Source organism: Marmota flaviventris, chromosome 11 (genome assembly GCF_047511675.1).
Source record: "Marmota flaviventris isolate mMarFla1 chromosome 11, mMarFla1.hap1, whole genome shotgun sequence".
Classification (NCBI taxonomy): Eukaryota; Metazoa; Chordata; class Mammalia; order Rodentia; family Sciuridae; genus Marmota; species Marmota flaviventris.
This window is the reverse complement of record NC_092508.1, coordinates 16,812,409-16,884,497: the sequence shown is the minus strand read 5'-3', so window position 1 is coordinate 16,884,497 and position 72,089 is coordinate 16,812,409.

The window sequence follows — 72,089 nt, the reverse complement described above, 5'->3', positions numbered from 1 at the left end:
TTCTATTGGAATATATACCATGGAAAACATGGGTTTTTTTGCATAAATCAATAATGAAATCACCTAATTCTCATTAATCTGTGGCTAAATAGAAAGTGAGCCAGGCTGCAAACATGCACATGGAAGAATCCTGAAGCCTCGTGCTGTTCACAGACTGGCAATTCACACAGGAAAGATTCAGCGTGCAAGTTTTCTTCCATTCCTATATCCCAGAAGTGTGAGATGAACTCAAAGGAAGCATATACACTTGTAATTTTTAAAGATCCAAGGTCAATCAAGTCAATAGATTATACTGAGAGAGAACAGCAAATCTTTACTGAGTTCCTATTAATTAATAATGAAGAATGATTAATAAACTCTCAGGTGTCAGGCTTGTGAATATTTTTCAATTAAATTTATTTTTGGAAGAAGCACAAGTAGGAAAGAATAATTCCTTTGAATATTCTGTTAGTGACATTAAAGAAAATTAAAAACCAGTGAAGAAAAGTAACAGTAACTACAATCCTCTAGTCTAATTCAAAGAAGAAAGGGAACCTAATTGTGCTCCTACATAAGAGAGCAACTGAACAAAAGAAACCATAAAAAGGGTGGTTCCCCAAACCCATGGGTGGGCCCAACAACCCATTCTCCAAAAGTGACTTTGCAGGTTGATGGCTATCTTCTGGGGGTCAGAGCACAAGCTTTATCTCCAGGCAGAGGAGACCCTCGGTTGAAGTATAGTATCTTCCATATATTAGCTGTGTGACCTTAGGCAAGTCAATACTCTGAGACTTTGTTTCTGCTCTTGAAAATGAGGATGGTCAAAATAAAGTAGAGTTGATCTTCATGATTCATGTATTTCATATTTTCCATTTTGCACACTCATTAAAAAGTACCGCAACTCACAAATTAATACTCAGTGGAGTTCCGGTGATCATTCACGGACATGTGATTGCACAAAGCTGCACAAAATGTCAGTCACCAGATGCCGTGTTCCCAGCTGAGACTGAACAAGGTGATGACAGCATGCATGATGTCCTGCCTTCTTTCTTTCAGCTCTTAAACTGTAAACTCGTGACCTTTCTGAGGTAGTTTGTGCCATGTTTTTCTCATCTTTGTGATTTTTGTTGGTGATTTTCTGTTTAAAATAACCCATAAGTAAAGTGCTGAAGTGCTGTATATGTGTCCCTGAGCACTGGAAGGCTTATGTGTGTGTTGCCTGAGCTTTGTCCAGTTATGAGTTATGGAACTGCTGGCTGTGAGTTCAAGGTTAATGAATCAATAATATATTAAATAAGGTATTATTAAACATAAACACACCTAAAACAAGGTTATGTCTCGATTTGTTGATGAAAATGTTGTCAACAGAGACTTGCAGATACCTAAAGCTGAATTTCTCCAAGGCACAGTTGTTTGGTATTTGCATCAACTTTATAGAACATAACTGAGAATGATGAGAATCATCTGTATATAAAGTGTCTGTACACTTTGGATTTAAGCTTATTTTCAAAACTGCAACTCCTTCCATCCAACTTGGAGCACCTAGAATATAACTGTAGGAACTTGGCTCCTCAAGATCTTTCTCAACACAGAAAAAAAAAAAAGAAAAAAGGTCATACTTTAATAAAAATTTAAAAAGTGCATTTATTAAGTATAGAAAGTACACCAAGCAGTTTACTAAGGAATAGATGCTCAAAAGCTTCTTGAATTTTTTTCAGGAAGATGGAGACATAATATCAATTCACAATTGAACATGGCCAGCACTGCAATGGATTATGGACAAAATCCAGTGGCAATAAGGAATGGATCAGCCAAGGGGCTTTAGAAGGAGTGGGCAGTGGGGAGTGCTTAATATAAGATAATAGCATTTGACTTGGGCTTTAATGGACATGGTAGTGTTGGATCAAGCAAAGAGGTAAAAGCAAGTGAAGAGACCAAGTAGAGAGAATTTCATGAGCAAAGATACAAAGAAGTAAAAGAACATGTGGTCAGAATAGCTGGAGGGTGGAGCTAGAGGTAGTGGAAGGGGAGGAGGACCAAGAATAGGGGCAGAGGGTGCCTTGAGATGAGGCTGGCAGGAGAAACTGAGGCCATATTGTAAGGATCACGTATTCAGAATAGAATAATAGAAACTTTTAGGCAGATTTAAATGCCTTTTTTATCAACACAAAATAAACATATTTAGGTTGAACATTCCTTATCTAAAATCTGAAATGCTTCAAAATCTGAAACTTTTTAAGTGCCAACATGAGGCCACAGTGGAAATTCTATACCATGAATTTTGTTTAGTGCACAAAATTATTAAGACATTGAATAAAATTACCTTCACTCTGTGTATATAAAGTATATATGAAATGTAAATGAAAATGAGTTCCATTTAGATTTGGATACCATCCCCAGCATATCTCATTTTATATATATATATATATATATATATATATATATGTGTGTGTGTGTGTGTGTGTGCGCGCGCGCACACACACACACAAATATTCCAAAATCCAAAAAATTCTTCTTATGTCCAAAATATGTCTAGTCCCAAGCCCAAGGATTTTGGGTAATGGATACACAACCTACATATTAAAATATACAAGCTGTAAATGTATGCATTCAAACATTTGTTTAAACTGAATCCTTACATAGCTACTAGCAGGAAATAGACAATTCTCAGTCTTCTAGATTCTCACCTCTTCATGCTGCTTTCTCATCAAAACCACTCTTCCCCCATGATGGTAAACTCAGTTATGAGTCTTAATATCATTATTTCTTCACTTCTTTATGTTTTTATCACCTGTGATAGGCAGAATAATAATTCTTCCAAATGTGCCCATGTCTTAGTCCTCAGGATCTGTGAACAGGTCACCTTCCATGGCTTGAAAATGGTTTGTTCCCACCAAAACTCATGCTGAGGCTTAATTCTGAAATGCAACAGTGTTGGATCAGGGCCTATTAAAAAGTGTCATGAGGCTGAAGCTCTTGTGGGACTGAATTAGTTAGTTATTAAGAGTAGGTTGTTATAAAGCACTGTTACTCTGTGTGTGTGTGTCTGTCTGTCTCTTCCCCATGGGTCTGCTGGCCACTCTCACATACATTCTTGCAATGTGGTCCCATTTCTATATTATGATGCAGCATGAGACCCTTGTCAGATATGGTGGCCTAATCTTAAACTTCCTTGTCTCCAAAAAAACCATGAGCTTTATTCATTGTAAATTGCTCAGTCTCAGGTATTCTGGTATGTCATTAGAAAATAAGATAAGGCGTTGACCAAAAGGACTGCAGTTGTGAAAAAGGGCAGGAATCTTGCAGTAGAGAGACTGACCTGGACTATCCAGCCAGGCCCCATGTAATCACAAGGTCCTCACAAATGAAAGAGAGAGGCAGGATGGTCAGAGAAGGGATGGGAAGCAGAGGTTGGAATGTTCTGATTGTTGGAAAGGGGTTATTTGAAAAACATTCAGGAAGCTTCCAGAAACTGGAAAAGACAGAGAAAAGATTCTCCCCCAGAGCATCCAGAAGAAACCCCACGGTTCTGCGGGTCCCTTAACTTTAGCCTCATAAGACTCATTTCAGATTTCTCACCTCCAGAACTCCATGATAATGAATCTGTTTTTAAGTCACCGAATTCATGGAACTTTGATACAACAGCAGCTGGTTAATGATCTACCACCTGAGTGTACATTCTTAACTCTACTTATAATGATTTTTTTTTTAACTTTCTGTAAGTAGAACCCTCGAGAATGTCCCCCTACCTTTGTTTGTTTGTTTGTTTTTGGTCTGTCTTGTTCTTCTGAACTCTTTGTTGTACTTAGTCCATTTATTTTAAGGCAAAAAAGTGACATGACCCGATCGACCTTTCAACAAGTTTACCTGGACCTTAGTTAGTGTTCTGAAGGAGCCCGTGGTGCACAGGGATGGTAGGACCTGGGAGGAGGCAAAGGAAATGGGCCTGAAAGAAATGGCCAGAACCTGAAGACAGACATTGGGACCCGAGAATGCGGATGAGGGCTTCTGACAGATAGGAATTTAGAACACAGAACTGTGTGAACTGATGTTCAAAAAGATGCAAGGGATGAGAAGGGAGCCAAGATTAATTCCAAATATTCCACCTTGAGCCACTGTGTGGGTGGAGGGGTGTGGGCACAGGAAGAATAGCCAGGAAGAAAGAGAAGAAAGATAACATCTTGAGTTAGGGATGTTCAAGCTCACAGTAGTGAGTGCTTCCAGATAACAAGAAGCCTCACCTGTGGATAACACTTTAGCAGCTGGGGTGACCTTCTTTTGAGGTCGTGCAGATGTAGAGGGAGCAACAGAAACTTGAATGAATGAATCCGGTCTTAAAATACAATGGTGATGTCCTGCCTTCCCTTCAATAATGGATAATTACTTTGTTGTTCAATGGAAGTTAATTTCTACTCCCCCTTTTCCGCTCCTATCACATAATAGGTGCAATTACGTCTCACACTCAGGGTGATATAATTAAATATCAGCCTTTGTAGAGATGCATTTCCAGAGAGTCTTCTCAGGCAGCTGATTTAGGCACTTGTCAAGCTTATCACACAATAGATAAATGTTTTCTTCATGTAGCTTAATATAACAGGGTATCTGCCTCCGAATGGGAGTGTTTCCAGATAGTCCAGGCAAGCGGTCCGTTTATTGCATCTGACAGCTTTATTGCTTTATCAGTTATTTGCTCAGGGAGGATTTTATTATATGTAAAATACTGCCATAAATTATGGGGAAAAGAATTGATTTTTTTAACATAGGTTTGATTCATTTTTCATTGTTTCTATGTGCCAAGTTTGATATTATGCATTTTCTCCTCGTGTATTTATTTAGTTTACAAGTTATTTCCCTGGTTTAACAGATACTGGTATTTGGTGTTCAATTTTGTTATTCCTGTGACTGCTCATATTCTGAAAACAAGTCAAATATAAGTTAACAAAAATTGTTTTGTTAACATTTGTACATACAGATGCATATATATGAAATATATGGCCAATAAAAGTTAATGAATTGATTCCAGCAGAGTTCTGGAGTTACTTCATAATTGAGAGAGATTTGATGCCAGTTTGGCTGCTGGCAGTTGGGTGGAGAAGCCGGACTAATATCTGGCTGCTAAAGTTGTCAAGACCATCAAGTTTAGGTTGATTCAGGGATCCCACCTAGCAAGGAGATTGGGAGCCATTCTCATGGGGACCAGCATGGGGAGGTCTGGGTTTAGAAGGCACAGCTGAGTCTCAAGACAAGGAGGGCTAGAAAGAGAGTTGGCAGAGAGCTTCACTAGACAGACAGATACTGAGCAAGAGAGTTGGCAACAGACTTCATGAATCCACTCACAGGAAGTTGTAGCAGCTGCTGGTGACAGCCTGTCCAGACTCGGTCTTCTTTACCAGCTTTGTTGGTCCATGCTTTTCTGCTCTAATCTTCACAGAATCACCCTTAGGTTCCCAGAGCTGCCTCACCACAACAGAGAGCCTAAAATTCTCTGAAGTTGGACCCTCTGGGGGCAGTTCCCAGCACCCTCCCACTCCTTAGTGATGACAGATGGAAGGGTTCAAATGTTCACCACCTTTGCCTTCAGATGAGACAGGTGCACTTTATACCTCAGAGTTCCCTCTGAGACCAGGCTGAGGCCAGACTTCACCTGAAATTACACCTTCCCTTGCCTTCTCCCCCTGTCTAATCCTTCTTTCCTGACTCTTCTTCTAGCATCTCCTAGGAGCAGTTTCAAGCAGAATACACTTGAACTTGTATCCTGACTCAGATAGTGCTTCTTGGAGAACTTGCCCTAAGACAGTAACTAGTAGACAAGGGAATAGAGTCAAAAGTACAAGGACATAAATGATCAGAGTAATAATAACCCACCTCATACGAATTCTTACTATTTTTCAGACATATTGTCAATTTCCGTCCATAGGGTTTTTATTTAATTATTTCAAGACTCCAATGAGAAACATGTTATCATCATCATTCCCATCTTACAGCTGAAAAAAAATGAGGCTTATGGATATTAAGCAAAATGGTCAAGATCTTATAGCTAAAATGTAAGAAATAGGGCTTTGGAGAGGGGTCATTAGGACCAATAAGACATATTAAGCATTAAATGGCTGAGTTTTAGGGTTACTTAACTTTATAGGCTCCATCCCAGCCAGAGTACCTGGCTCTGCGCCTACACGTGGAGTGATGTAGATTCATCTCCTTGCTCTCAGGAGATGAAGCAAAGCCAGTGATTCTAGTCAACAGTCTTGCAAATAAATAATTTGTGGTTATCATGAAGTTTAATCTGAGTTTGGAAGGCTTGGGACCAATCTAATGCTATTGCTGGAACAGAGCATAATGGAAACATTGCTTGGTATCCGTGGCTCATGTTAATTATATTGACTGATTGAATATTGAATGTGTGAATATGTTCAGGTGGTCTATACAGATGAGGAAGATGCTGTATATATATATATATATATGAAGCAGGGTCTGGGTCTTTTCAGGCCTTGGACTTTTTAACCAGGATTGAAAAGGTGGCCTGGTTGTCTGGGGAACCACAACATCCATTGCCTGAAACCTTTCATTATGCAAAAAATGTCTACAATTTTACATATGTCGTAGAAGAATCATATGTTGAGTTAAGATGCCTCAACTATTTAATAGAGAACTTCAAGATGTTTCCTCTGTGGTCTAGGAATGTCATGGGGTTTAGAATTTCTAGTCTAACTTCTCCAACAAAGAGTTTTAAACTTGAGAAAAGCATTAAAAAAACAGAAATCTCCCCAGGAACTTGATTTCAGTGCTCCTCATCTGAAAAGCCAAATTAACAGATGATTTTTGGAAAAGATGCCTCTTTCTTTGGTATCTTCCTTCATGAAAATTATATGTGTTTTGATATCAATGTATCTGGTATACAGCCATTGATAAAAATCTCATAAATACATTTCACTATTTTCTATAAGTTCTTTCAAGTAATTGATTGAAATATGAGATCATAGTGTTAGTTGAAAGTGCAAAAAATCATAAGAACACAGCTCAGTGAATGTTTCCCATGTAAACACATCCATACAACCAGCTCTAAGATCAAGAAACAGTCCTTGGCCAGAATCCTGGGACTGCTCCCATGCCCTTTCCAGTCACTAACCAAACCCCTCATCAAGGGTAACCACTAGCTTGACATCTATCTTCACAGTTGAGGAAATATCTGCCTTAATACCTGCTATAGATGGGAGCAAACTACATGTATTCTTTTGGGTCAGATTTCTTTCACTCAATAATATTTGTGAGAATCATCTGCATTGTCTGTAATTGTAGTTTGTTTATTCTCTTTGATGTATAATAATCCCATTGTACGAACATGCCTCAACTTATCTTTTCTATAGGAGGGAACCTCTTGGCTTGTTAGTTTGTTGCCATTTTCTGGACATCACCAAGCATGCTACTGTGAACATTCTTTTTTAGTTTTGCTGAACAGTGTATGAACATTTCTGATGGCTACACACCTAACTGTTGTGTCCTAACGCATGTGAATATTTAGCTTTTGTCAACATTGCCAAATAGATTTCCAAAGTGGTTGTATGGAGATATTGTACTTGAACATATAAAAGAAGGCATGGAAAGTCTCTGAGCATTTTAGAAAGTCTCTCACTAGGTGAAGCAGTGGGTGTCAACCAGGGTTATTAGTACATACTAATTTAAAGACAACAGAAGTAAGAAAATCATGCTTAGTAGTAAAAGAATCAGGAGCAAGTGGGTCTGCTAGGCTCTGGATAGAAAAGAGGTACAGCCTCCTATTGGTGATCAGAGGATGAAGCTGCACTTGAGGGGTGCTGGGAGAGCACCTAGGAATCTGGAGCTTTGTGTTAGCATTGACTACCTGACTAGGGGCCTTGCACTCCTTAGAGAAAGGGAATAGGCCAGACTGGCTAACAAGACTGTCAAAATCAAGTCCAGGCAGGGGAGACAGGTGATTTAGGCTCAGGATTACACAGTAAGAATCTAGGGTTGGCCATAATCCATTTGATCTGAGAATCAGAAATGTGGTTAAGAAATAATTTGTAACAAGGAGCAGATAAAACCACTGTGGTTCTAATTGTTAGAGAATGTTCCTTATACTTCACTCTCGCCATAATTGACTTTACTTATCATCTTTAAACACAAAGATAGCTTTTTGTGTGGTTTTTGCAGTGTAGAATATAAAGTGGGTAATTTGCGGACAAAGCCAAGACAATCACTAGGGAGACACTGGTCACAAAGTCTTGGTATATTTTCCTTAATCCTTCAGATCTAGAATTTTGAAGGGAAGAGAAACTGGGTGGAGAGCAACTTTCAGGGAGAAAACATTATCAATTAGTTCAAACTGGACAGGGAGAAAGGTGGGACCCTAAATAGCACTTGTAAGGTTCTCTTCTGCCCATACTTCTGATTGCTTCTGCATTTTCAATTTCCAGAGTGTATAATTTCATGTATGTAATGGACTCATTCCATTTGACCTTCTAATCAATCCAATATCAATGAATTCCCATTGATTGATCATTAATAGAACATTATTTTTGATGATTTCTATATATTGTATACATCTAAATATAAGAAGTTAAAAGAAAAGAAGGGGCTGCTATGGAGAGGGGGCTAATGAGCTGAGAAAGAATATGTGTTGTTTCAGTGTGGCAGTACTGAAACTGGGGAGCATGTGGATGGTCACTTTATTCCTTTGTCCTGGGCCTGCCTCCCACTTGGACAGAAGGATTCTCCTGCCTGGGTTCCCAGTATTGGGCTCAGAGCTCAAGTCAAACTCTATAATTATAAAGATTGTACATTTCTCTGATCTTGTCCTCTATGCATAAAAAATCTTTTAGGACCTTCAGCTTGGAAAAGGAGATTAGTGAAGGACAAGATTTCCCATTCTGGCTTCCTGCCGTCTCCCATTTGCTCAATGCAAATGATTCCCTCTTAAATCACTTAAAAATTACTTCTTCTTTAGAACACTTTTAGATTCACAACAAAGCTGAGTACTAAGTGCATGGAATTCCCATGAGCTAGGGAATGTATGCACAACCTCCCCAGCTATCAACATCCTACACCAGAGTAGTACATTCGTCATAATTGACAAGTCTCCACTGACACATCATTGTTGCCCATGCACTGGGATTTGCTCTTTGTGTTATATACATTCTGAGGGTTTTGATAAATGTATTGTGACAGGTTATCTATCATTGTGGTATCTTACAGAATATTCTCACTGCCCTGAAAATTCTCCATGTTCCCTTCTCTTTACCTTAACCCTGGCAACTACTGAATTTTTTATTGTGTTCATAGCTTCACCTTTTTCAAAATGCCATCTAGTTGGAATCCCACAGAATGTAGCCTTTTCAGATTGGCTGCTTTTCCTTAGAAATATGCATTTAAGGTCCCTCCATGGTCTCTCATGACTTGATAGCTCATTTCTTTCTAGCATAGAATAACATTCCATTGTCTGACTGTACCACAGTTTGTTTATCCATTCACCTTCTGAAGGACATCTTGGTGGTTTCCAAATTTTGGCAATTATGAATAATGCTGCTTTAAAAATCCATATGCTGTAGGTTTTGTAAGAAACTGTTTTCCAAACTGGCTGTACCAATTTGCATTCCTGCCATCAATGAATGGAAAGATCCTGTCACTCCACATCTTTTCTAGCCAGCATTTGGTAGTGTGAGGTTTTAGATTTTGGTCATTTTCATAGGTGTTCTGTGGTATCTAACTGTTATTTTCATTTGTATTTCTTTGATAACATATGATATGGGCTTATTTCCATGCTTACTTGCCATTACTATATCTCCTTTGATGAGATGTCTATTGAGATCTTTTGGTCATTTTTAATTGCATTGGTTGTCTTCTTATTGTCGAGTTTTAAGAGTTATGTCAGATATATCTTTTGAAAATATTTTCTCCCAGCTTGTCTTATTCTCTTGACTAGTAAGGAAAATTAAGGTATTTCATACCTGATTGTCTCATGCCATAGTAAACCAGCCCCTTCCCCAAGTTTCTTAAAAGAGGGATCTTTTTAATTGCCTGATTGCCCTGAATAGAGGCTTCAGTTCAATGTTGAATAGAAACAATAAAAGCAGACATCCTGGTTTCTGATCTAGGGAGAAAATATTCAGCCTTTTGCCATTAGTATAATATTTGTTAGAGTTTTTTTTTTTTTTTTTTTTTTTTTTTTTTGTGTGTGTGTGTAATGTGCTCTACTAGCCAGGAGCAATGGTGAATACCTTTAATTCCAGTGACTCAGGAGGCTAAGGCAGGAGCTTCACAAATTCACGGCAGCCTCAGCAATTCAGTGAGGTCCTGTCTTAGAGTAAAATAAAAGGGGATAAAGGTGTAGCTCAGAGGTAGAGCCCTTCTGATTTCAATCTCCATTACTGCCAAAAGTAAATATATAAATAAATAGAAAAATATTGGATTTTTTTATTGGGAGTAAATATTGAATTTTTAAATGCTCTTTGTGCATCTATAGGAAAAACAAGAAATTTTGTTTGTTTTTAGCTTGTCAATATGGTGAACCAAAATAACCTATTTTAAAATGTCAAACAAACCTTTTGTTTTGGGGATACATTCCAATTGGTCATCATGTATTATTCATTTTTGGAATAAGTTTCTTTAATTTTGCTCAGAGTTTTTGCATGATGATTAAGAATATTAGCTCATTTTTTTTCTTCTTCTTCTTTACAATCTTTGTCTAACTTTAGTATCAAGGTAATGTCCTTGGAAAGAGGTGACAGCCTTTCTACAATTGCATGGAAGTGCTGGTGTGGAATTGCTATTATTTTCTCATAAAGGTTTAGTAGAATTCACTAGTGAGTACCTCTGGGCCTAGAGTTTTACACAGGGAAAGGTTTTAAACTCTATGTTCAATTTCAAAAAATTGTTAGAGTCAATACACTGATGATTACTTATGTGAGCTTCTGTCACTTGTGAGTTTCAAGGAATCAGTTTAGTGTTTCTAAGCATCAAATACTGTCATCAAGTTCTCCCCAATGGTCCACTATTATCCTTTTAATATCAATAGAATCTCTATTGATGGTCACATCCCTTATTTCTGATTTAATATTTGTGCGTGTGTGACAAGTTTGGGTAGATGTTCATCAAATTTGCTGGTCTTCTCAAAGAACTAGCTTTAGGTTTCCTTGATTTTCTTTGCTGGTTTGCTCTTCTCTGTTTCATTCATTGCCTTTCAGATCATTATAACTTTTAATTTGACCCCCCTATACAATTTCTGATGGTGGAAGCAGAAAGGTTTTAGCTGATTTGAGACTTTTCTTTTTTTCTACCTTAGACGTCCAGCACCATAGATTTCCCCTCATACACTACTTCAGTACAAACCCACAAAGTTTGATATGTTGTGTTTTCTTTTCATTCAATTCAAAAATCCTTTTTCTTTGAGTCTTATTTTCCCTCTAGGCTATTAAAAATGTGTTATTTTGTTTCTAAATATTGGGGTTTTTTCCCGAAATCTTTACATTACTGATTTCTATCTTAATTTCATCACCATTCATTGACATATATTTTTTTATGGCTTGAATCCTTATAAGTTTACTGAGCCTTGCTTGTGGCCTAGAATATAGCACATCTTGGTAAATATTTCATGCACCCTTGAAAAGATTCTGGATTCTGCTGATGCTGGGTAGGGAGCTCTATGTGTCCATTGGGTCAAGTTGGCTGTGCTCTTATGCAGGTCTGCAGGGTCATTGCAGTAGCAGTGTGCTTGCCATTGACAGCATGGTGTGGAGAGCATCTCCTGCACTTGTGGTACACTTTCTCATTTCAGATCTCTCAGTTATTGCCTTATATATTTTGAAGTTTCCTTATGAGTGGTGTAAACTTTTGGAATTATGTCCTCCTGGAGAACTGATTTCTTTATATATGATCAATGACTTTCTTTATCCTTGATCATATATTTTGTTCTGAAACCTCCTTTGTCCAATATTAATAAAGATGCTCAGCTTTATTTGATGCAAGTTAACATGACATAGCCTTTACTTTTAACCTATTTATAACTTTATATTTCATGTGTGTTTCTGATAGCAGTTTTTAGTCTGGACTTGCTTTTTAATTCAATGTGACCATCTCTTTCTTTTAATTGTGCATTTAGATAACCGGTACTTAATGTGATTATTGATATGATGAGGGTTAAGTCTATCATCTCTTTTTTTGTTGTCCACTTATATAGCCTCTCCTTTGTTCCTCTCTTCTCTTTTACTACCTTATTTTGCATTGTTGAGACTTAAATTCTGTTTATTTTCTTGTTCACTGATTGGTATAATTGTTGCTTTATCAATTTGCTGGTTCCATCAGGTTTTTAGGGTATAGCAAGTCATGCTTTGTCTTCAAGTGATATTTATACTACTGTGAGGTAGTATATGAACCTTGCAAAACTATAATTTTATTGTTATCTTCTTAGTCTTTATGCTTTCATTGTCATAAATATTTATGTTCATAGTAGGCTATATATTTATAATTTTTGTGGGATCATCAAATATCTTCTAAGGAGTTTTATATTATAAGATTGAGCAACTTCAAAATTTATTTAGCCAAGTAGTTACCATTTTAATTGCTCTTTTTTGTGTATTTCTATCTGGAGAAATTTTCCTTTACCTTTAATATTTCCTGTATTAAAGTTCTGCTATAGGTGAACTCTCTCACCTTCTCTACAACCTTTATTTTTGAAAGACGCTATTGCCAGATGCAGAACTCCTGGTTGTCTTTTTTTCTTTCTGTTCTTTAAAGATACTGCTCCATTGTGTTCTTGCTTGCAGTGGACTTAATGAGAAATCTACTGGCAGCCTTATCTCTGTTCCTCTGCATGTTTTTTTTTTTTTTCTCCAGTTGCTTTTATCACCAGTTGGGTAATTTAAGTTTTATGGTAGAGTTTTCTTCTCTTCCTTCTTCTCTTTCTTCAGTACTTCAAGTTCATGAAGTTTCTTGGATCCTTGAATTTGGGTTCTTTACCATATTTGGAAACATTTTGGCCATTACTTCTCATGGGTGTCCCCCACGAGCAACAGAAATGGGGTTCCCCTCCTTGGATTGGGCTGGCTGAGAAATAAAACCTAGGAAAAAGGGAATGATGGAAAAACCACAGGACACAGAAAATATTTTCAGAAAGCAGAGGCAGGACAGGGTAGATGATCATGCAGATCAGATGGAGTTTCTATACCCTGGCAAAATGGAGCCCGTGCTTGCTTTATTTATATTGGGGACATCGAAGGTGAGGATAAGGTTTCAAGGGCAAAGCCTGCTTCCTGGTGTCTCATAGTCAGCAGGTTGACTGGCAGGTCACACCCATCTCAGGTGCTGTGTGGACCATGGCAGAGCAGAAAAGAGATTCACATTGTCCCTGGGCAGTTAACCAGAGGAAATGTCCACTGGCCATTCCCAGACACCAGATGTCTCTATCCACAAGGCTTCCATGTGCAGTGACCCACATGCGTCCTGTGAACAGCTTGTGACAATTATTGATTCAATCTTTTTTTTCTGTCCCAGTATTTCTCCATTTCCTCAATGAGTGCATTATATATCTGTTAAATGGCGTGAAATTGATTCTCTCCATATTTTTAAATTGTCTTTTTCTTCTTTTCTTTAAATATTTATTTTTTAGTTGTATTTGGACACAATACCTTTTATTTATTTATTTTATGTGGTGCTGAGGATTGAATCCAGGACCCTGTACATGGGAAACAAGTACTCCACTGCTGAGCCACAACCCCAGCCCTTTTCTGTTTTGTTTTGCATTTCTTCCTTTTGTGACTGTCTTTAAATTCACCTATCTCTTGTGCTGTGATGTCTGTCTGCCAGTGGCCTCATCCAGTGTATTTATCATCTTGAATATTGTAGTTTTTACCACTAAAATTTCAGTTTGGGTTCTTTAAAAAATACTTTCCTTTTTTTCTACTTACTTTTTGGAACATGTGACATACCATTATAAACAGCTGGTTTAATATCTTTATCGGTTAATTCTAACATCCAGGTCAGTTTTGGGTTTGACTGATTTTTCTCCTCATTGTGTATCTTATTTTTCTGCTTTTTTTTAAATGTCTGATCTTATTTTACTAGATGACAGATATTGTAAATTTTGCCTCATTTAGGAATGGGCTATTTCTGTATTCCTATAAATATGTTTGAGTTTTGTTATGGGAAACATTTATGTTACTTGGAAACAGCTTGATTCTTTCAAATCTCACTATTTAGATCTGTTAGGTGGGACCCGTGTATTATTTAGTCTAGGTCTAATTATTCCTCACCATAGTGGCAAGGCAGTTCTGAGTAGTCTACCCAGTGTTTTGTGAATTATGAGATTTCCAGACTGTCTGGTGGGACCAGGCTCTGTTCCCAGCCTTTTATGAGAACTGGGCACTGTATGGAGAGGTCCTCTCCTAGCTGTGGGCAGTGACCTCACATGTGTGCACTGATTAACTGTTCTGCACACTCAGAGAGACTCTGTTCACCCCCGCCCCCCTTACCCTATGCATCTCCTCCCTCTTCAGTGCTTGGCATGTGAGCTCTGGACACCTTGGTCTCCCCAGATTTTCAGCTATTTCCTTAACTAAAAGAGCAAATTGGGCTCTGCCTGGGTTCTCCTTCTTTATATCTCAGCCTGGAACCTCTCTCAAGACCCTGAGCTGGGACCATCACCGTAGTTGTTCCCTATTTCTCTGGGATCACTATTAATTTTGCCTAATACTCAATGCCTTCAAACTCATTGTTGCATATGTCTTGCCTCATTTTTTTTTTCTGGTTGTTTCAGGTGGGAATATAAATATCATCTGTTATTTCATTTTGTCCAGAAGCAGAAGATCTCTACACACTTTTATTTAACCACAAGCATGAGTCCACCTAATGTTTTAATGCTTGAGAGAGTTTTCCAGCTGTCTGCCACTGCCTTTAAAGATCTGCTTGGATCAGTCCTTCTTTCTTGTTATCCTGTCCTGGCCCCACTTGACTTTTGTGGTGGAAGATGTACTATTGTTATAGTTTGGGCATGGAATGTCCCCAAAGGTATGTGTGTTAAAGGCTTGGTCCCCAGTGCAATACTGTTTACAGGTGGGGCTTTTGTATGAAATAGGATCAGGAGGGCTCTGACTTCATCAATAAGTTCATAATTGAATGGCCCATTGGGAGGTGGTGGAAAGTGTGAGAGGTGAGGATTGGTTGGAGGAGGTGGGTCGCTGGGACATGCCTACAAGGGTATATGTCGTTTCCAACCCCTCCCTGCTCTTGCTCTGTTTTTGGCCACCATGAGGTGAGCAGCTTTGTTCTGTCACACCCTCCCTACTATGACATTCTGTCCCACTGCAAACCCATAGTGATGGAACCAAACAACTATAGATTGAACCCTCTAAAACCATGAGCCCAAATAAATATTTCCTCCTTAAAGTTGCCTATGTCAGGTGTTTTGTCTTGGTGACCCAAAGCTATCTAACACACCTAAATTAAAGTGAAATCAAGCAAAAAATGTATTTTTTTTCCTATTCTAGCCATCAGAGAGAATAGAGAAAGTTTCTTAGGAAGATAAGAACAATTACCTCTTTGCTTTGCATAAGAGTTTTTCATTCTAGGAAATGCCTGGTTGTGTGTCCTCCACATGACCTTGAGGAATACCAGAATTTATTCTATAATTAAAACTGAAAGATATTGGGGTAGGAAGGAATAGTCCAGGATTCCAACATGATTCCTCTGGCTGTACTTCATCCCTATGAGAACAGGAGTGTTAGAAATGATGGTCCCTTCTCTCGAGAGGCTATATCAAAAGCTACAAGAAAATGGTCTTGAATTGATTATCCACATACACTTATGTGATAGATATATAAAATGATTTCTTGATATTCTGAACATGTTTTAGAAAGGGATTTGTATAGCCAAATTATGGTAAAGTAGATGAAATAAATATGCCATGAGCATATATTGAAAAGTAGTTTTTTTTTTCCTACGGAGCACAATTCTTATCTCCACAGTCAATATTCGATGGACACTCATTTACTGTTTCCTCATATTCAGTCAAGTAGGAAGGAAGTGGCTTCAACTCTGAATGATTGATCAGCACAGCTTTACTCTGTAGCATTCGGAGAAAGATGAATTGTGGGAGAATGTGCACTTTGGACAGTCGTTCTGATTAGTCGGAGGCCTCCTAATGAAGTCAGAGGGCTCAGAGAGTTGAGTTGATAGAAGCACTATTGTTTCTTTGGAATGTTGAGTGATTGATACACTTTGTAAGAAGTAAAAACTCTCCTAGTTACTCTAAAAGACTAAGTAGAGAACAAAAGGTAGCATACTGTTTGCCTTTTTAAAAGAAGCCCAATTAAAAAGTCACTATTGGTTTCATAAGGGGTGTTGAATGACTGAATTGGCATGGTTTAAAATAAGTGGAGACACTGAAATGAATAGATCATGATTAATGGTAGGGAAGAAAAATCAAGTGCTTTGGGAGAAATAAGACTGGGAGGAGGTTTCTACCAGAGTTGCAGCAGTTTCTCACGTGGAGTCCTCGCTTGATCAATATTCACATGACAAGTGCTAAGCTAGAAGTTGTCCAAAGACACATGAGACATCCTGGCTGTGAAGACTTCACTTGATTTGTAGATACTGGACACAACCCTAAACATATGAGAAATTGCAAATGGGACCTGAGGTATTCTGGGAAGGTATGTCTGAAGAGCTGATTCTAGAAGAAAGAATAGCATTTGCGTTAGGAGATATTCTAATAGCTGGCAATACAGCAGTTAGGAAAACAGGGATACTGCTCTTGTGAATTTTAATTCTAGTGGGATCAATTAAATCACACATGTTGAAGGCAAAATGGAGCAGAGTAAAATTTTAAAATATACAAACAGATGACGGTTCAAATTCTCCCTTCTTCAAGAAAACATTCTTATAGATACAAGACTAACAAAGTGACTCAACACATTTAGCATTTTATATACAGGGGACTTTATGCACATCATGTCCTCCTCCTGAAACACATCCCTTCCTGTCACTTGCAAATGAGAAAGCAGAGATTTAGTCAAATTATGCTGTTCCTCTAAGATGGAGATGCTTGGAATCTAATCCAGGTCTAATAGACATCAGTGTCTATATTCTTCTCAGGACACGATACTTCTTCTCTAACTGGGACCCTCACTTTAATAAGTGTCATTTTCCAAGGGCATTTTAGCCGGTTCACTTCAAGCCGTCACTGTCAGAGTCCTTGTACTCTGACTCCTTTGAAAAGGTGTCAGGATCTTAAAGACTGCAGTCTCTTTGCTTTACAGGTCAAAAGAGATAAAAGAAGAAATGGAGGGCTACTGAAGCACAGTTTGGCGTCATCAGCAAAGCATCTCTCCCTCTTCCATGGTGGAACTGATTGCAGCTGCTGAGAGTCAGGAGAACTTGGCTTTGCCTCCCTTGGCCTGCAAGGCCCTCCAGGGTGGGTTTGGATGATTCATCAGGAAATGAAACTCCCTCCCTCCAGTAGTTTGCTGAGCAGTGGGGGACGATTTGGAATCCTGCCGATCGATCACTTCCAGAATTGAAGTTACTGTGCTTATATTAAAAACTGAAATGTAGGGCACAGGCCAGGGAATATTTTGAGCTTGCTCTTTGTCCAGAGTGATGTAGAATAAGGACTTGATTTAATTGTTCTCATGCATGCTTAAGATGTATTTGAATGTGCATAAAACTTTCACAAGGATTGTTGTTTTCCTGAAAAATGATCAAAATTTTTCTGTGGAAGTATCGACTTGGGAGAGAGGAGAGGCAGGGAGTAGAGACTTTGTGGTGAAATACTGAAGGTCCTTTACTTCTAAATGGCTCTTCTCTGCATATTCAAGCTCCATTCGAGGAGGACTGCGGGGCAGCTTGCAAGAAACTGGGCTTCAAAGCACCCAAGAGGCTCCTCAAACTGAAAGGAGTCCCATGACCAGTAGGACTCCCTTTAAGAAACTCTAAATGTGTGACCTTGAGAAAAGGTGCACTTGCATGAAGAGAAAAATCCCCCACAGTAGCAGGCAGAATATTGAAGCCAGAGGACTCTAACAGTGGCACCAAACTGCGCTGTAAATCCTAGACATTTGCAAGCCCCCGGCTGCAGAATCTCTCCCAAGTTTGGCTTTGTTTTCTATCAATGGTGTTAACAGCTCTCCAATGTTCAGCAATTGTGCAAGGAGGACAATACTCAGAGAGAAAAATCAGTACAGTATTGTTTTATTTTCAAGCCATATCCAGACAGATCTTATCTTTTCTTTGTAATACATTTGTCATTTTAGTCTGAATAAATGCAAGGCTATGAGAAAATGCTGATACCAGTTGTCAGGGAAAACTATTTACAATTGTCCCTCCTTTCTTTCGTTAGGCATTTTCATTATAATCTTTTCAGCTTCACAGAAAGATGAACAAAACTCGTGCCCTGAGTATAAAGCAGAGAATGACTGAACTGCGTTGATTTTGACCTTCACTGTGAAGGTTAACTGTGGGGGAAATATCGTTGACTTAAATAGTTTGGATAATGTTTTCTGGGAGAGGAGGTATTTTTTTCCTTGCCACTTATTATATTTCATGGGTCTTGTATAAAGTCAAGCTCATTCATTCATTCATTAATCCCTCCCTCATTATTTACAAGGGCTGGCTGTGGTCAAGACACTGGATGGTTTCTGGAGATAAAGACAGTGAACATGACCTTTCTTTAGCCTAGCACAGAAGATGTTCCATAAGGAAAGAGAAAAGCCTACTATCAGAATCAGGGCTTTCCAGACAAAATAAGAGAAATCTTTCAGACTTCAGTTTTCCCTATCAGACATTCTTCCATATCCCTCCCCCAAGTGTCCTGTGAGTTGACAATAAATTTCTCACTTTTTTGCAGGAGGAAACCAGGGATTGAACTCAGGGCCACTCAACCACTGAACCACATCCCCAGCCCTATTTTGTATTTTATTAAGAGTCAGGGGGTCTCACAGAGTTGATTAGTGCCTCACTCTTTTTTTTTTTTTTTTTTCTGAGGCTGGCTTTAAACTCTCAATCCTCCTGCCTCAGACTCCTGGAGTTGCTGGGATTACAGGTGTGCGCTACCGCGCCTGGCCCCAACCCTTCTTTTTTTATAGAGACAGGGTCTTGATAAGTTGTGTAGGGCCTCACTAAGTTGTTGAGGCTGGCTTTGAACCTGTGATCCTCCTGCCTCAGCCTTTCAGGCTGCTGGGATTACAGGAGTGTGCCACTTCTTTGAGCTTGAATCTCTCATTTTTGATTTTTCCATTTTCAGACAAAATACTCTTATTTTTATGTTTCAGTATAAGCCACTTTATAATACATCTCCTGAGATGCCAGGAATCAAATATTGTTAACTCCCTTTTCATTTGGTTTTGTTAAATACCTTTGTTTGTTTTTAGGATAAAGGAAATTGATGGACTTAATTAGTATTGGGTGTTAACAGACACCATAAGAATAGCTCTTGAAACATCAGGTAATTTTTTTCCTGGGGGTAATACTGATTTTAGTTTAGTATCTCTGTTTTTCTTTCTTTCTTTTTCCCCCCTGATATCTTTATCACTGCATGAAGGACTTACCTCTGTCCTCTGTGTGATTTTTGACACACATCCTTACAAATAGTTAGGTTTATTTTAAACCAGCGTATTCCAAACTTCAGTCACTTGAGTAAAACCTTAACATTTTTTTTCCACGTACTCATACCAGGGCTTTTCTTCAATTATTCTGTTATAATGCAATCACATTGACTACTACAAATATAAAATTTTATTTAAATTGACTTATGGTTTTTTTTTAAACTTGAACTAATTTATTTTTAAAAGAAACTTCATGTGACTGCCATGGAGGGAATATTGGTTTTGCTTACAGTAAATAGAAAGTAATAGCAATGAAAATAAAATGTAAGCTGACATTTCTAAATTGTATCCAGGTATTGCCAGAAAGTTTAGTCTTCTCTCTTTGGGTTAAACCAGAAGGCTTAGCCTATGATGAATGATGTTAAAGAAATACTCAGAACCATTGTAAGATATGGGGACAGGGGCTGGAAAGAGAAACATGTGATTCAGGGTATTTAATCCTATATGTTGGTGTTATCCAACGTTATCTCCCCAACCCCCTGGGGGATTTCGAAGGTCTACGAGATGATCAAATTCTAGGCTTTTGGTACCAGGGTATCTTCAGGCTGTGAGGGCTGCCTTTCCCATTGCCAAGGGCTTTTTGCAGTAAACAAGACTTTGCTTATTTCCAACAACTGTTTCTCTCCCCCAAGATCTACAATAATTAGTTTCACTCAACCTTTTGGAGATCAGGGATAATTTAAGATTATTTTAATTTAAGGTAATTTAACCCATGCACTTCTGCAATGGGTCGTAACACCTGTGGCCTGTGGCACCTGTCATCACCTTTCTGTCCATGCTTCCTGTATTAATTATTCTTCTCTTTAATTAACAGTTTGATTCTTAAAAATAAACATTACGGTATGTGGATATGAGTGATGGTTTCCAGCCAGCATAGCGGAAGGCAATAACACTGGATCATGACTGAACTCCCTCCAATAATACACTACCCGGCAATAATGACAACAGGAAGTCATTTATCAGGCCCAGGTTTCTCCATTTCATCTAGAAATATAAATATCTTATTTTTAATAGAGAGAAAGATGAGCTGAGAAGATGATGATGGATCAAGTGGAGGACACTGTGGGCCAGCCAAAGCTTTTAAACATGACATTTTTCAAATCATGGGTGAAGAGAAGAGCAGAGGGAGGAAGAGGAGAGAATAAAAAAGTGCATTTTTTGAAAAGCAGGCCAGATAGCAGCGATCACACAGCACATTCTTCCTGGAGCTGAAGAGCCAACCCGAAGTTGCTTCAGGTCTATCCATCCTTACGATATTGTCACACTGCAGAGAAATGGACTCAGAGTCAGAAATGATTGTTTGTCGACAGTGACAGGAAATAGTCAATTCCTTACTACAAATTCATCATGTGCCATCTTTACAGAGGAGCTTTTAGGTTCAGGGAAATAATAAGCGCAGAGATAGAAATCGGTAAAGATGACCCAGGTCGAGAGAGAGAAAGACTATCCAGGTATGTGCTAGTAAAATATGGGGGTGGATTCTGAACAGAATATTTCAGGCTTTCAGAGATGATGGAGTGCGGATGATTTTCAGAAAATGTGCAGATAGCAGTAAGCTGGCGGTTTGGATCATAGTTTGAAAAATAAAATAGGGACATTTATTAAATATATTTTCCTAAAGAAAGAAAACTTCAAAAAGGTCTGAACACAGAAGAAAAAATCTTGGAGCTGGGCTAGCATTTACAATAGCACAGTAACATTTTTTTTTCCCCCTTACAGAGTAAGTATTCCTATGGATAGAACAATATCTTCCTAAGTGTCCTGGCTGTCTTTTTCATTTTCCAGGAATCTTGTACTTAAAACATAAAAGCAAACAAGCAAACAAAAGGTGAAAAATTACTATGGGAACTCCTGAGAGTAATCAAAGGAGAGAGTTCTAAGAATTGATCTCATTCCATCATTTTCGGTATTGTTGTTTTCCTAGTTTGCAAATAACAAAACCATTGTAGAAGCTAATATTTAACAGTTCTACATGGCTTGCAGACTAACAGAGCTGTAAAGGATAAAGGATGATGGATAATCAGTTATAGGAAAGCTTCATTTAGGAAGGAGTGGATTACTGCTAAATTGTCTACTGATTATTTTTTTTTAAGATGCTATGCAAAGCTTTTGGTCAGAAAAGCAGCCTCTAGCAAGCAATGCATTTTTACATAAAGGAAACTTCCCTAGAAAGGACAGTTATGAATTTAATTACAAGCTCTTCTCTTTGCATAAATTTGGTTTAGTCTAAATAAGACTTGAAACATGGAACAATGTCCATGGAGTACAATTCACCAATTGTTACTTTTAATTATGTTCACATGCATAATTCATAGATACACTGCATGGACAAGAAGAGAGAAAAGATAAGAAGGAACAAAAGAGATGAATTTTCCATCAAACAATTACTATATAAATAGACAACATATTTAATACATTAGTTAGCAAAGTGATTCTTTGTTCTTGCCAGTCTGGGGCTTAAGAATGTTAAAGAATCCCCAAACATAACATCGTAACATTTTGCCAATGTCTCTCTCTCAAATGAAATAGGGATTATCAATTTTATAGGGAAAAGGGTCTGAAAAGATGTTTCCCCTCAAAATGTGGAGATTTAGCTATGGTTGACATATCATTGTAAAACATATTGAAACAGATTCTAGTGCTACTTTTTAACACATTCTAGTGCTACATTTTAAATGGAAACGTTTAAGAATGGTATTATTTACTCATTAGTAGATATAGTCACTTTCCTTTTTCTTCATTTACCCCCTTTTTAGTAGTAGATATCGTCATTTCGTGTTGTATAAAGTATTTGTTCTGTAAAGCCTAGTTAACAGTATGTGCTTCATTTTTGTAGGGGGCAGTGAGGATTGGTAAAAACATGTACAGAAGGCATTACTAAAGAATCCAAACTGTTTCTTTAGTGATATAACTAACTGTTATTAAAGTAGTTGATTTAATAGATTTGATGACAGTCTCATTCTCAGTTGTAAAGATTAAATAAAATATTGGTTAACAAAATTACATATTAAATACTGAATATGAGCTTTGCTATAAAGCATTTTATTGCAAATTCTTATTTTTGTGAGGGGAAAAAAAAAACTTTTGGTTCATGGCGCAGTGTTTAGAGAGCCCCATAGATAGCACCATTCATCCAGGACCAATTTCAGAACCTTTGAGTGCTAGACAAGAAGTCAGGCACATCATCACCAAAACGTCAGTTTCATTTCTGGTAGGGCTGTTTGATCTTGAGATAGCTAAGTGGCACTAGGGTGCTCCTTTGTACTGAATGTTAGGATGCCCAGTCTTGAGCAGTGGTCCAGCTGTGGACTCTCTGTTAGCTCGTCAGCAGCGTCCTTCTGCTAAACGTAGATGCTCAGAGAACTGAGCAAAATGTGCACAGCTTGCAGACACCAGCCTATAAAAATTAAAATAAGGGACCAAGCCACACCTGCTCAGATCCTTCTCCTGAGCCTTCCAGTCGGAGGTTTTACTGTGAGAGGGAGGAGACAGAGTCACGGTGTGTATGGAACTGATAGTCAGGTATTTATAGTTAAAGGCCAATGTCTTTGCCTTACAAGTAGTTAAATTTTTACCTGTCATGGCTGTTTTTCTATGTAAGAAAACAATGTAAATATGGGATAAGTGTTTCAGCAGAGAAAGGGATATTTAACCCCAATTACCTTATGAGAATCCGAATTTATTTAAAATACAAAGCAGTCTGCAGGCCACAGCCCTGAAAGGAAACTCTCTGCACAGAAAATTCTTTGGTTTCTTATAATCAGAATTTAGTGCCTAATATTCTTCTAAGAAACATTGAAAATAGTGTGTATCTCAAAAACTTATGTCAAGGAATTAGCAGGGTGATGCATGTCTATACTTCGAAGAGTGTCTATATCAGAAAATGCTAACAGTTATCAATGATGTCATCATCACCACCATCATCATCATCATCATCATTATTTTGTAGCTCCCGTCAAGACCTGTGGATGAGGATTCCATGACAGAAGCATGATCTATTAGAAGAATTGCCTTTAATTTGACCGATAAGCTCATGACACACCTTGTATTGCTGTGTACCTGCAGGGCAACTCACAGTAAGTATAAACTGTGACACATATTTGTTTGAAGTTTACAATGTACACAGTTGGATAAGTAGCTCAACCAGTGAGCAGCAGAGCTTAAGAAAGAGGGTTTTACATGGGCCCAAGGATCAGGGGAGCAGGCTTCCCATCTGACGATTCAAGTCCAACAAGATGTGTCCTGGAAAGATCAGTATAAGCAAAGGTATTTAGAGGCTCATGGGTGAACTGCACTGCTGGGGCTATGTTGCCCTTATCTCATGAAGAGCATCTCAAAACCAAAGTTAGTTCCGGAGGATGTGAGAGGGAAGAAGTTTGCTTCATCCTTCTCTTCCCACTGAGGCCCCTTCAGCTCAGCCAGCCTCTCGTGGCTCTGCCTCACCATTTATGCCTGTGCGTGGGGTCTAGCCTGAGCCCACCTGCTTCTTTTCTACTCTGATACTTAATCCCTTTGTCATAATCCACCTGGGCTGTTATTAAAATAATACTATAAATGGGGTGGCTTATAAACAACAGGAATTTCTTTCTTTCAGTTCTGGAGGCTGGAAAGCCTAATACCAAGGCCCTGGAAGACTCAATGTCGGGTCCAGGCCATTTTCTCCTGTGACTTCACATGATGGAAAAGGGACAAGGATGCTGTCATGGACCTAACCCCAAACAGGAGGGTGCTCTAATCTCCCCCCAAAGGCCCCACCTCATTGGTGATTAGGTTTTCCACATGACAGTTTTGGAAGGGGAACATAAACATTCAGTTCACAGCATCATTTGTTAAGGTCTGTTTTTTTAAACATTTTTTTGCTTGTTCTTTCTTTTTTTGAAATATGCAGATTCAGTAAAACTTTTTGAGCCTACTTTGTTATGAATCTTTTTTCCCTCTTTATTGGTGGTAATGAACATAAATATTTGAGTTCTGAGCCAGACTAACTGACATCTGAGTGACCATAGGTTAGCTGCTTAATCCCTGTGGGCCTCAGTTTCTGCAACTGTACAACGATGAGCTTCAACAGGATGAGCACTAGAGACCCACCCAACTCTGTAGATCTTTGTCCTAAGATTTTATCTGTTAGCTTTTGTGTGTTGATATTATTCATTTTTTAACAATAAATCTGTCTGATTTTTCCCATAGGATTTTAAGTCCATTGACAGCAGGGACTTAGGGACCAGTCCAACACCTATCCCAGTGACTTGTGATTATAATCACTGTCAACCTCCCTGAAAAAACTCACTGCTACCTATTCTTACCACCTGTAAGTGTGCACCTCATCTTTCTGCCTTTCCACTTTTGATCTCTGTGTAATACAGACAGCAAGTGCATTTCATGTTGACTTTTAGTGAGCATTGGTGTTTGTAGTTTATCATGGAGACTCCACTAGACATAACAGGCAAGCACCCAGAATTCCTGCCAAGGTGAGTGTCATTTACCCTCATTCAGCAAGTAGAACAGCTCTGTGAAGCATGATGCAAGAAAAATAAAACTCCCCAGACTTAACTAAGACCTCAAAAGGTGGCCTTCTATCACATGCTGCTCTGTCTGTTTCTAGTATTTTCACTCAGGGAAGTGCCTTACCCTTTGGGCATTGAACACTGTCAGAATTTCAGAGAGTTTTGTTTTTAATGCCATATCCTTTTTATGCCAACTAGAGATAATCTCCTTGGGCTCTTAAGTAATTTGTCCATGTAATCTCAGGCACACTGAAAAGAGTCACAAATCCTTCACTGATTGGAAGATATAGTGGAAACTCCTCAGGCACAGTTAAAAATCAGTCAAAACTTTTAAGTGAAGGTGATGTCTCTTTTTTCCCCCTTCCTTTGCCAAATAAAGAGGTTTCCTACACAGATTTATGCACAAATTAATTTAAAACCAGATTAATGGGGATTTTTCCTTGAGTTTATAAAACATACATGGATACACATGCCCAATACCCTCAGCTGATGAACCTAGGAATTCGTGATTTTTTTCAAGGAAACAAAATGCTTTTAAATGGAAACATTTAAGAATGGTATTATTTACTCATTAGTAGATATAGTCACTGTCTGATTTTTCCCATAGGATTTTAAGTCCATTGACAGCAGGGACTTAGGGACCTGGATTTTTTGAGAGCTTTTTTCTTTCTCATGGTTCTTTTCCATCCCAAGTATTTAGAAGGATTAACCGCCTAGAGTTTATTAGGAGCTCTCTTCACTACAATGAGCTGCCAGCCACAATAGAGGGAGCAGACCCCATGGCTTAATGAATTCCTGATTGATTCGAATAATCATGTTTCTCATCCTACCTTTATTTACTATTTTTAAACACCTGAAAATGATCCTATCACCAGTTAAAGAGTAAACTTCACATGGAGGAATATAACTTTTTGGTCTGGAATGATTAATTTTAGTAGTCTTAAGAAGGCCACTGTATATACTCCATGTGTGTATGATATGTCCAAATACACTCTACTGTCATGCATATCTAAAAAGAACAGATAGAAAGGATTAAAAAAAAGAGTCCACTGTGACTAGCCTACCCAGGAGAGGAGGGCTGGGATCTCAAGACCCTCACCACATGCCCCACAGCTGCTGAGGCCTATTTCTAGTAACCACCAGGCCCAGAACATACATTTTTGGCAGCTTTGTTTAAGTTCAACTCCCTGACTCAAAAATGTGAATTCATCTTGCTTTTGAGTCTTGAATTGATGTATATAACACTATTTAAAATCCAAATTCTGTCAACTGTAACAGATGGAGTTCATGGATTAAGGTCCCAGTTTGATCCACTGAGCCTTTATTTGCCTTTTGTGGGGTACACTCACCCTCACTACTCCTTTATAAATACAACACTCATGTTTTCCTGCATGCAATATGGCTATTATTTCTCATTTATTCAAATTATGCTTTGTTATCTATGTTTATTTCTTTAGCAAACATTATTCGAGAATTTATTATATGCCATATACTCCCAATATAAATAGGCATCCAAAGACATGTAGAAACAGATGGTCAAAAATGTTATTCAACTTTTCCTTTTTTTTTATCTACACAAACACACACTCAGCCAGGGAAACTCCAGACATCTCCAACATGATCGTCCCCTCGCTTCTGTGTTCTCTTGTTTTTGTCTTTTGTTTTGGTGTCCACAAGAGATCTTTGTTTTTCTCTTGCAAAAAAAAAAAAAAAAAAAAATGCGGGTTCCCCTAAAGAACTATCAGGATTAATTGGAGTTTTGTAAGAAATAAATATCTGAAATATACTTTTCAATACACTAGCCATAATTCATTTAGAAAATAGGAAGATCAGATGCCATTCACAAGAGGAAAACAAATGCTTACATGTTTACAAATATTTTTAAAAGATGGACATTAGACTTCTAAAGTATTTAGTAAGTTATGAAATTTTACCAGGGATTCCAATCAGACAAATAAGCATAGAGTGTATTTCTGGGTAAAAAGACTGAATATTTATGCAAAATGCCCATGAATATAATTGTGGAATTGCTGCCAACCCCATTAATTGCTTAGGGTTATTTTTGATTGGTATAATGACCTTACAAAGTGATGTGTCTATGCATATTTCTTAGAATAGACATGAAGCCAGTACACCCACATCTTACAATCATACTCTCTAAAGACTTTTAAGTTTCAGATTTCCTGAAGTAAACATGTTTGCCTATCATTTGCTATTTTCTGATTGCAAGACCACTTTTTGCAAGGAATTCAGTGTAGTAATCCCTGTGTCTTTCCAGAGTTTAAATTCCTGTGACAGCACATGATATAAAGAAGGTCTCCTGTCTCCCAGCTGGCATTATAGAGGGAATATTGGACATAAGGCCTTCAAGAAGTATGCAGAATGATTGGGAGACTATGCACACAGAAAAATACCATTTTCAACTCAACATATGAAGGAATGCAAATCAGCAGAGGACAAAAGAAGTCAATAAGGGCAGAGGAGAGACATAAATCATGAAAAACTTCTCTAGGAGATACGCAGTGACATTAACAGGGAGGTGGAGGTCATGATTTTTTTCCCAGTCTAATTTGCATAGGTTATTATCCTCTGCACAACCCACATGAAATAGGAGCCAAATAGCAGAGGGATGGCAGGTCATCTTCGACACCAACTGCTACTGCCAGGAGGGGATGAGTTGAGTTGTAGAGAGAGTGGGCTGTGTAGGCCGGGTGGTGAAGGAAAGGACATGGGAATTCAGATGTTATTTTACCTTGAGGTCTTTTAACCATGACACGATATTCAGGCAGATCTTTTTAAAAATAATCGGTCCTGTTACTGTTTATAACTTGTACAGACAGTGCTGTGATTATTTTCAAGCTCAAATGTCATTAAAAAATAAAGAGAGCTTATCTAAGTGATAAGAAATTTGGCAGCAATTAATTGAAAGAAGAAAAATGGTCTGTTCTGAGATGTTCCACTCAAGAAAGCACATCACTAATATTATACTACAAACAAAAGAAAAACATGTGCATCAATTTTGCTTTCCAAACAAACTAAACAAAAACAATTTCACCCATGAGTTGAGATGCTCCCTGCATAGAGGTAAACCACACTCACAATGATGTCACTTCTGAGAACTGAGGCTTCACACAGAAACACTCCTGGAGCTTCACATGTCTCCAGCCCATGTCTCCTCTAATATTTCATGGATGGATTTGCAGATCATCTGAAAGGAGAAGAAACTGTTCATTTCTTTCTCTTTGGGTTCTTGGAAGACCATTTAGTTCTATGTAATGCAAGAGGGGTGCAGTTTGGGGTGGGAAGTCTTCACAGCTCCCACAGGCTGCCTCTGTGGGATTTGTAGCACTGTTTTAGATTTCGGCTTCCTGCCTCACATTTCTGCTTTGGTTTCCTGATGTTTCAGCATCACACCAAATGGCTTTTCAGAACAGAGTTCTGTTTAAGCACTTTCTTTTATTAAATGTAGTGCGTTTAGTAGGGCTGGGTTATATTACATAAAACTATGTTGGCAAATTAATTACTGAGCATCATCTTGTCATGGCAACTTATATGTGCATATGTACAAATGTAATAAATCATTGGTGTGGAGTAATGAGTTGCCATAAAATATGTATTGCTATAGTCAAAGGAGTTGTAATTACTTTGTCATCATAGAGCTCTCAGGTCTACCCAACAGCACTACAGCTGTCTAGATGACCCCAAAATGCAGACAACCAGACAGCTGTGCTGATACACACAAAACAAAGCATCGGATGGAATTAGTCTCCACCCACCCTTCCAAACCCATGAAGTCCCCTTATTGCCATATAGACATTATAGAGGTTGAGCTTCTACATTCTCTTTGCATTGAGTTTTCCTGGGAGGAATGTATCTATTTTTTTTTCTTTAGATCATCATTTTCCTAATTTCTAATCACCTCTCAAATGGGGTCATGAGTTTGTCTGCTTATTTTATAATACTTTGTTTCCCATGATTTCTAGAGACTAGAGATAATTATACAAATTTTGTAAATTACACACTAACGATAATTACTTTTTAATATGTTTATAATAGCAACTCAAACTGTACACATGGCTAAGTAGCACCGGTTAGCTAGAATCACTTCACAAAGTTAAGTGAGACAATAAGAATTCCTGAGCATGTTTACTCTATCCAGTATGTCCAATGGCATCTCCATCAGTAGAATTTTTTTAGATGAGTAGAATGAGACACAGGAAGACAGGAAGTTACCCGGGCCACCCAGCTGGAGAGCAGTGGGGTCAGAATTCAGCCTTAGAGACTATGATCCAAGGACCTTGCTTTTAACTAGTGTGTTGGGCTTTGGCAGGTCTCTGCTTCTCCCTGGTGGGACAGCCTGCATATGCCATTCATTGTTTACCCAATCTTCTTCTAGAGGGCGGAATGTGGAGGAAGGGGCATATTTTTTACCCATTTGCTGCTATATAATCTAGCCCCTGGAACTGGGCCAGGAAAACATTTGACATCTATCAAGTGAAGAAATGAACGGATGATGAAAGTGTTGCGTGTCTCATTCAAATTGTTTTCAGATTGCTCCTCAACATGGGTCTCTGATTGAGGCCTGCGAAGAGAAAGACATGGGCAAAGTGAGGGAACTGGAGAGGGAGGCAGGGCTGTGCTCTCTGGAGCTCCTTGATGTGAGTAAGCCCTGTTGATACCAAGGTGGGGAGAGAGTCCAGAGAGCACATCCATCCTCTTGATTGTGGTCCCCATGATACTGATGACTTTGGCACCAGAGGGACTCAGAATTCCAATGCTGATACCAGCAGCAAGGGCAACAAGAAGATGTCCCCATCTGATGGGATGTTCCCTGCCTATCAGATTAAGCCCCAGCATTCCTGTTCAAATGGTGGCAAGTGGCATGGCCTGTGGCCCTTCCCCTCCAGGGGGCACTTTCATTGTGATCTCTAGGCCTGGAAACTTTGTTGTTGGATATTAGTACAGCAGGGTGGAACCGGTGAAGAAGAAGAAGAAAAAAAAAAAAAGTAGATTCCATATTCTGGTAGAATTGGCTGAATTTGGGATCACATTTAATGCATTTTCTAAGAACTAGAAAAATGTGGAAGGATGAAGAGTTTGGAGACCTGTTTTAATAGGTCAAGGCAGAGTAAGGTGAATACTGATTTTATTTTTACACTCAAACTGGTATGGCCTGAGGATATAGAGATTTCACTTAATCAGGTTTATAGGCAAATGACCTTGGGACCCATGGACCTACCAATTTATGAGGTTTGGGTAGGGAGTATGTGTTGGGGGGCGTGGCTGGGCCACTAAATAAAAAATGGACCCCACCTGAAGCCCCAAGAGACGTGGGTCTTGAAAACACATGTTTGCATTGGATATCTGTCTGTGTTGTGTTGGGAATGTGTTGTCAGAGGAAGGGATGCCCAAATTATGTGACTCTTTGACCACGCAAATAACTAGCTTGCAATAAATGAGAATTTTATTGACACAACTATAGTTCTGGGAAACACATCAAGTCACTTGGTTAAAATGTCTGTATCTTTTAATAAAAGTTGAAAACATTCCATTTAATTAAAGTGAGTAGGGGGAGGGTCTATAGGAAATGAAACAGAAGTGATAGATCATGAGTTGGGGGGTTAATACTAGAGTTTGTCAGGATCACAGTTTCCCTGGGGCCCAATCGGTTTATTAAAAACCAAACGCACCTTACTGCGTCGCCAAAAGCTGTTTGGACACCTCTCTCTGCAAATGTGTTCCTCAGATTTGAGTCTAATCAGGAGTTGAGGACTTTCTCTAGTGGCAGCTGTGCTTGTGGAGGGCAGCAGTGAGCAATGTTTTTGTTCAAGCACAAAGGGATAGAGTCAAGAGAGATGATAAAGATTTCAAAAATGCCATGCTTCAGAGTCAAGAGTATTCTGAAGGTCACTCTGACCTTCAAGGAAAGGGCAGGGGACAACCCTCCCAACTTTTGTACTCTGATTCTGTGTGATGTGGCTTTCTGCACAGTTACCATCTGCATCCCTGGAGTTGGACTTGTCCCTGCAGGAGGCCTCCTTAATTAGGTAGCTACACAAATCCCCTTTCTTCTCTCTGGCTACTGCTTTGGCTGTTCTCTGTTTCTAATCTCTATTGCTGGCACCCTGCAGGGCTTCTACAAACTTCCTTGTGTCCTCCCTTCCCCACTTCTTTCCTGCAGGTCCATAAAGATCTAGGGAAGTGTCTGGGGAGGCAGAACTGGGTCGAGGTATGGGATGAGGGGACTGTCTCCTTGTGTCCTCTACTATCACTACTGCAGCCTCACTATCTTAATCAGCTTCCCCATTCTCCATCCACCAACTCAACCCTTCTGCTAGTATTGCAGGACCCCATCCACACCCAGGCCAGCAGCTGGCCTTGACTTCTGTAACTAGATACCTTGAACAGCCTGGTCCAAGACTGTATGTTTTCTCATAAATCAAGGTAAACTGGGGTGAGGATATATCTTAGTGGCAGAACACTTTCTCAATGTGTGTGAGACCCTGAGTTTGATCCCCAGCATGACGAATAAACAAAGAAAAATCTTCTCTTTGGCATACCCTACCCAAAGACCTCTGTGCATAGGAAAGATAGAAAAGAGCCTTTCTATTCCAATACTTTTATTTTTTGTTTTGTTTATTTATTTGTTTATTTCTTTGTTTTTGGTACCAGAGATTGAATCCAGGGGTGCTTAACCACTAAGCCACATCCCCAGCCCTTTTTTATTTTGAGATAGGTTCTAGCTAGGTTGCTAAGCCTGACTTTGACCTTTTGATCCTCCTGCCTCAGCCTCCTGAACCACTGGGGTTACAGGCATGTGCCACTGTGCTCAACTTCCAAAACTTTTTTTTTTACTTGTAGAGGTAGGTACCAGCATTACCACATTTGAAAATAGCAAAGTTCTATTATGCTGGGAACAGGAGGAAAAGAAAGGCTGTGGTGATATGTCTTGTCTTCCACTGGCCAGAGAGGGAGTAGAGCCCAGACTGAAAGTAGTAAATGATGGAGGCAGAAAGAGACAGACCACATTCTGGGACTTTCTTAAGGAAGAGAAAGGTACCTGGTTTGAGCTTGGACCAGGAACATTTCTAGTGAGGAACAGGAATGCCCTCTGCCTGGTTTTCTTCCTTCCCTTCTCTCTTCCTTTGGCCGGGGGGTTGATGCTGTCATTGACTTTCAGCTGGAAGGCTGTAATCCTGTCTGTATGGTGACTGGGGTCTGGGAGGTCATTGGAGATTGGGGCGTCCCACATCTTTAGAAATACTCTGGATATCTCAGAGCACAGTAATTCTCATACGATGTGATATTGAAAGGGGTTAATACAGGTTTAATGTTCTAATTATTATAGAATACGTGCTATAGAATAAACAAATTTTGAGGACTTCCCTGAGATGCTGATTTTGTAAGAGGAAGGCTGCTGTGAGTTCCAAATGGCTGCCTTTCCAGAGAGGGGTCATTTCTAAATCACCCCTGCCTAGGATAGGCAAAATAGTGCCTTTAAAAACATGCTATTTTATTTTCTAAATAAACATTCACTTTCATACCTAATTTTGTTTTCTCAACTTGATATTCTTTTCCTTAAAGTGTTATATTCCAAAATTATGTAAGATTCACCTTCCTCAAAACCTAGATGCAGCCACATCGAAATCGTCTCTGGGGATCTACCCACATTGAAAACTTCGCTGGGAAGCCATCTATTTGGAACTTAGAATAGTCCACCTGTTACATAATATCAAACTAGACATTTTTATATTAAAGGACAGATGGTGAAGGTTCATATGAACAAACAGAATCACAACTAAATAATTCTTTGAAATGTGCTGACATCATGGAACACGAATATGTAAATATTTCTTGAAGCAAGTTTCTATCATGTAAAAATATTTTATGGCACACAGTGGAGCAGAATATATTCTTCTTTATGATAATTCACCAACTGAGGCCTAATTTCAAAATCCTCCCTAATCAAATGCAAATCAAAACTACACTGAGATTTCATCTTACTTCAGTTAGAAAGGCAGCCATCAAGAATACAAACAATAATAAATGCTGGAGAGGATGCAGCGAAAAAGGAATATTTTGACATTGCTGGTGGATTTGTAAATTAATACAACCACTAATGGAAATAAGTAGGGAGGGTCCTCAAAAGACTAGGAATAAAACCACCATATGACCCAGCTATACCACTCCTCAGTATTTATCCTAAAAAATCAAAGGCAGCATACTATAGTGATAACATAGTACCCATGTTTATAGCAGCACAACTCACAATAGCCAAACTATGGAACCAGCCAAGGTGTCCATCAAGAGATGAATGGATAAACAAAATGTGGTGTGTATGTGTACACACATGCACACACACACACACACACACAATGGAGTTTTATTCAGTCACAAAGAAAAGTTAAATTATGTTATTTGCAGGAAAATGAATGAAACTTGAGACCATTATTTTAAGTAAAACAAGTCCAACTTTGAAAGTGAACGGCTGTGTTTTCTCTCATATGTGGAAGCTAGAGAGGAAAAAAAGAAAAGAAAGGTGGGAAGATATCATGAAAGTCAAAGGGATTTGCATGGAAGAGTGGATAGGGACTTGGGAGAGGAATGAGGGGAGAGGAAGAGGAAACACTGGGAAATGATATTGATCAAATTATATTGTGTCCATGCCCAGGAATCCCACCATTATGTATAGTTAATATGCACCAATAAAATATATGGAAAGAGAAAAAGAAAATTTTCCCTAATCCACTCAGTAGTCATTCAGTCTTTAAGCTGGACCACAACTGCCTCATTATGGTGAAAAGGTCAAACACCTAGTTTATACTTAAGTATTCTTATTAACTCTTTGCTCCTCAGAGTGGGGTTCATCAACAGTTGCATCAGCATATCCCAGGGTCTCGTAGAAATTCAGAATTTTTCAGTCTGAGATCGCTTGAACCGGAATCTGTGCTTCAAACAACATTTCCAGGCGTTTCAAAAAAAAAAAAATACAGTAATCTTACTGTTGTAACACTGCATAAAATCTCTTCAGAAGTCTGGACCTGGTATGTTCACCATATCAAATTGAGTGCTTGGTGACCTTCACTGATATTCTTAGAGTTCTGAAAATTTTCCTTTCTGTCCAGTTTTCTACATGAAAAGGAGGTCTTGTGGTGTTAGTCTCTCAAAGTCACTTATTCACAGGTGAATCAGAAACTAATGCATTGGAGTGTGCTGTGTCTGACAGTGGTTTTCATGGTCCTTCTAGAGTCATGGCCTCTCTGTATAACTCCTTCTTCTTTACTCTCTAAATGGACAAGAGAACTTTTTAAAGTCAACATTTTTGGATCATAGAGAAGTCTGCAGCTAGTTCATGGCTGGGAGCAAATTTGACAACTGATTCATCCAGAAACACCCAGCCCTGGTCCTCTGTGCTCCCATACCCTTGACCATTCCTCTAGTAGTAGGACTCATTTCATTCGGTCTTCTGTTATATTTGCTATATGCCTCCCTCTCCAGCTGGACTATGAGATCTTTGGAGGAAAAAATAATCCACATTCATTTTTATTCCCTCTACTTGCATCTGTATTTAGCACAAACCCTTACATATACCACACGTTTTGGAAATTCACATGTCAGAAATTTACTACACACCGATATGTAGGTTGTCAACTCCCTCTTTTTGAAATTAAACTTGTTGTCATAGAGGCAAAAATGATTATGACATGTAGATTAGAAAGAGAAATTGAATAGTAAGCCTTGGCTACTGACTAGCAGAACGCTAAAGTTGTATTTCCACAGTCCTTGTTATCACAGATGGACTATAGCACTCTAAAATTTGATCTAGTAACATTCATTAAAATCTGTGAATGAACCAGATGGTAAAGAGCATGCTGGGGAGATTGAGCTTAGATGTGATACAGTAATAATTTTCTTTTCAAATGTTATGACCTTTCCAGGAGTGCCTTCCATGCCTCACTTCACTATTTTACATCATCCATAAACAAAGATTCAGGTAGCCTGGGCTTGAATCCAGCCTCTATCACTTACTAGCCCTGAAACTTGTCTGTATTTTGAGTCCTTTTTGTAGATGTAAAGATATTTAGAAAATAATGATTAACCAAGACATTGAAAGGTGTCTGACACATAGGTGAAACATACATGCTTGATGCTATTATTATCCTTCAATGAAAAGAATAAAAATAAGAAGCTCCTAGTTCAGCTCAGAAATGCAAAAAAAAAAAAAACAAAAACAAAAACAAAAACAAAAACAAAAAAACCCTACATCTTTTGCATGCTTACTGGGTTTTGAGGATATGCACTCTCAGATAATCCCCATTTAATTGTCAAACATTCAGCTAATGGCTTGAGTGCTGATCCTCATAGATCTGAAGCTTCTCCATGAGGCTGTGAGATCTACTGGGGTTGTCTGATGACCTCTCTTCTTGTTCTTGAAGTCCTGTCTTTGGTTTAAGTTGTAGGCAGACCCTGAGGTGACATCTAGTGAGTCCTCTCTTCCTGGCATCTGTATCCTGTGCAATCCCCTTTAGTAGTGTCTGCACCACCTGTGACTTGCTTTCAACACATAGAATAGAGCACAGGAGATGGAATGCCACACCTGTGGTGATTTCATTATGCCACATGGCTCCTTTTTAGCAGAGGTAGGCAGATGCTCCCAGCTGGCTTACGGAACTGAGCAGCGACACTGAAGAAGCCAACAGGGCCCAGAACTGTGGGCCTCCAACCTTGAGGACCCGAGGGTGGCCTCCAGCCAACACTCAGAAAAATGCCAACCACCACAAGGAGACAAATTCTGCCAACAACCTGAGTGAGCTTGGAAACAAGGTCTTTCCCTGTCAAGCCTCCAGATGAAAGGCAGCCCAGCCAACATCTTGATTGTACTTTGTGGGACTCTGTGCAGGAGAGCTGTCTAAGCCATGCCCAGACTCCTGACCCACAAAAATGTGACATAATAAATGTGTGCAGCTTTAAGTCACTCAGTGGGTAATTTGTCACAGTCATAGAAAACTACTACAGTACAGTTTCCAGCATGTAAATCAGGCTCACATGTGGCAATGGGTCCAGAAGTCTTAAGATCTTCTATGCTGTGTCTTCTCGGCTATTTGGTGGCAGTTGGGGGTTTTTGAGGGGGGGTTTGCATGAACTGGTCAAACTATTTTTAAACCCAAATCTACTTCATAATAAGGAGTCAGTTTGGAGTTGTGCTAGAACTAGTTGTTGTTTTAAATCAGATCGCACTTTTCAGTTTCTTTGACTTTAAAAACTATGAATGTATTTTATTTTTGGAATAGTTCACATTTACAGAAGAAATGAGCAGATAATATGGACAACTCCTATAATCCTCATTAACCCCTGTTACTAAAATATAAATGTATCACATTAATGTGAAACATTTGATATGATTTATTAGTCAATATTGATTCATTACTATTTATTAACTAAAGCATAATATTATGTATCCAGCATGACAGGTTCCCACAGAATTTTTACTACCCTAAAACTGGTGCTGTGCTCTGTGCTCTGCCTGTTAATTCATCCTCCCCTCTAGTTCATAGGAACCACTGATTTTTACTCTCCATAGTTTTGCCTTTTCTGTATTGCCATAGAGTGGAAATCATATAATACATAACTTTTTCAGCATGACATCCAGCAATATGCATTTAAAGATTCTTCCATGTTTTTTTTTTTTCTGGCTTAAATGCTCATTTATTTTTATTGCTGAATAATAGTTTATTGTCAAGTTATACCACAGTTTGTTAATTTATTCACCTATGTTGGACCCCCCCAGATTTGGGCAGTTATTTTAAAAAATGCCGTAATCATCTTTGTGCAGGTTTTTGTAAGGACATGAGTTCTCAACATATTTGGGTAATTACCTAGTAACGTGATTGTTGGATCATACGGTAAGACTATGTCCAAAGTTCTTGTACTGTTTTGTGCTGCCACAGCTAGTGAGTGAGTTTCTGTTGCTCCACATCTGTATTGGGCAGGATTTTGTGTTGTTGGTGTTTTGTTTAGTTGTTCTGATAGGTGTTTAGTGGTGTCTCATTATTTTAAATTTGCATTCCCCTGATGACGTATGATATGGACATCTTTTCACATGCTTACTTGCTCTCTGTATATATTCTTTGGTAAGCTATTTGTTCAGATTGCTTGCTCATTTTAAGATTGTGTTGTTTATTTTCTTATTGTTGAGTTTTAAGTGTTCTTTGTATATTTTAGGTAGAAGTTCTTTATCAGTTACATCTTTAGCAAATAGTTCTACTTGTCTGTTTTCATTATCTTAACAGTGTCTTTTGTAGAGCAGAAGTTTTACATTTTGATTAGAAATGATTTGTTTTCCAGAGTCATGATGGGTTGAGATGATCTTTAAATAGAAGTAGTAGCTCCTGGTCTTAAAGCCTTTGAGAAAGGAGTGGCTATGAGTTGCTATCTACATTTGTTTTTGTTGTTTAGTTGCTGAAACTTCTATGATATATTTAAGTATATGGAAGAAGAGAAAGTTTAGCCAAAGCTTACAGTTTTGAAGCTCAGCATGACACCAAATCCCCAAATGGCAAATACATAAGTGGCAGTTCATTTTTACGTCCACACTAGTAGTTTTTTCTTAATAATTCAGCTTTAATATGATCGTATGAAGTAAAACCACAGATAATTTCATATTTGTTCTCTAAAATTGAATCACTTTGACTTTTAAAGTAGCTATTAGAGAGGAACTAAGTAGTTTGCTACTTAGTCTTTTCTTATAGGACAATTATAAAAAGCGAGTGAACTTAGGATGTTGAAGTTTTTTATTTGAGAGTTGGTCTTTAAATGTTTATTGTTGTTATTGTTTGTTTTTAACTACAGGAGATTCTCGATTGTTCAAGTTCACCATATTTACCCTATGTACAACTTATTTATTTATTTTTGGCAAAACAAGCTCTTCTGTTTTATTATAACTTTTCTTTCCAGCATTATTGACTTCATTCCTTCTCTCTCTACATATTTTTCAGTGGTACCCAAAATTTCTCAGTTAAACCTTGGACCTCTGTTGTCACTGCCTGAAATGCCTTTTTCATCCCACTTTTGCTTTCTTGAAAATTCCATTTGTCCATCAAGGTCCATTCCAATGATCACTTCAGACTAAAGTACGCACCTGCCCCCAGAACTCGATTCTACACCGTTATAGCTGCGATCATTTTATGGTACATTTTATGGTAATTGTTGACCTGTCAAGCCTTCCCCCAAGGGAGGAGGTTTCTGAAAAGAGGGAACATTATTATTTTTTCTTTTCACTTTTTCCCTACTAGCATTTAATATGGTGTTTGGCTCCTAGAAGCTGCTCGAGGAATGTTTACTGCAGTATTCCACAGAGTAGAGCTTCTCTGGCAATCCCTACCTATTGCTGGGGAAGCATCTGGTTATGTTACTGTTCTTGAGGCTTTCATGAATGCCACTCACAGCAGAAACAAAATCTCTTCCAATGATTACTGATTTTATGTAATTGAAGAAAAGAGGATGGATTATTTTTCTCTCTCTGCCAGTTGTTTGACAGATGTGAGCCAAGTTGCACATTTCTGTCAAGTTACATGCAAAACATACCAGTTGTTTAATGTTGGATGATCTTAAAAGCCAAAAAAAGAAAATGCAAATGATGACCTTTCTCTAGGGATCATTGTATTTCTTGGTGACATGTTGCTATCCAATACAAAAATAAATAAATATATTTTCTTCTGGAAATGTAAGTAGGGGAAAAGATTCTTTATTGATGAATCTTTTCATTGTTCAATGTTCTTCAAAGCACATTACCCACGTCTTAGAGTGATATTGTAAAGATACATGTCAGTTGTGACTATCTCATATATATTTGTCCATCAATCATATAGATATTTACTGTCTAATAGGCATTTGTTGAATAAAAAATTCATATAAGTACTTAATGATAAATCAAATATTTATTGGCTCAGATTGATTCATAGAGATATGTATTGACTCAATAGGAACTTATTGGATGAACAAAGATACAAATTAAATGGATTAATGAATGTAGGAGAGCTTTTTGCTCTCTATCTAAATGAGTGTAGCAAAACCATTGTTAGTTTCTCTATTATTTTAAGGTTTCTTGTGAAGTCGGATAAGGTTAAGTAAGAAGGAATGATGAATAGCCTTTCATATTCAGCCGAGTATTGTGGGCTAACTTTCATGCTATGGTTAGATCTGGAACATCCCCCCAAAGGCTCATGTGCTGAAAGCGTGGTCCCCAATGCAGCAAGGTTCAGAGGTGGAGCTTTTAGGTAATGATTGGATCATGAGAGCTCTCAGCTCATCCGTGGATTAATACAATGGATAGTGGGACCTACTTGGAGGAAGTATGTCACTGGGGTGTGACATGGAATGGCCTATCTTTCCCCTGGTCCTGTCCACTTCCCAGTTGCCATGAGGTGAGCAGTTTAATTCTGCCACCCTCTTCCACCATGATGTTCTGCCTCACCTCAGGCCCAGAGGAATGGAGCCGGCCAACCATGGATTAAGTCCTCTGAAACCAGGAGCCAAAATAAACTTTTCCTCCTTTAAGTTATTCTTGTTAGGAATTTTGGCCACAGTGGCAAAAACAAACAAACAAACAAACAAACAAAACAAACAAACAAACAAAACAAACAAACAAACAAAAAACAACCACCTAATATATGTGCCTTGTAATGAGGGTTTGTCACCAAGAGCCCCTGAACTGACTGTACCTCTCCATGGACTGTGTGTTAAGTTTTATATCTTCTCTCAATTTTACAAATGATTCAGATGGTTGGCTCATGGTCACCTCTCCTAGGAATAATCATTTGGCCACAGGGAGAATCAAATAACCTATGAAACAGGCAGAAAAACCTTGACAGGAATGAGCTGGAGGTGGGAAGTAGGGAAGTAGTCTGATTGGCACTCTCCCAATCCTTCGCGTTGTTCATCTGACCCGAGTTCATGGCTGGTCACTTGTCCTCTTGTTTATTTACTCATTCACTTCTTCATTCATTCTATAAACATGTATTGACCACTACTTTACAAACTATCATCTTACTGGATACAAGAAATACAGCAATGAGTAAAAACAGATGACATCCCTGATAGTAAATAAATCAATGAATATAAAATCACAATTTTCATAAGAGAGGCAGCAACAGGCCAAAGACTATGGAATATTCATCTTGACCCTCAGTGTCTTGAATGCTGCCTGGTGCTGACTAAGTCCTTATTGGCCTTAGGGAGTGATCAGAAGAAGCTTATGATTCAGCACAAAATTCCATTTATTTTGCCCTGAATCTACCCACTCATGTTCTTTGAATACTTGTTCACTATCCTGATTGTCAATTGATAACTCTGTAATTTTTATGTAAGAATCTTTAATTAATTATGAGGGCATCATTTCAAGTCGAGTCAAAACCATTTAGGTTTGCATGGTATTAGATTTTGTCTCAAATCTTCATTTCTGGCTTCTTGTCCATTTCAACTTTCCATAAAACCATGACACTTTAGTGTCAAGGTGTTGTAGAGGGAAGTGTGTGGATTTTACAGTTTGGTCTGGATCTGTTAATTCTGAGACTTTAAATAACAATAGGTACCTATCACTTAGCATGATAAGTTGTTTGAGACTATGTTATGTAAATATAGATGTGTAATAATTACATTAAACATTGATGGGGTGTGCCCTGGAAGGGTTTATCTTTTCCCTGAGCACATAACAACAAATGGAGAGGGGAAAGATGAACTAGGCGTTTCTAAAATAACATTCATAGCAAAAGAATTGATTTTTATTCATTTTAATATTATAAATTGTATGTGCAAATAGTTTATAGTCAAATAGTTCTTCAATATTTGTTATGGAAAGTAGCATGTATCTCTACTTCTTCACATTTTTCCCACCTCAGAGGAAAATACTTCCAACTTCTCTAGATGATGATTCTGATACTCTATTTCCTTTCCTGCCTCAAATAACAGCCTTGAACTGATAGTTTTTAAAGATTTTATTCATTTTATACTTACTTCCAACTTGGAAAAATTAATTAAAAAACAAAAGCCTTCCTTGTCTTTCTCACCCAGACATATACTTCTTATTCTTCCATTTCACAAATAGAGTTGTGCTTTTCCTTTCCTTCCTTCCTTTCTTCTTAGATAAAGACTAGATATTACTTTAGCTCACAGTTCTGGAGGTCAGGAAGTCCAAGAGCATGGTGCCAACATCTGTTAAGAGCCTTCTTGCTGCATGTAAGCTGTGTGTGTGTGTGTGTGTGTATGTGTGTGTTTGTTTTAGCTCAATATGTAGGGTTTATATATTTATGAGTGAGTAAATACTTCTTTTATCAGAGCACCATAGCAAATTATAGCTCTTGTTTTACCCCTTTCTAGTAGTTAAGATTCATCTTGCTTTATATATGTTGATTTTTTTATGTATTGGTTAGGAATTTAATCTAATTTTTTTTTGCCAATTGTTTAACTCTTGTCAGGAATTTAGACTCATGAACTGTTATTTCAATTTTTCCTTCCCCAAGACGTATATCCTTGTAGTTTCTCCCATGTAAACAGAGTACTCTGTGCTGATTCCTAACTATGATCTTGGTATATTCTCTATCACCCTGGTAATTTAAGTTGACTCTTTTCTATGACCAATGGTTTCTTTCCTCTGTCTCATGTCAGTCTAGCATCAAAATATGAGTAGCTTCACTTGATAAAAGTTGTTTATCACTTGCACAAAGGTTCACTGAAGTTGGATTCCCCTGGATGACTCTTCACCAGCTTTATTGGACCAGCATCCCAGGTGATTTTCATAGTGTGGTACCAGCACATACATATGTATTTCTATAATTGCAGGGATAAGGGATGAAACAATGAGAGATGTATAACCACTTTTCAAGTTTCAGTTTAGAAGTATCTACATCTAATCATTGTCCAAACAAAATCCCATGGTTATGCCTATCCATAAGGGTTCAGATAAATGTGTGCTTGGAAAGGGAGGACAGCAGAAAATAATAATCAAGGAGCTGAATGTTACCATAATCTTCTTGCAACACTTCAGATTTTTTTCAAATGTTCCTCTTCCTTAATCCAGACAAAATGTGACCATCAGTTCTGTGAGCAGCTTCGTTGGGGAGCAACCTGGGTGCACATTAACTTGAGCCTATACTGCATACTTCTCATTTTTGGTCTGCCTGTATCTGATATCTTGGTAGCTGATGCTACTGGAACTTCACTTTGTGATCCCTGGAAGGGCAGAAGAATTAATTGGCTTTGGAAAAGGCTTTGACCAACATTGGACAGGCATTAAGTATAAATGCTTGATTGTTTCTTCCTCTGGATGGATATCCTGAAAAATACCTTCTTTTTCCATGAGTTGCTCTCCTATCCATCTTGCTTCCTGCACCACGCTTCACAGCAGCACACTACCTGTCTCATTCTCTGCTTTTTAGACATCATGGCCATTGGTTTTTCTACCTCTTTTATCAGAGAATAGGAGCTTCCTAAGTTTGGGTGCAAGATGAGGAGCTAAGATTTTTGCAAATTTGATGTTTGAAAATGCTATTTTGGTCTAATAATTGATGAGAATTTGGCTTTCAATGGGATTCAAAGTTGGAAATAATTTTTCTTCAGAATCCTTTCTAGCTTCCAGTTGTCAGGAGATCTAAAAGCCATTTCAGATCCACTTTTGTATCTTGATTTTTATGTTTACCTTCTCTGAAACCTTTTGGGATCATCTCTCTTTCTTCATCTGAAATGCATGACTCTAAGTTTTGGTGGATTTATCATCATTGTGCTAGGCATTTAATTTTCTTGGATTAGTCTTTACTTTTATGTTTCTTTGCTGTTTTCTCTGGGTTCTCTCTCTCTCTCAATTATGTCACTCAGATACCTTCTAAACTTGCCCTCTAATTACTTGTTGTTGTTTCATGCCTTCTTTCTTTGTACATATGCTAGAAGATCTCTACAACTTTAATCATTCATTTATTGAATTTTTCATTTCTGCTCTCAAATTTTAAATTTCTCAGATTGCTTTTTATCTTTCTTCTTGAATAGAAAAAAGAAAAAGAAATAAACCATGTTCCTGTTTTTGTTTATTGTTTGCCGTATTCTTTCTTCTCTTGCCAGAATTGCAGGAGTTAAGTAACACCCAGGTTATGGAGTTGCAGGTGGGTTCCCAGAATGGACTTTTCCCCTTAACCCTTCTCTTCTGTTCTCAGAACAGTGTATCCCTCATCATGGCCTGGTGTGTCCTACCCCAGGGCATCTGACTCTCTCACCACTTCTTTACTAGACTTTCAAACCATCCTCTATACTTTCACTAGCTTTAACCATCCTTCTGGAGGAATTTATTTTTAACCAATTTCTTCGATTTGAGAGAATTCTTCAATAGAAAATCTGGTTAGTTGTCTGCTTTTCCCACTGTTGCCTTAGGATTCAGTTCCTTAGGTTTGATATGATTTACCTATGGCTCATTTGCTTTTTAGTTTCCAAAGTGTTGCTGTAATAACTTCAACCATCATTGCCATTCTTGTAGGTCTTCAGAAAGACCTCTTCACTGTCATTTTAGTTGGCTTTTGAGAGTGTGCAAAAATGGGGGATTATGTTTGATCAGTCATCTTTACATAGATATCTTCAGGTGGTCTATTTTATAGATCATAGTTTCATGATGCATTAACACCAAAGCTGGCAAATTTACTTTTTTGGAAGAAGCAAATATTTTGAGAATTCTAGTTGGTATTATACTTACTGATTAATAACATACTAAAAGTGCCAAATATTTAGCCAGTTCCACAGCTAAGGATGTATATTTCATGAAGTTGAACAATGGAACTATACAAGCTTCATCATATTGGGGATTTGGGATGGCAAAGTCTCCCAGCCTTAGCATTATTGACACTTTAGGCTGAATAATTTAGACTGGATAATTTGCTTTGAATGGATGCCCTGTGCATCTTTAGATGTTTAACAATTGTCTGGCCCCTTCCTGCTAGTATGCTAGTGGTATTGCCAAATTGAAACAAAAAACAAAGTGTCTCTAGACATTGCCAAGTTTTTCTGGGGAGAAAAACTGCTCCTGAGTGAGTTCACTGTGGTATGGTAAAGAGCAAGAGTCAGAAAAGCCTTTTTCATAAAGCGCCATATCATAAATATTTTGAATTTTCTGGGTGATATGGCCCCTGTTGTGATGGCCTAACTCTGCTACTGAAACATGAGAGCAACCATAGACAGAATCTGGACCGATGACTTTGTTTCAATGAAACTCTATTCACAAATACAAGAAGCAGACAAGATTTGGCTCTTGGGTTGTAGATTGCCAACCCCTGGTAGTATACAAAGGTCAGAGATTTTGGAGAGAGCTACAAGAACTCAGATAAACCTACTTAAAAGAATAATGACTATTTCATGTAGTTGTAGTGGGAATCAGATAGAAACGTTAAATGTGAACATTTGTAATATGCAGTAATACTATTTACCTTTTCTGGTTTGTAACTTAAACAGTTACTAATGTGTATCAGAAACCCCTTGTGATATAACCAAATATATCTTTCTTCTTCACCATATGGTGAGCTTCTGGAAGTGAGCAAATGAATCATGGTCATCTTTTTATGATTTTTGTCTAATGCCTAGAAGTGTTGTTTTTATTAAGTGTTTAATTGAGGAACAAATGACTCAGTGCATTCTGTTGCATTCAATATAAATTATCTCATATTGGTATTGCTGCTTAAGAAGAAACAAATTTTGATAAGATTTTTTAAAAAATTGCTTCTAACACTAATAGAAGTTATTTTGCCTGACAATTTATAAGTGATTTCATATATAAAGATATATTTTTTACCTTGCCACAGCCTCCAAAGGACTGGAATGAAGCATTTTCCCATTCTGTTGTGCTATTAAAAGCACAAAACCATAATGATATATTTTTTGCAATATTAGAACAGATCATCTTTAGCATATTAAGACAAATTCATGTCTTCTTATTGTTATTCCATAAATTATAAAATACGGACCCTTATTTTAGAGTCTATCAAACTACTGCAAGTATTTGTGGTACTTTTTTTTCTCTTAATAAAATAGATTCTAAGGTTCTAATTCTTCAGAATAACTGAGATTTTTCTTGAGGCAAATTTAACATTCTGCTTACTTCAGGGATATTTAATGAGTCAAAATGATTGAACTGGGATAAGGAATCAAATATTTTAGGATTCCAGAACCATTCTTAGATGATAATTTTAATATATTCTCTTATGTCCAATGAAAGAGAGGGATGTAAAGAACAGATACTCTTAATACCATGAATAAGTGAATGACTTTACCTTGAAACAACTTTTGAAAAAGTTTCAGCGGAATCATGTTAATTCTAAGGTACAGTAAAGGGACAAAGGAAAAAATGTTGGGTGCTTCAAACAACTATAATATCACTAAGTTCCAAAAAGTGGGAAAAAAAGTATGATACTGAGCACTCTAGACATTGTTTTTTTTATGTCTGAAGAAAAGGATAAGAGTTAACGACACCAGGTATGAGAAATAAAAGTTACAAGAAGCCAAAATCATAGAGAAACCACCTACCTGAATAAGGAGGATCTGAATAATCTGGGTTACATGGTAAACTAGGCAGCTGCTCGATGCACTGATCTTCTAGACACAAGTCTTAGTCAATGTTCTGCTTCTATAACACAACACTTCAGATTGGGTAATTTATAAAGAAACTGATTTCTCAAAGTTCTAGAGGGAGGCTGGAAGTCCAAGATTATATCTGGTGATTACATCTAGTGAGGGCGTTTATACTGGATCATCCCATTGTGGAAAGCAGAAGGGCAAGCAAAAATGCAAAACAGAAGAAAGAGTCTGAACTCCATCCTTATACCAGGATCCCACTCCTATAATAAGTAGTCCATTCCCACTTCGACAGTATTAATCCACTCACAAGGGTGTAGCCCTCATGGCTTAGTCACCCCTTAAATATCCTACCTCTTATTACTGTTACATTAGCATTTAAATTTCAATAATTTCAATTCAAGTTGTGGAAGGGACATTCAACCATAAAAGCATACTAAAGTACAGATGCTCCTCATCTTACAAAGGAGTTAAGTTCCAATAAACCATTGTAAGTCAAAATGAATTTAAAACACCTAAGTTAATGAGCAGCCTAGAGTAACTTAAAGGTGCTCAGAACACTTACATTACATATAGCTGGGCAAAATTATGTAGCACAGAGCCTATTTTATAATAGAGTATTGATATCTCACATAATTTATTGAATATCTGTAAACACTGGTAACACAGTCCCTGTGAGAATCTGTTGTTTCTGGTAACTGTGTGGCTGACTGGGTGCTGTGGTTTATGCTGTTGTCTTTCACCCAGAGAGAGAATCTATACCAGCATGTCACTAGCATGGGAAAAGATCAAAAGTCTAAATTTGAAGTATGGTTTCTACTTTTGCACCATCATAATGTGGAAAATAATCATAAATTAAGCCATCAAAAAATTAGGGATCATTTATATTATTGGGAAAAAAATCAGAAATACAGTTCTATATTTCCCCAAGATGATCTGCACAGAGACAATAGTCCAACACACTGAAAATTTCTCTCTGTTTACCTTTACTCCCGGCTTCTCTTCCTTCCTTTTTCTTTCTTTCTACTGAATTTATTTATTGATTGATTTCTTCAGTAGCAAGACTCCACTGACCATATTTGGAAGCTGAAGTCTGGCAGTTTGACTCCTTTGGTAGGAGTAAAAATTATTTCCTTTTCTGTTCTAAGTAGAATGCATAGGACTTTGTGAGCCTAATGCCAGGGACCATCAATTACTTCCCAAGAAGCATAATGCTCTATTACGGGAAAACAGAATGAAACTGGAGTGTAGATTAACTTTGGAATTAATTCTTTTGTTGGACGTGAAATAAGAAAATTGGTTTGGCCCATAATGTAGACCAAGAGATACAATGATGTGCCACCAAGGCACCACTAGAGCCGTCACCCAACGCCCAGGGCCAAAGCTGCTGATAGATATTACAGTTGATTGACATTCTAGAATTGCCCTTGACTAAAACAAGCTGCCTCTTCCAAGGTTAAACTTTTCTTTGGGGCAGCCTATATCCAAAGTCTGGACGGAACATGAATACCAAGTTCTGGCTCTTTTTTCTCAATTAGGACAACTCTTTAGTTCCAGAAGCCTTTGTTGCAGCCTATAACAGATCAGTTTCTACCTCTGCCCGATTGTCTTTCTGCATTCTTCATAGATGTTATTCCCAAGAGAATGTTTTGATAAACCTCCTTAATGCAAATCTCAGGATTTTGTAATCTTTTTCATTTTTACTATTTCTTTACCTATGGGAGCGTTTGGAGCTTGGTCACCCACAAGCAGGAGTAATTGCATTTGCAAGGTGTAGAGTAAATAGTAGTTACAGGGACTATGGTATAGTATGACTGTTGCTGGAGGCCACTGATGAATTGAAGGATAGTAAAAGGCTAAAAATGATTAATCAAAAATAGTCACTTGAAAGGTTTTGATTAGATTGAAACTTCTTGCTAGTGGCATATACTTGTTTTGATAGGAATAGATTAATATTCTGGGTAAGGGTTTGCTTTTCTCACCCATAGGACTTCAGTCAGCACCTTTGAGGGCTTGGACAGTTGGATCCATAATATTGCAGCAGACTCAAGGACTCATAATAAAGGAGATGCGGCAGTAGCCATATGGTCGTGGAATCTACTGGTCCTATTACAGACCATAAAAAGTGATGTCCTGGTAGAATGACAGGATGATTCTTTGAAGAGATGAGGTACCAGATTAGAGATGAGATCCTACAGGGAAGGTTTTAATATTTTATGGTGCTGGGCCCCAGAGGTGAGGAATACTTGGTTTAGGAGCCAAGGAGTAGGAGTAAGGATGACCCTGCTACCATCATACCTTGTGATCTGATCCCTTCAGGAATTTGTTGCTTCCATAAATCTAGGCTGTGTAGGTTGTTAAAATTCCTGAGACATAAAGACCAAGGGACATGGTGAATATACCATTAAATTTTATACCTCAGTTACCAGCCAATCACTTTGAGATCCTTGTGTCAAAAAAAAAAAAAAAAAAAAAAAAAAACAGCAGGGAAGGAACAGTCACCATCCTGGCAGAGATCATTAAGTCTAACCATCCACAGAAGGTGCTACTGTTACACAGTGAGGGCAGAGAAGTATCTGCTTGGTTCCAGATGATTCACCAGGGCAAGTCTGGGCACAACTGGCTCATTTTGATGATCCTTAGAATAAAGCCCTGGTAGGAGAAAAGCTTGTTAACCAGGATCTCAGACCTTTCAACGATGAGAGTCCCGGTTTCTCCAGTAAGTAAGTTATAAAGAACAAAAGAGGAACTAATCAAGGATGAGAGGAACCTAGAGTGGTTAGTGAAGGAGGAAGAAGAGGAGTACAAGTTTCTGGAACCAGCTAAAGAAAGTGGAGGCTATAATTTGTCCAATTAACCTTCTTGTTGTAAGCTTCTCTAGGAAAAGAAGCCAACCCAAATTTTGGAGCAGCCATATTCTCTCCTGTGATGGTTTTTCATACCCACCGACTGTTTAATGAGAAGGTACAAAGTTCTGGACCTTGAATTAGCTGGGGTAATTCTGAAAGGCATTCTGGCTCCAGAACTCTTCATAGCATTGGCTTAAGGTCCCCCTTGAAACTGGAGAGTAGATTAACGTTGACTTCTGCTTGGCCTTCTCTCCCTCAGCTCTTGCCAGTATTTTTTCTGAGTAAGTTTCCTGATAAACTTTCTGCATGTAAATCTTGAGGTCTGTTTCCTAGGGAGCCTAGGTCAGGACCAGTAAAAGGAATTTTATGTATATTTGAAAGAAGCCTTTGGAAGTACTCACATATCAGTTACCTCTATCCTAAGTCATAGATTCACCAATGTTGTCCAGCTGTGGAAAAAAAGAAAAACTAATATGAAATGCAGATCCCAAATAAAGTTAAGATGTTATGTTATTCTCAAGAAAATCCTTTCACTTGATCATAAATAAAGATGACTATGATTTTTAGGAATGGAAATCCAGCTCTCCCCCTAAAAATTAAAACTTAGATACTAGAAGAGCACAAAAATGAACTTACCTAGATCACCCACATGTCCCACTTTGACCACTGGAGTAGTTTATGAACTCAGAAGTGAAGTACAGAGAAGGGAGACCCATGGAGCTTTGATGGTAGATTGTGGAGTCCCTAAGTACTCAGAGATTGATCAACAGCTGTTCCCTTTTCAACATATCCCGTTTTCCCTGTGGCTAATAACTCCTCTGCCACTGGACACTTGTTCTAGGAAGGAGAGGGATTCTTAGCATCTCCCTCCGAGTGCTGTTCCCAGCATTAGGTGCCATATCTCTCTTTTCCCACTCACTGAAGGTAGGATGCACACGCCCATCTAAGCTTCACCAAACTGCTGCGTCTGGGCTACTGAGGATGCAGGGTGCACCTTGAGGCAAGCCGGCAGCAGGAAGTCAGATTGCCATTAATGAAGACGCTGAAAAGGTCAATTGTGCCAGTGGTAACTGTGTCCAAATGATGCTGCTTGGTCTACCTTATTTCCTGCCAATTCTCCGGGAGCCTAGTGCTCAGACTCACATTATTTCTATGAGATTCCAGCAGGCTTCAAAAACTAAAGAATGCTTTTCGCTGAAAATGACCAGAGTTGGTTTCAATGGCTTATGATTAATTACATTGACCTATTTATTCACTTGCCTACCAACTTGGCCACTACCTAAAAGGGTGAATGACCATGAAAAAAGACACAGGCTTGTTAATGATTCTTTTCCTTGGCTTCTTCTAGAACTTGACTCTCAAAATAAGTAGGAGAGGAGAAAATATATCTCTTTGGTTAACAGTGTAACCCAGAGAGAGTAGCAGATGCATTTTGGAAGTTGGGGTTTATCTATGTTTACATATGTGAAAACCTGATTTGTTTTACACATATTGAATCTAAGGTCTAGAAGAACCTGCGGACATAGACTCATAATGGAACTCAGATTTCTCAGAAGACGGGGCCCAACTGCTATTGAGCCTTGAGTGCTTTCTGGACCTTGAATACATCCCTGATGACAGCTTGTTTACTTATCATTTGTCTCTTTCTCATAAAAAAAGTGCAAAATGTGCAAAAACGCTTTTAGTTTCTGTTTGTGTAATTGTTTGCAAGCTAGCTAAATGGTAATTTACTGTATTTTATTTTCTGTTGGGAGATACTCCGGTTTCTTTAAAACATTTTTTCTGCATTTTTCTTCATTTGTTATCTAATACTGGGAAATAATGCACATTCTCAAGCTTGCATTTTCCTTGCAGTAGAGACCACTGGAAGAGTCTGTTTCCTAAAGAAGCCAGCAGGATGGGGAGTAGGCGGAATGTGCTGAGAACCACGTTCCAGAGTGTTTCACCCACACAAATGAGAGGAAAAGGAAAGCTGTCGACCTCACAAGCAGCTAGCTCCGTCTTGCTCTACTCCACCTCCTTGCTTGGAGTTTCACAACTGAGAAAATAAGGTGTAGTCTTTTTAATATGGATTTTGTAGAGTCTGTTTATTTTTGCATTCGTGAGAACATCTGGCCCCAGGGATCCTAGAGAATATTATCGAAGGACTTCCTTCTTTCTTTGGTTTCTCTATTTAATATCCATCTTAAGTAAGTTGGGGATAAATATAGCAAAAATATGATCTAGGTAATTCCCACATAGCTGCCCCTGGGTGTGTGAGCAGAGCTTTGCCTTTCTATGTATCAGGGGCAATGATGAACTCACAGGACCTCTACTAGGATTATTTTCAAAAATTGACAATAAGGAGACATTTCTGCCGTCTTGAGCATAGCTTAAGCCGTGTGATGACTGGAATCTTTTGCTGCCCAGTATAATTCAGTTTGGATGCCAGATGCTTTTATTATTCTGTATAGTTGATTGTATCTATCCTTAGCTAAAAAAAAAGTACCTTTATAGTTGGAATCAGTCTTCACAGCTTTCCACAGGGGAGCAGAAACGACACACATGTAAAGATTGTCCAAGAATTTCTATTATGTCCCTCTTAGCTTTGAGAAGATTGGTTCTCCAGTAAAATCGCTTGTACAACCAGGGCAGGATAACGACAACCAATGGGGTAAGGGGGTGGGGGGAGAGACAGAGAAGGAAGAAATGTTTTCCTCTTATTCTCTATGACTTTTCTTCAGCCTGCCAAGTAGGATAATCTAGGTGTAATCTTCATAATATTTACAAATGAAGTACAACTAATCCCAATGCATAAGTATGGCATGGGCCTTCCAGGGTAACTGCTAGCATGGGATGCTCGGAGCCCAACATTTCAACTCCTCCTCTTTCCAGGTAGTTTCTTCAGCTGCTTTTCAAGATTTTTGAGCACTGTATTGCAGAACCCTGTTTGAAAAAAAGTCTGTCCTAATTAAGCAATAATATCATATGTTTGTAGTTCTAATAGCTTCATTTGGTGAAAATTTTAGACAGAGGGAGCCTCCTGGGTAGTGTGACTTGAGAAGAGCCAACCATTTTCTGCCTCTCGAGCCTTGCTAAGCACCTTCCTTCTTTCCCCATTTATCATTTCATATTGGAATTACTTCTTTACTGTTACTATTATGGGTCCCTATGGGAAAAACAAAAACAAACTTTATCTGAAAGGATTACCACATTCCAATGGAATCTTCCAGTAAATGCTGAGTGGGAACGTTTCCACAATGAAACAGAATGGAGCTGAGTGTGGGTGAGAGTCCTCTGTAGATTATGCCTCTGTGAGGTCAGATATTGGGCAGAGAGAGATATTGATGGGGCAGCAGAGGCAGGAAGAAGTAGCTTCAACTGAAGACATGTCCACCGCAGCATATTCTGCAGGTATGAGGAGCCAATCTATGCAAGCAAATTGCACAGGGAAGATGTGGGCATTTCTACTAGTGAATAACTGCAAGACAACTACTGGAAAGAAAGGAAGGAGAGAGAGAGAGAGAGAGAGAGAGAGAGAGAGAGAGAGAGACTGAAGAAAAAAGACAGAAAGAAAATGGTGGCATATAGATTATATTCTAACTGTTCTATGATTTGTACAGGACTGGCTGGCTGTCACATCAAGTGCTGAATGGAATTGATGGACACTAGTGAAGGGATTTGTCTCTGATGCTTAAATAGTATGGTATTTTGTGTGTCATGTGGGCAAACATGAATGAGAAGAAACTCTCCTAAAAATGCAGAAGGATTTTATATGCCATGCCCAGATAGTTAATCACAAATTTCAAGCCGCAACTTTATTAGATTTTGGGCAGGGGCACTTCTTTTGAATCCTGTTTTAATATTCTCTCTTTATTCCTTAATAACAGTTATCAAATTTGTTTCCTTGTGTCTGCCTTTATTGATTACAAATGTTCCCAAATGTCAAGACCATAGAAAATGGCAACAAACTATCAATTCCTCATGTTAACAAGCACCATATTTATTCCAAAAGATCACGAAGACTAGGGAGAAAAAAAAAAGAGTCACCACACAGATGATTTAAATCATATAGTTTATAAAGATATAGAGAAACAGGCTTTGGTTAGGGTGCAAGCTGCTTGGATTTGAATTTAATTTAAAGATGGACAGTTTTTCTTTAGAGTAGGCATTTTGTCTTCCTGAAGCCAGAATAGATTCCATCCAGATGCTTCATGTTTTTGCCCTGAGAGAAAACATTACATGGGAACTGAGCAGAGGAACTGAACAAAGCAACCTTGTAAATTCTAAATTTGGGTGATTGCATCATCTAAGTCCTAAACATACTAAGAGTCAAATCCAGCTTTTATTTTTATTGAGCATTTGCAACTAATTCCCACTGATCAAAGACAATTTGGTCTCTTTTTTCTATTTTTCTCTTTGGCAAATAAATAGTATTCTGGAAGGATGACATGGGAGCCCTCCTCTCTCCAACAGCCATACAAATCTGTTTTTGCAAGGGAATGTGGAATCGGGGAGAGCAGTGCATTTCGGGAATTCATTAAGTGGCTGAATTCATTAAAGGCTAGAAGGAGATAATTTAGACCTTTTTTGTTAACACAATAATTTGCAACTGTATAATTATCAGGGTTTGCTTTAGTCTGGGACAAAATCTGATATTTATACTTAAATGAAAATTATCTACCACTTATACTGACAAAAATATGAGCTACTTAGTTGTGGTTCTTGGCAAGATAAAGGGTTACAGAATCTCCACTTTGCTTTTTCCTAATTGGGTCTTACGGTCCAGGGTTGGGGCTGTCAGAGCAGAGCCATGTGGCCTAGGGTGGAGATGGTCCTGCTTTAACCATGTGGCCTAAATCGAATCTAAAGCTTGAGGCTGGGCAGAGAAGCTCAAATCTTATGCACGTTCATCTTGGGTCTTTCATTTCATTAACTGGAAAATGATGAAGACTGTCACTGTGGTGAACTCAGGATCAGTATATGTATTTTGGAGCCCAGAACTCATTCCAATGGGGGAGGTTGTCTTTAAGAAAAAGAATACAAATGCTATGTGTTCTAAGTTGGGAATAGGGTATTGGAAAGAATCAATGAAAGTTCTGAAGCTTAAACTTAAATAAAGATAAGTCTGCCTCCCCGGTGCCAATGTGGTTGGGAGGACGAAAGAGAATTCTGCAGGTTGCCCCACCAAGCCGTAAAAGAACTGTCATTTGTGCGGATGGGGCTGACATTCAGAGGGCAGTGGAACCGACTTCTCTAGCACCATGGCAGGTGGAGACAGATTCCTACTGACAAGAGAAGATTGTTCACAGGAATTGCAAGGTGCTGTCCCAGCCTGAGCCTCCACTGATAAGGCGTCCTCTGTTTTGGAAACATGATTACTCCTGGGCACAAGATGCCTAGGTGGGGACCATTGTGTATTTTGTACTCCTGAGTGGCAGATAGTCCCAGGTTATATCATTCAGTTCTCACAGGAGCTCTGTGAGGTGGAGTATTTTCAACTTCCTTTTACAGATGTGCAAACTAAGGTAGAAAGAGGTCAAAGTGACTAGATCAGTGTCACAGGGCCAGCGCCAGACTGTTGAGTTCAGCTTGCATCTGTCTAGCCCTGAAGACCATGTTCTGCTCACTCCACCCTTGATGAAGAGTTCTTAGGGGCTCCAGCCTGCAGGGTTTCTGTAGGTGTCTGGGCTTTCTGAGTGATCTTGCTGAAAGCTAATCAGTTAGCCAAGCTGACTCACCTCTTGGAATAATGACCTGGACACAATTATAGCATGAAGGACTCTTCCTTCCCCTCTGGATTGAAAACTGGTCACTAGGATAAAAGTATTTACTCTGCTTGGGGCTTAAGGAAGTTCTGATTTGTGAAGATGCTAACAAGAAATAATTCTGCATTTCTTGAGGGTGGTAAATAATTATGAAATGGTTATAATAGCTTTCTCATAGGGTTACATTCTAGAATATACTTTCAGCTTGATACTGTTTATAATGAGCCCGTTTTGTGGATTTACGAATAAGTGGGATTCCCTGAGAAATAATTATCAGTGCTGGGCCACACCAGACATGGGTACTGGGTGGGAAGAAAGAGAAGTACTGTTAGAGAAAAGAGAAACCAAAGATTCTGGCCCAAAATAGGAGCATTTCTTAAAAAAAAAAATAGAGCCTTGTTTCCCACAGTTTCTCAATAGTCACTTGACCTTCTCTCTCTCTCTCTCTCTCTCTCTCTCTCATACACACACACACACACACACACACACACACACACACTTATAGTTAGTAGCAAAAGGTTAACTAGGATCCAATACCATTTAGATGCTTGAGTTTCTTAAAAGCCTGCTCAACCCCTGGGTGGGATGGAGTCCTCTTTCTTACAAATTAATCTCCATAAATTTCACATTTAGAAATGTGATCTGCTCTGATGGAGACCAGCATGTAGCAGTTATTCTCTGAGTCCACGGTGACTGAATACACATTTCTTTTTGAAACCTTTCAGAACCACCGCCAAGGTTATTCCCCCACAAGAGTTGGGGCGGGGGGCAGGGGAGGACTTCTAAAGGCCTGACAGTGGAGGCTTTGGAGGTGAAGCTAGGGGAATGGCTCTGACTCCTTCTAGGCTTCCCAGCCTGGAAATCAAGCAGAACTCACTCCCATTCCTGTGACTGCATAGATGCTTGGAAACAATAACCGTGCCGGCCAGCTTAGAAGACATTGAAATAGGCCTGTCAAGTGTCAGTTTATACAGGAGGCGATGGAGTGTACGCTGACATCATGTAATCAAAAGGAAAAAAAATTACAATGTGTGTCTAGCCTGGGAAAAATAGAGTGTAAGTTAGCAAGCTGTATTTCATGCTCCCTGAACAGGGCTACAAGGCCTTCCTTTATTTACTCACAGAGCACCTATTTAACTACATGGTGGTGGTTTACAAATAATCAAAGTGCAGAGCTGATTTCTGTGTTTTTAAAGACACGGACTCTGGTGGATCAGATAAAAATCCAACCCATCTCAGCAGGTACTAACTTGTTTAAGAAAACCAGCTGTCAACAGAAAAGAAACTCAGAAGGCTCACCAACTTAATCAATCTTTTGGCAGTCCCTGAGAAATTTACTGCTGGATTTTTGTTTTTCTTTTTTAGTGAAATGTTAGGCAAATGTAGAAAGTCAGCTGCTTTTCATCAATTGGGAATCAATTACGAAGCTGATAGGAGTGTTTGTTTTTAAATGATGCTAACAGATGGAGATGCATGGAATGGTAGAAGGTTTAAGGTCTTGGCTAAATGACACACAGAGTAGGATGAGGGGGAGCAGGGCCCTGAGCAGGCTAATGGAGCTCCCGTCTCCCTTCCTGATAGGTCTCCCTCAAGATCCTCACCCCCAGTGCCTGCCACTGAGTTTTCGCCCAGGGAGTCACTGGGCAGGGTAATGGGCACAGCTATTATAGAAATTCACTCTTTGCCTTTGCCCTGTCCTTGGTCTTCCAGTGTCTCCTAGAAAAACCTCTCCCAAGTCACTGTTATATGTAGGTATGCAAGGAAAAACCCAAGTGTGTCTCCCATGCTGATATTGTTTCTAAACATATTTTCCAGCCCCCTTGGAGTTCATAGCCTTTGCTCTGTCAGCCTCTGTGATCATCAGCTTGGTGTTAGATTGCTAAGAGTCAGCATTTTCCTGGATGGGATTTTGAAAGCAATCTCCCCCTACCCTTTCCACCCTTGGCTAGCACAAAGAGGTATTTTTGTACTGTAGATAAATTTTATAAACTTGGCTTAATTGTGAAACATAACATGCCTACCAAAAATTGGATAAGACACAGCCATATGTATTTTCTCATATAACTCAAGAAGTTTTCTGATAGAAAGATTAAATGGAAATGTAATAAGCATACCATCTTGTTTTTTGTCAGTGGAGGAGGAAGTGGGGTGGGGAAAAGGAATGAGATATAACTTTAATTCTGATGATTTACTCCGTGGGTGAAAATCAGGCCCCTCTCACGCAGGGTGTTTCTCAGTTTCAGAGGATACTTAGTAAATCAGGGTGACAGGATTTTCATCTCCTCGCCAAATCACAGCCAAATCCAAGCAGCCAGATAGGACACTTCCTCTCTGCATAGTCCTCATGAGTAAAGTCAGCTTATACAGAAGTTTATTAGGTCAAAGGGGAGTTACAGAAAACTGAAGGTCAAGGTGCAAATCTTAACCTCCAGAAAGTGCATTAAAATAGGCTCAATAGCAGCATTTAATGGGAAGTGGTGGTAGTGTGGTGTTTAAGAACCTGTATTCTGGATCACAGTATTGGATTTCGAGTCTAAGTTCTACCACTTTCTAGCTGCATGACACTGGGTGATTTGTTTATCATCTAAGCTGTCTTAGCTGTCAAATGGGGACTTAGGACTGCTCTGTGCAGGTAGTCCACGTAAAATGTTAACACAGAGACCACCCATCGTAAGCGCTCAATAAATGTAAGCTGCTGCTATCCCTGGGGCTTTCTGTGTGCTGAATGCTATGCGTTTGTGGGAGAGACCTGTACAGTTCAGTCTGTCCAGAACTTAACCTCTAACCCATTTCTATAGGTCTTCTGACTGGATCCATATTTTCTGTCACACTTTTTGGGAAATATTATGACTGACATATCTGCAGGAGATCCAGGTTCATATTCAACATTTGATGGAGGAAGTTGTCTCACTTCTCTCCATTTACTCTAACTATTCACTCTTCTTAGTTCAACTTTAGTCCCTTCTCTAAAAGCCAACACTGCCTGTGCCAGCCAGCACTAGGTTTCTTTCCCTCAATTCAGTTGGCTATGTCACTTTCATTGTAATGTCACTTGGACTCTTTGTCTTGGTGTCATATCTGTTTTGATGGCTCTCTTGTCATGCTGAACTTGACTGCTTTGATTTTATTTACATAGTGGTCCTTAGCCAAACAAACCATGAAGGACTATTATCAGACAAGACCTAATAGAGTATAGTTCAGTCAGCATTTGAAGCCTGGAATTAAATCTTTTTTTAATTTTTTTTTTATTGGTTGTTCAAAACATAACAAAACTCTTGACATATCATATTTCATACATTAGATTCAAGTGGGTTATGAACTCCCATTTTTACCCCAAATACAGATTGCAGAATCACATCGGTTACACATCCACATTTTTACATAATGCCATATTAGTAACTGTTGTATTCTACTACCTTTCCTATCCTCTACTATCCCCCCTCCCCTCCCCTCCCATCTTTTGATTTCCTGTGCAGGTGTGTCCGAGGCTTACAATGCCGCCCCCAACCTCAAGAGCTAGTGCAGCAGGTCTTTAGAACTGTCATAGTAAGTTACTCTTCTCTTGTCTAGATCTTTGTGAAAGAGGCTACTCTACTGCACCCTGGATTTAATGAGGATAACTGTATTTCTCTTTTTTCATTGTTTCTTGGTAATATGCTTTTGTCTCTCTTTATCATTTTTATTCTTTTTAAAAATTTCAAGACACATAACAATTAAGTATATTTATTGGGTAAAAAGTGATATTCTAAAACATGTATACATTGTGTAAAATAGTCAACTCAGGGTAATTAGCACATTCATCACCTCAAACATTTGTCATTTCTTTTTGATGAGAACATTTCAATTCATTCTTCTAGCTATTTGAAATATATAATACATTTTTAAACTATAGTTACTCTACTATGGAATAAAACACCAAAGCTTATTTTTTCTTCTTATAACTCTCTGCCCTTCACTAAAACCTCCATTCCTCAGAACCCCCCTACCCCCCCGCCGCCCTGCTATAAACACTCTCCTCCCAGTCTGTAGTAATCACTTCTTTTCTTTTTTTTATATTATGTAGTGAGGCTTTGATTTAGCAACATTTTATAGAGCATTATTTGATCTATTGTGGCTAAAAATAGTGCCTGTTGGTGGAAAATTGATCACAAAAAATAGATGTAATGCAATTTGTTGAAGAGATTCAGAGCATGGGCTCTGGATTTTGGTAATTTCCCTTTATCTTCCTTATTTGCCAGCTATGTGACCTTGGTACGTTGCTTTATTATGGTGTGGATATGAGATGTCCCCCAGAAGCTCATATGTGAGGCAATGCAAGAATGTTCATAGGTGAAATGATCAGATTATGAGAGACATAACCTAATCAGTAGATTAATCCACCGATATGGGTTAACTGAGTGGTAACTCTAGACAGGTAGGGTATGGCTGGAAGAAGTAGGTTACTGGAGGCGGGCCTTTGGGGGCTATATTTTGCCCCTGCTAAGTAGAGAGAGTTCTGTCTTTGCTTCCTAGATCTCCTCCACATCCTTCCACCATGATGTTTTGCCTTACTTCAGGCCCAAACCTATGGAGTCAGCCAACAGTGGACTCTGAAACCATGAGCCAAAATAAACTTTTCCTCCCCAAAGTTGTTCTTACCAAGTCTTTTGATTACAATGATACAAAGATGACTAAAACATACTAAAGTTTGTCTGCTTTAAAAAAATTTGTCTACTGCAGTTTTCCTATGTGTCACCTTGGATAGTTCATGTTAATATCAAATAAGATAAAGAAATATATAAAGAAATATATCTTTTAGCAATTGCTTTGCATCCAATAAAGCTCATAGACATTGTCCATAATTAAGACATATTTTCTGCTTTTTTGAATCTCAACATCTGGAGCAAAAGCAGGGGGAGCTTTTTGAAAAGCAGCATTTGAGCAGGAAGTGGCAGGATATACAGGGGAAGTTTGGAAAGGAAGGTTCCACTGGGGCACAGTAGGGGACGAGGTTGGCACCATAGATGGGAGCCCTGAGTGGAGGGTTTTGAATCCTAAATTAAGGAATTCTCTAGGTAGCAGGAAGTCACTGAAAAATTCAAAACATGTTAGTAATATGTACAGTTTTGTATTTCCAGAAGCTAACTTTGGGAATAGTGAGGTGGAGGATTTGGAGCAGAGAGACAATAGAAGCAGAGAGACCAATTAAGAGATTAAATTCCACCATTCATTCTTTTTTCTGTTTCTATTTCCCCTGGTTCTTTTTTCACAATAGGAGTTTTTCATGCAACTTACATTGGTCATCATTGGTGAGACTCTCCTTGGACTTTTTAATCTTCCTCTATCAGACTAGATCTATTTGGTTGACCTGACCCCCAGGAATAAATTCAGAAACAAAATAGATCATACATTTCATGTTTTATTTATAAGCCTCAACTCCCATAGCTGCTGACCACTACTATAATGTTGCTTCAGGGAATTACTCTGTCTCTCTGTTTGCTCCCAGTTGGTGTTAAGTGTTCTCAGGTTAGGGCCCAATTCCAATGATGAGTGCTATATTTATACTCGAAAAAATAAATAAAAAGAGAGATCTAGATAACTATCAGCTTCCCATGCATAGCCTTGGGGAAGCAGAGCCAGCCTCTGTTCTAGAACCCTCTGAAACAAAACACTATTTACACCAGATGCAGTTGTGTGATGCAAACTTTGAATTCAGTTAGATGCCCAGCACTGTCTACTGATGACCTTTCAACTGCATGTCAGCCCCTTCCTGTTAAGCTCTCATTCAGCTTAAAATAGAGCACCAATACCTCTGGGTACCTCATTTTTGAAAAACAAACTGAATCATCAAATAAGACCTTGGGGACTTGGGCTCTATCTAATGCTCTGCTCTTTTTTTTTTAAAAAACCGATTCTCTTTTCTGCCAACCCAATATGTCCATGAAATAGCCTCGCTCCTGCTACAAGAACAATTATTATTCCGCCTGAGGTAATCCGTATGGTCTCAAGGCCCTGCAAACATCCATTTATACTGAGATGGATTGGAGATAAAGCAGACATGAGTTGGCACTTCAGGCAGACAAGGATGGTCAGACATGCCACGATGTGACAGCTGGACCACTGCCCCACAGCCTGATGGGAGAACACGCTTGTGAGTTTCCCACAGACCAGTATGCATGGGAACATGCTCAGCTTTGCCCAAAGACAAACACCATAAAAGGCCTTCGAGTCCAAGTTGTCCAAATTTCCAATCCAACAGACCTGAAATCTGTAAGCAAACATGGAAGTCCCCATGGAAACTCCAATTCACTTGTGCTGTATCTTTCCCTATAATCTAACGCCAAGATGCAATTAGACATAATTTGAGATATACATAATTGCAACTCATTCAGAAGAGATTATTTTTTGAGAGGTTCAAAATGAGAAAATGTGCACATTTCTTTATAGGTTTCATGGGAGCAAGTTGATTTAAATAAAACCACGTGTATATACTCTGCATTGATTGATATATCCAAAATAATAGGTACTGTTGCCTTTTATAGAAATGTGCATACTAAAATATTCCAAACTAATATTAATCTCATTAGTAGTGTCATTAAGAGAAATTATAAATATCATTTCAGTAGTCATTTTACAATTCATGTGTAAAATCCCAGTCAATATTTGGCCTTACAAGGCAAACTAAGTGTTTGTAAGTATTAACTGGATGTATTTATACTGCAGATTTGCAATTGAGTTCCAAATAATCTGCAAAGTCATCTTGGGTAAAGGTGATAGGCCCCTGAGGGACCTCATAATACATTTCGTAGCAGGGCAATAAGTATTACCATCTGAAGCTGTAAAAACAAGGATGTCTGTATTTTCAAGGAAAAAATAAAAACAGTAATTTTTAATCATAAGATGATTTGCAAGAAAATTATATTCCATTCCTTTCTAGAGTCACTGTAGATTACATGAGATAACTGGATTAACCATTTAAGACATTAAAGACAAAGTGAACATTGTTCTATTAAAATATTTGTTTTGTTTATCAAATTGATCACCTTGGTGGAATAAGAAGTGTTCAATGTTTGAATTGAATTCCAGTTCAGTCAGAATTATCAATCATACATTCTTGTATTTTCATATAGCAATCATAAAAATGAAGAATTGTGTTTTGCACAGAGGGGTTCAGCTACATAAGATAAAAACAAAATTTCATCAAGTTCAATTTTTGACTTTGATTTCTGTGAGGCATACAAGTCCCCTGTTGTCACAAATGGAGAATCACAGGTAAGTTTATCACAGGTCAGTGATTTCAGGGCAGCAAGCTCTCATTCTTCCCAAACCTCTCAATTCCTAAATTATTTGAAGTCTTGACATTGCCACTGAATATCTACCTGGGTCTTGAGAGATGGGGTGGCCTCTGACCAAAATAAAAAATAAATGAAGTCAATCCATTCAAATTCAGGCCTTTCTGAAAAAAAAAAATCAAGGTTCTTCTGTGGCACTTGGGGGATTCCCAGTCTTTTCTAGGTCTGAGTCTTCCAAGTGTCTAAGCAACATCTGGTGACTGGGTAAGGGCCATGGGAACCTACAGCCAAGTGCTACTGGGAAGTAGCCCAGAAAGGCCCAGTGTTTGTTTATATCAATTAAACTTCAGTGAGCTCCCCTCTACTTTTGAACAATGAAATCTAAGTTAGAATTTTATTATTAGCAATAAAAACTATATTTTTATTACATGGTGAATTTCAGCTTCTGCCAAAAATTAGATACTGAATTGGAATTAACTTCTCCCTTGCTCCAGTTCTTAGACATTTTTGAAGGGCTTAAGTAACAAACATTTATTTCTCAAAGTTCTGGGGGCTGGAGGTCTGAAATCTGGGTGTCAGCACGTTGGGTTCTGGTGAGGACTCTCCTTCTGGTCTACAGATGACTGCTTTCTCATTTGTGTCCATCGAGAGAACAATCTCATGAAAGATTCATGACCTCTTATTCTCTTCTAGGAGAGGGCATTAATCTCATCATCAGGGCTCTACTCTCATGACCTAATTGACTCCCAAAGGTCTCACATACCAATATCATCATATTGGAGGTTAAAATGTCAACCCACGAAGTTTGGAAGGACACAAACATTCAGTTCAAAACACCTAGGATCCAAGAGCACTTTATTTCTATAATTTATAGACTGTTAGTTGCAGTCTGTCTTTATTAGTTGCAGCCTGTCTAAAAACAGAGATATGACATATAATTCTTTGTCAGACCCTCAGTACTTCTCAGTCTGGTATTTAACACACTCCCTAATTGTCCTCATTCTGTATCTTTACTCTCTCTCTTCACTTTTTCTAGCATTCTTTTTTTTTAGCCATATCGGGCTCTCGGCCATTTCCAACCTTGACATCATGTTCCTCCTTGGCTTGCATTGTTCCCTTTGTCCCCTGCTATTGTTCATCTTGTGACAGATGCTCATCTCTCAGGGTTCATCACAGATGTTAGCCATCCCTGTACTTGCTTTCCCAACCCCCACAGACAGAATTGAGGGAGCCCGTTCACTTGGTTTCTTTTCTACCTTATACTTCCTCCACCATGAGGCTTGCCACGTTTCAACTAGTGAGATAGAGGAGCTTATGGTTTCCTGTGCTATAGCTTGTCTTTTTTGAAGTCTGAAAATCTATGCTGGGTAAAAGAGCTGGGATCTGAGAGGCCAGGGTGTTTGGTGATTTCTCCATGTTCGTGATGAGTCGTGAAAATAATGAGGGATGGAGGAAGGCTACGAGCTGGTGACCAAAGCCTTCTGTGAATGAGGAGAGTGACCAGGAGGTTGATACACAACCATGAGGATTAGAGGACAAGGGTGGTGCATTTGTATGATGTGAGCCTCAGAGACAGTGGTTTTGGCAGGAGGTAGGGGGCAGTGCTAGACCATAAGTGGTGATAAGAATCAGGGAGGTTGTCCTGACACATGATGTGAAAATTCAAAACCTCTTCTCTGTGAGCAGACTTCAAAGCTGTACCTGAAGGAAAGACAAGTGAGTTTCAGTTTTAGTTAAGACAGGAAGTGAACACAAGTTTCTGCAAAAATGTGGAGGTCATAGAGAAGTTTGCAGTTGGCTAAGAAAAAATTCTAGGGACGATGGGAGGGTTGCAGAGGGAGGGAAGGAAAGATTGTGGGTCAGACAAATAATACAGAGCAAGATAAAGATGGCGTATGGGGGATTGGACTTTTACTGGCAGGAAAAAGGATAGTGGTGTGAAGCATCATGTGATGGTCTCTGCTGTGTGACTGGACAACTGAAGCAAATATCATGGTCAAATGCTTTCCTCTTGGGTGATATCCCATAGGACCTGAACTCCCTGAGTCCTCTTGGGATGTTGGTGACTCACTGGACTCGGACTTAATCCTGGCTCTGTCTCCTAGGAGTACACAAAGGGAGCCAACAGGCTGACCTCCCTGGACTTCCATTTCCCTGCAGAGAACAAAGAAAGATTAGATTCAATGCTCCTGGAGATTGATTCTAGCTGTTATTCTATTAAAACAAAACAAAACAAAACAAAAAAACTCTGTTTACCTTTTCAGGGAATTTAGGCAATTCATATTTCTTGAGTTATTTTACCTAAGGAGGGCTATTTCCCAAAGACTAAAAAAAGGTAATTTTTAAAATACTTTTATTGAGCACCTGTTCTGTGTCCTATGTTGATAGGTTATAGAAGAAATGAATGAGTTTTGTGCTTTCTAAGTCCTTTCAAACTATCAGGAAAAGTGACATGTGTTCAGGAACAAATGGCCCCTCTGGTTTGCCACATGCCACAGGCCACTAATTGGACTTCCCCATCAGATAGGAAAATGCTGCCAGTGGATAGTTTCTGTTGAAGTCATGAACCGTCACAAAACTTCAAAATGAGAACCTCCTCTCCACACACCCTTGACCTCTCACTACTATGATCAATGTCTTTAACATACACAATTTTTATTGGGTCCCCCACATCTTCCAGTTTCTGTACCTCTGACTCTATTGTTTTCCAGGCTAGAGACAGTTTTAAAGCATCTTGGCCTCAAGATAATGCAATTTCAGCAGTGCCAGGGATGGAGCTGGTAAAATATTTGTATAGCTCCCTCTTCACCTTGACTTTGACTATTTTATTTTCTCCGAGAAACATCAGAGGTAAAAAGTGAGATTTTTCTTGGTCCCTGTTCACAATAAGGGGAAGATATTCATGTAGCTTCTGGCCAACTGATCTTAAAAAGGTTGCTTAGGTAACAAGGCATCTTAATATGAAATCAGAGCAGAGAATCCTTAGACAGGGGCCAGAAGACTTTTGTTTTTTAAGTTTGGTTCAAACATTCATTCTTTGCATGATCTACAAAAAGTTACTTTTGTTACTGGGCCTTCTTCCTTTGGAAAATGAGAGGCTTGGATCAGGAGGTCTAAATTCCCTTACAATGGGAGTATCTGTGATTCTAAAAGTCCTTCTCTGAAGTGCTGTGTAGGAAACTGATTATTAGGTATTTGAACAATTTGTGTTCTGAGCACTACTCAATATATTGGGTCATTCTATTCAAATTGAAATCTGCATTTTCAAAGTGCTAAAACTTTATTCAGATATTTTTCAGTTTTGCTTCTATGCCCAGATATGTGTGTCTAGAAGTGAAGAGAGGTGAGAAAAGGGGCAAGATACAGAATTCAACAATGCCAGTGATTTGTGTGTAAGGTTGTTTTGTTGAAAGTACACACACCTGAGTCCCTGGAAACCCAAAGAGGAAAGTACTAAATGTGTTTCAGAACTGGCTGAAGATAAATTCAAGCCAGTCGGGCTACAAGGAGGCATGTGTCAGCATTTGTTATGTTGGAGTGTCCTGTGCTGAGAGTGCCCTTGATCACTTCAGCTGTGCCACATCCTGCAGGCCACCAATCGGTCACCCTATCTAACAGAAAAATACTGCCCGGGGACGAGGCTGCCTATTTTGGTCACAAAGGAAGTGTTTGTGCCACAATCTGGCAATTTCTAACAAATGTCTATTTTTATTTGTTTATTTTGCAGTTTCAGATTGCCGCAGTCTGGCTGCAGCAAAATAACCGGGGGGTGACGAGCAACTTGTGTAGATTGATACAGCTGGAGTGGGAGCCGTGTATTGTAGGACAACAGCGGTATTTATACATTCCACACAGCTTATCTTAATTAACATAAACTAGATACAGCAGTCAACCAATAAGGAATCTCCACACTTAATGGCTCCCTGGCGTTACTTCACAAACCACCCCCTCTGGCAAAATGCCAGGCGCCATCCAGACTTGTTTACAGACCCTAATATCAGGTGTTTTATGCCATTCATCTGAACTGTTTCTGCTCAATATCATGGAAGTTATTCAACTGTTCAGAGCCTTTGCTTCTTTGTCAAGTGTGTTTCATTGACTTTTGGGCTGTAGTGAGACTTCTGAGAGATAATGTTCATGAAAGCGTATTTTAAACTGTTAAATACAACACACATGTTGGTTATCATGTCCAGTCAAACAAGGAATGGCCAATAAAGTTATTTTTCTTTCCCAGATCCCTAAAGACAGTAATTGTCCATACATTAGTTTCTTTTTGTCTTTTGTCACATGGTCTTGTGAAGAATGATCTACTCCGTCTACTTCTAGTGAATTTGCCAATTTGGTAGCTGTGGATCAGATTGGCCAAATTTTCTGTAAATCCATTCTGAGCAATCCATTTGTTATTGTTGGAACTCCAGGCCATTAATTGGTCTTTGCAGCTGCCAAGACTTTACCACAATTGAAGAAATAACCATGGAAATCAACCTGAATTCCTTTGCATTTTTTCATTTGAATTTGATCCTCAAAGTATTTGTTTTACTCATTATGCTGCCTAATTTGCCTAAAATAAATCAGGAATCAGTCAGCACTCAATCCTGGGGTAATTGGAGTTTTTGATGTCAGCAGTGGCATTAACATCTATTCCATCATGAGTTCTTGCAACTTTTTTTGCATGCATTAAAAAATTCAGAACTAAGAGAGTTCTTCTCTTTGCCTGCAATTACAAGTAATATTTGAGGGTATTTTTAGTTCATCTATAAATGGATATAAAATGCTGCTGTCTGCTAGAGACAAAGGCTGTTTGTTTTTATGTCTGTCTTAGCTGGAGAAAATAAGGTGGAAAATGGGTTGGATGGATATCTCTCAACTTATTACCATAGAAGTATGTACGGTACCTTTCCAAAATCAACATGTGATTTTTAATGCAACAAGCTTAGGGGGCAAGTAAGCATTGGATACAACCCTTAAATAGATAAATTAATGTTTATTCTGATTTTAACAATTAAATTGATTCTTATAAGAGCAATTAAAGGTACATAATCCACAGGATGGGTGTGATAGGATTGAATTGCTAGTTAGCAACGGCACCTGTATAGATCTGGGCAGTACTTTGTTTTGGGTGACTGTAGGAAAGCAAAATAAGAGGTAAGAATTCAGGCAAGTGAGACTTTCATTTACCCAGTGGAGTGGGTAAAGGTTTTAATAGTCAGGGATCCCTCATCCTTAGGGTACTTATCAGAGGGGGATTCATCCACAGGCAAGGGAAATCCATTCACTCTCTGCCTGATGCATCTTCAGAAGTGAGGTCTGTAATGACAGGTTCTCCTACCTCACCTCTTGATCACCAGTGAAGATTATCGGACAGCAGAGAAGGTATGAAGCCAGCCTGTGCCACTGGGTTCGTCCCGAGTGGGCAGGAAGCAGAGGACAGGGGCTGGGTGGAGCCTGGAACACCAGTGGGATGGCTCAGCGGTAGATGGGTCAACATAGAAGAATAGCTCCTCTTTCTTTGGGAGCTAGAGGAAAAAGTTGGAGTGTCCTGTGCTGAGAGTGCCCTTGATCACTTCCTGAGTGAAGAACCAGGAACTAGGTGGAAGCTTGAGGCAATGTCCACTGAGAGGACGAGCCGGGAGGCAGTTTCTCCAGTTAATACCCAGGACAGAAAGCTGGGGAAGAAGCAAAAAAAGCTCAACAAAGAGGCCTGCTTTAGAAGAGCAAATAGACCCTTGAAAGAAAACTGCACATGTTGACTTTATATAGAATAAAGAAAATCGTACAGATTCCAAAAAATTTAAGAAAGAAGTCATTTTGATCAAACTCCTGAAGAGGGATTAGAGAATATTTTGAGTGGACAAAGTTGAAATTTGGGAAACAATCTGAATATGTTTTGCTGAGGTCTGTTCTCCTCCACTTTGACTCTATTTTACTTGATAAGTTTTAGAGTTTAGATGTGAGGTGTCCCCCAGAAGCTCATGTATGAGACAGTGCAAGAAAGCTCAAAGGTGAACTGATTGGGTTATGAGAGTCAAAACATAATCATTGCATTACTCCTCTGAAAAGAATTAACTGGGTGGTAACTGTAGGCACACAGTGTGTGGCTGGAGGAGGTGGGTCATTGGGGGCGTGTCTTTGGGGTCTGAATGTTTTTTCTGAAGAGCGGAGCTCTCTTTCTGTGCTTCCTGATCATCGTGTCCTGAGCTGCTTTCCTCCACCACATTCTTTTGCCATGATGTTCTGTCTCATATGATGTTCGAGCCCCGAGGAACGGAGTCCACCATCTATGACTGAGACCTCTGAAACTGAGTGACAAATAAGTTTTCCCTCCTCTAATGTCATTCTTGTCAGATCTTTTGGTCATAGCAATGAAAAAACTATGACTAAAAGATAATTTTAACAATAACAATTTCTCTGATAAAATAGATTTGTTCTTATAATTGTTGGCACTATTTGAAAAAAAGGGCTGAACTAGAGGCCAAATGTTTGACCTTTATTTCCCATGGGCTATACACATGACCTGCAGCAGCCAAACCAACTGCCCTTGCCCAGATGTTATCTCCAGTTATTTGGTCCAACTAGTTAATGTAGAGAATTGCTGCCCTGCTAATTAGAAATGGAATGGCCACCTCGAATAGAGGTCTTTAGTGATACCCAACTTAGATCACACAGCATAAGCTATTTAAAAACAGGTAATTACTATGGTTGTATAAGGAGAATATCCATAAGATTGATTGAATCCCTTAGATTTTGGCCAAATATCTGGGTATCGTATTGATATTGGGTGCAATGTAATTCAACAAGCGTTTCCAAACCTGGAAGGTCTATTAAAATGTCTATTGTTTAGAGATTTTTCCTTAGAGTTTTCTTAGATTATTTGAAGTCTTGGCATTGTCACTAGAGATACACTTGGGTCTTGAGAGACAGGTTGACCTCTCACCACACAATGTTTCTGCAAATGTTGCAATGCTTTAAGATCAGACAGAATAGGAAGGAGCTCTTCAGGGCAAGGGAATTCAATTTCTGGCTCTGCCATGTATCCACCACCCTAGCTTTTCACCCTGGGTAGGAAATGCTGAATCTCCAGAGCTCTATGGCAAATGATAGACACCCTGAGAGGATTCAGTGCAGAATGCTGCAGCCCCACACACCTGCAAAGAACAGGGACTACTGAGGTGAAATAAAAGGCTCTGCAGAAAGCCATTGAGGCAGAATTCTCCAGCAAAGACTGGTTCAAAACATTGTGACATATACTTTCCCAAGGAAAAAGCGTCCAGAACATGAGGCAAAACACCCACTCTGGAGAGCAGGCGGGACCAGAAAAGAAGAGCTAGGGATGGTGTCCTCCAAAACTAATGAGGAACTGGAGATGGCTATCAAAATACACTGTACACTCTTCAAGTAATAAATACAAATATTTATTTCCTGTTGGTGTGGATTTTGCCATTATCAACAAACATCTGGTATCTTCATGAAGAAGTCCAAGTAGAAGAAGCCCTTCTAGTGTTAGTAAGAAGGAATATCTTCCCCAGCAGCTCATCCTTTAGAGTCAAGAGCTTTGTGTGTAGACTTGGCAAAGTTGCATAAGCCACAGACATGACCTGAGGCAGCTCTAACTCCCCTTAGAGAATTCTGTCTTAATGAGGCTTGCAGAAATGTGGATACAACCGAGGTCAGCAAACTAGGGCTAATGGGCCAAATCTGTCTTAAAACTTTATGGGAATATAACCCTACTCATCTTTGTGTATTGACTTTGGCTGCTTCTGTGGTACAATGACAGAGCTGTGTAGTTGTGATAGAGACCTTATAACTAATAAAAGCTGAAAATATTTATATTTTCTCCTTTACAGAAAACATTTGCCAAACCCTGGGATAGACTATCTGAAATATTACCTGGCATGAAACATCAACTAGATACCTACAGATAGAACCATAGAAATTCATTCATTCACTTTATTTTTGTTTATTTATAAACTTTCACTGAGAGCATCTACTATGTGCCAGGCACTATTCTGGGATGCTTAAGTGATCAAAAATTAGAAAAAAAAATGCATCTCCATAGATCATAGATCATGGGGGAGAGGCAGACCATAAATAATATTAATAATAAATGAGCTAGTTATATTGCATAAAATAATAAGTGCCATAGCAAAATAAAGAGCAGGGAATGTAAGTAGGAAGTCCTTGGAAGGGGTTGCAATTTATAGGAATCCAAGGAAAGCTTTGTGAAGCAAGAGCATCTGAACAAAGAAGCGGAAGGAGAGGTAGTAAGCCCTTAGCTCCCAGAGAAGAGCATTTCATGCTAGGGGACAGTCAGGGCAAAAGATCTGCATACCCCATATAAGTTCTCCTCTTAGCCATCAGTTCATGATGAACAAGTTGAAAACAATCTTAAACACATTTCCCCTTCCCCAGGAAAATTTCAAAAGCTCCTGCAAATTTTCCCAAAACTCCACTCAACTCCTAGAGATTTCAACATAATAAATCTGACGAGGGGCTGGAAATTTGTATTTTGTGAAATGCAGGAATAGCTTAGGTTTCCCAGGTGCCACTGTTTGGGAATCACTGATCTAAATCAAAACAAGAATGCCCTCCAAATATGCTGAGAGTCACTCAGACCCTGCTTAAACACTTCCAGTAATGAGAAGCTATTAACTCTTTTAGAGAGTTCACTCCATAAAATATTTATAACATTTAATTAATTTATTCATTTATTCAACAAAAAATGTGTAGCCTCCTACTGTGAGTCAGGTACTAGAGGCAAGAGCACGTGTTTTATGCTTTCATTGTTTTTTGTTTGTTTCTGATTGTAAAACATATATATTTTCAGTTTAGACAGAATAGGAAAAAACAGCAAAACACACATAAGTTAAAAATTGCTCTTTATTTACAGGTGGCAGTATTAATATTTTGGAATATTAATGATCAAGGATTGCAAATTGGATGTTCATATGCCAATGTAGTCCACAAAATTATCATATCACAAAACATTTACAACCTGAATATTTTTCTTAATTTTTTTCTTTCCATCTTTCTACATTTAAAAGATTAAAATCTCTTTTTCAACTAATATAACTATTTCTGCTGCTACAAATATTTTTCTACTGTGAATTTTTAAATAACACCATAGTATTAAATTTTACATGTGTTAAATTTATATATATATATATATATATATATATATATATATATATGTATATATATATATATATATATACGCATTTATATATATCAAATTTTCCACTATTCAAAAAATTCTTGCAATTAATTTTCTTGTAAACATTTTTGCAGCATCTTTAATTTATTTGGGTGAATGTCTATAATTGTAATTTCTGGATTAAAGGATATGGGCTTTTTAGTTTTCTGAACTACTTTGCCAAATTGTCTCTCCAGGAAGAAACTCCAATTTCCATCCCCATTTCAATTATATAAAAATATCCATGTCTGAATACTCTTGGCAATACTGGTATTTCATTCTTTTGTTTAAAAAGCTGCAATTACTGGTAGATTCTTTCTTCTACAGGATTAAAATTTGCATATCCAAATCTTCAAGCTATTGATCTACTTTTGTCTTCTAGAGCTTTGTGGGGTAAATTCAGTCCCTAGTATCTAAAATGGAATTTTAAATATTTGAAAATGATTATCACACCTTTGTGCTTGTCTCCAGTTATAACGTCTTTTTTTAAATTACTCCTAGACCCTGTTTTCTAGACCTTTCACAGTCTGTTCTCCCTGTTTGTTGTTTGCCTTCATTAATCAGCCTTTCTCTTAAAATGTGGTGGCAAGGAATACTAAGACTGAATGTGTCCTCCCAAGTTTCCCCTGTCAAAGTTTAATCCCCAGTGAGATGGTGTTTGGAAGGAAGGCTATACAGAGGTGGGCCTTTGGCAGAACTCTGCCCTCATTAACTGTTTTAGTGCTCTTATAAAACGAACCCCAGAAAGCTCCCTCACCTCTTCTGCCCTGTGAGGACACAGAGAAAAGATGTCCACCTGAACCAGGAAGCAGGTTCTCACCAGACACTCTATCTGCAGGTGGCTTGATTTTGGACTTCCTAGCCTCCACACTGAGAGAAATGATTTGAAAACCACTAAGTTTACAGTGATTTGTTATAGTAGGCCAAATGGACAGAAACAAGGATTAAACTGGTTCTGAGACAACACTACCTTCCTTGTTTTGAATATGATACCCTTATTGGTGCTGCACAGGCTTTCTCCTTTCTTGGCAGTCATACCAGGCCATTGGCTGATGAAGAGATTGACAGCAAGCCAATTTCCCAAGCATTATACAAACAATCTCATGGTGATGGAGGTATCATTGTATTTCTCTGATGCAGGCCCCAGCGCAGGGCTCAATAGGAATCAGTGCAATTTTAAATTCCAGCTTGTTGAGTTCTTTTTGAAAACTGATTTCATCACCAGAATCATCTCTTATACAAACTTGATAAGGATAACTCTAAACTTGTAGTAATTAAAAAAAATAATTAAAATACTGAATTGATGTCTATTGCAGAGTCCTGCACACATACTCTACTCATCGG